A 72,089-nucleotide genomic window follows, 5' to 3' on the forward strand; every position below is an offset into this window, starting at 1 on the left:
AAGATAAGGCTTTAAGGCAGCCTGCATATTCCATGAGGTTGATGCCTTTTTTTTTTACTGTGACCAATCTCTGCGGGTATTCCAGTTGCTGCATATATCTGGTCAGATACATTCTGAAGTGAGCAATGTTTTCAATGACTGGCCTAATGAGGGCTGAGTACAGCAGGACAATGACATCATGGCTTATAAGTTGTGCAATATAGAATTATTTCCTTACAACAGAAGACAGGTGATGGACAAAGATCAAGTCACTCTCCACATATGATTCAAACCAGGGACGTCAGGAGGCATACGCACTGTACTGATTTCAGTACAACTTATTTAGAAAAGGGGGTAGCTTTTTTAATAAAAAAAAAACAGCGTGGCTCCTTTAAGTTACATTTACTACCAGCCAGTCAGAATTGAGCTCACATAACAGCCAGTCGGAATTATATCATCACGTCATGTCCGGCTGGCTGGCTGCAAGCGGGAAATGTGCATAGCTAATCGCAAATGGATTATTGCTGTGGAAGGTGAACGGATTATCAGGTAAGGGGTTTTTGTGTGTGAGCGGGAAATGTGCATAGCTAATCACAAATGGATTATCGTTAAGGGATTAACAGGTAAGGGTGTGTGTGTGTGTGTGTGTGTGTGTGTGTGTGTGTGTGTGTGTGTGTGTGTGTGTGTGTGTGTGTGTGCGCGCATGTGTTTTGAATAGTTGAGCAATATTTTTATCATCTTTGGTGATAAGTTGTTTTGTAGTGTCTCCTTGTTATCTATATGCTAGTAAAGTAGAAGCAGTTTTATTTTTTTTTTTATCTGGACCTTCCAGGTTTTGTCTTTGTTTCATGAGCTGTGCACTTGCTAAGGATAGCCACGGTGCAGGATTGGCTTTCACTCTTTATTACAAGGGAGGATAGTTTGTTTAAAAGGTTTTATTGAACTTGGACAGCACCATCTAAGGGGAGAGTCTTTACTAACTCCCAGTTAAGGAGGTATAGTCAATTAATAAGAGTCTTCGTGAAAAGTAGCATGTTGTCTTATCAGGCAGTAATGATGTGTTTTTGGGTTGTTGCTTTGGTGCCATATGGCTTAGAAAGGTAAGCGATCACTTAGGCTGACTAACAGAGTTCCACAGGATTAGATTTTATTTGAAAAGGATGTTAAGATCCAATCAAAAAAAAAGTATAGGCCAATCTCATTAATCAATGTTGAGTGAAAATGCTATGCACACATTTTTAGCACAAAGAACAAAGCCAATGTTAACACCTTCAAGTCAGCAAGACTTGTGAAGGAATGTTTTTAACACTAAAGCATTTAGAAAAGTTTACAAATAACAAAGCTACAACAGATTTGGGCTGTCTGATTTGATTTGTCTACTTACTATTTATTTAGGCTAGTCTATCTGGCCTTTTTGAAGAGACAAAGTGCTATATCATTTCACACATTTAAAAACTACTGACATGCTCTACATTGCTCCCTCCTTTTACCCTAACTAAAGGTACTTGACAGGCAGCCCCCTGTCCCCTTCCCTGTTCCTACTGTGGGTAGAGACCTTGGCCAGACATATTACAATAGGTAACACCATGTCTGGAGGGATAGTTGCAGGGACAGAGGAAAAGATCCTATTATAACAAGACAATAACTGATAACTCGAGCAATGATATCCTTGCAGTGGGCAGATTGACAGATTTTATGAGGACTGTAAACAAATAAGTTTAAAAAAGAGATATTTTTTCTAATCAATGCAGTGACTTTCTAGATGCTAATAAATAACCCTCAGGTCCACCTACTGTGCTAAAATAAAGCCCCCTAAGGGATTGGCTGTTCCCAAATGTTTGCACTTGAATCTGGTTATCTCTCTCACTGTTGGGTACACTCAACAACACTGGATACTTTCCTTCTTCAGGGGCTCACATATTCTAGCAACTTTCCAAAATTATACAAGCAATATTTAAAATGTGTCCCTGGTTTTTGGGCTTTTGGCCCCCCCCCCAATAAATGTTGGCTTTTTCCAGATTTCTTGTGCTGCAAAGTTCAGAGATACAGCTAAGTATCGAGTACATTTTACAAGGAGCTGAGAGCTGCAGGGGAACTAAAGTTTAGTGCTGCTTATGCTGAGTCTGCTTGTACTGTTTAATAGCACAACAGGTAGTGTACTTGCTTTTGATGCAAAAGGCTGTGGGTTCTTCTCCCACAGTAAGTAAATGCATTGCTGATACTGTACTGTGTTGTAAAGGGGGGTGGACGCTGTTGTCCTTTTTGGCGAAGATATCTAGTAGTAACTATGAACCTGTTATCAGTTTGCCATCCATTCCCTATTGCAATATTACTAGCGTATCATTTTTTTAATGCAACATAGGCAATTTATTCCTCAAGGGCAACAGGCACTTTATTTGTAGATGAAACCATGAAATATAAAATTGTTTGCTAGCAGCAGCCTCTTCATTAGTTACAGATTTCTTTAATGTGGAATTATGTAGATGACTTTTACTAGTTCAGAGATTGTGCATATTTACTGATACTGGTGGACTGTAGAAGTTTGAGTAGACTTTTATGATGAAAATGTTCTGAACTGGGCTGTTTTGTCATTATTGGTGCATGCATTTTGTTTCATTGTTTACTGGAAAAAAGTTCAAAACACTAAATTTAAAACGCTCTCTAACAACTATACTGTATTGTACAAGGAATATAATTTAATACAATCAGGAAGGGGTATCAAAGAGCACATGTATGTTTCATGTGCAAGGAGCCTATGATCTGAAAACAGCCCAAAGTTAATCTTTATCTGCCACTGGCAAAATGTATTTTCTTTGAATGTGGGTTTCAATGCTGTTTCAATGAATGTGAGTTTCAAGGGCAGAGAAGTTTTAATGCTAAGTCTAGTTTCATTGTGAGACTGCATTGCTTTGTTTAGCAGATATTTATTGGTGTTCGTGCTGTAAAATGCAAAATAAAACTTTTCTGGCAAATCATTTAGGAATGAAGTCACTAAATAATGACCAATATTAAGTTTCAGATGTCATAATCTTCAGAAAAATGCATGCTAAAGCAAGACCTGTTATTCTATCAACTGTCTTAAGTTTATACAAGATCAATTTTTAGTACTCTTTGTATGTTCCCCCAATATATTTGGCCTTGTCCAGATTTCCTGCATTAAGAGGTTGAGAGGTATGTGCAAATAAATCGCTGTATAGAATTAGGAATATCCAAAACTCTCAACTGTCTCCAATTTTGGCACAAACTGTTGCTCTCCCCCTAATAATCCCTCCGCAAAATAGCAATTTTGGAAAATAAAAACGTGGAGGGTTTACAATTATAAATAACTGTAATGATCAGAGTTATACATTACTTTTATTTCAGAAATGCATGTAGATTCTCTAATTTTGTTAGCTGCTCAAGTTAACAGTGCTCATATTAAAATGGTGTCCCTTCTTTGACAGGTTCCCAGCTGTATTGTCTGGCAATTTTATATTTTTGCATCACATTTTTGGTCCGTTTTTCATAAAATTGCGGTTTTCTGGCAAATTAGTGGCAAATCATTAAAGACTGAAGTTAGAAAATAATGGCAAACATTTGAGATTTCGTACCTTTCAGAAAATTCGTACTAATGCAAGACCTACTACTATTCTATTATCTTTCTAAGTTTATAAGAGCAATATTTAAAAAAAAATGCCCTTACTTTAGGGCCTTTGCCTCAGGTTTATTTATGGGTTTGTTGCTCTAAGAGGTTGAGAAGTGTGTGTGTGTGTGTGTGTGTGTGTGTGTGTGTGTGTGTGTGTGTGTGTGTGTGTGTGTGAGAGAGAGAGGTAGGTAGCATACCTCTCAACTGACCAAATTTTGCAGAATGTCCACATTTTTGCCCCATATTTTTTGTCTGTTCCTCATAAATTTTGTGATTTTATAGAAAATCATTGAAGGCTGAAGTTGCTAAATAATGAGACATTTGAGTTTCAGACTTCATGTCCTTTAGAAAAATTAATACTAGCACAAATCCTGTTATTCTAGCAACTTTCTCATACTAGCACAAATCCTGTTATTCTAACAACTTTCTAAGTTCACAAGAGCATTATTTTATATCTGTCCCTGTTTATTTTAGGCTTTGTCCATATTTCTTGCACTAAGAGGTAGGTAGGGGTGTGTGTGTGAATGAAACACCCTAGTTAGGGGTAGCAGGTGGTTAGTAATTTACTCAAGCTCAAAACCTGTACCTTAGTTACAGAAGACAAAAGCATGAATCCTCTACCCCAACTACCATGCTGCATTTTTCAAAGAACTGACTTTCATTTTCAAGTCAAGGAACCGAGTTTGAATGAATCTATATTATATTACTGAAGAGACATTACAGCAAATGCCTCTTCATCGACACTAAAAGAGCGAACCGTGAATTACCAGAATGGCTGGGGAGGGGGTAGTAGTTTGAGAGCTGTGAGTACAAATTTAAAAATCCTAGCTACACCCCTGATTCAAAGTCCCTAACCACTGGGTCTGTTCTAAGAGGAGTATTGTTTATGTAGTAATTCTCTGGGAGGGCAACTTTCCAAAAGATACTATTATACATTTTTGGCATTCAAAGACCATGCCTCTGGCACTGGGTTATTAGTATGAGACAAGTCCTCTTGGAGGATATTATTGTACTCAGGGCAATCTATAAATGTACTTGCAGTCATCCACAAACTTGCAAAACTAGAGGCTGTTGATTTTATCTTTGACTTCTGAGACATAGATGACAAAAAAGTGCATCCACAAATATGAGCCCTCAGGGACTCTGCAAGCGACTGACCTTTTTTTAAGGTAGACCCCCCCCCCGTTCTAACTTCCTGTGACATATCTTTGCGACAGTTGATTACCAAAGCATGACATAGGGTTTACTCCTAGTTTTGGGAGTTTTCCTGCACTGGCCAATTGGGGAATAGTGTTCAATGCTTTGGCCAGGTCAAAATAGGCACTGTGCACCATTTTTCCCCCATTCATAGCTTTAGTGACTTTTTTGAAAAAGTCTACCAGGTAAAATAGGCACATTCAGCCTTAGATGAAACCAGACTGTCTTGGATTCAGTTTATGAAGGATTCTTGTCTTTATTTATAATGTCCATGATAATTCTTTCCATAGCTTCAGATATGAGAGTAGTCAGATTTTTGAGTCTGTAGTTACCCGATCAGTAAATGTCTTGCTCTTGTGCAGAATCATAACTGCTAAAGTCCCCCATTCACTTGGCATGAAACCAGCTATCAGACTAAAGATGAACAGTGGTTTTAGAGGGTTGAATATGTCATGTTTAATGCTATTCAGTAGGCATTCAAGGCAAGATGCAGCCTTTTTTTTTGCCTTGGGGGGTGTGTTGTTGACTTGTTTGCTAGTGACAGCAAGGGGTTATGGCTGAAGGTATCAATTGAGAGGTGTTGGGGGTGAAGCTGGTTGAAATCAGATCTAAATTTGTAAGTAAGTAGGCTTTCCATTTCCTTCAGCTCCATATAGTTGGTTCTATTTACAAATAGTTCAGCACACTATTATGTATTACCTGTGAGACTGCATATAGCTGAAGAATGCCTTGTGGTTGCTCTTTGCCTGAAAGACTATCTTTACCTGTAATTTTGATCTGGAGTACTTGATAAGACTCCTGCATTACTTATTTACTTTAATGAGAGGTTTTCTGCCTTGCTGGGATTTACATTTCCTAATTTTGGCCATGGATTTCTTTCTTTAGTTGCACAAGTTGTTGATGTTGCGATTCCACCAGGGTGGATTGGTTTTTGAGATAGTATTGTGCTTATTTTGGATGGGTACTATCTCAGTGAAGTTGTTTACATGATGGTACTGGGTCTCTGTGAACAATTCTGCATACAAAATGGACTTCAAGTGGTTTGAGGGGCTTGACATTTTGCCATCTGCCACATATTAGAAGGAGGTTTGCTTTGGTGTAATTCCTAAATGTTCTATGGTTAGATGGGGTCATAGGTTTTAGTTTACTTTCAAAGGATATAGCTTTATGGTCCAATTTGACAACCATGCACATTATACATGGGTGGGCATAAAGTTACCCCATGCTTATGATGAGAATTAGGTCAAGAATGTTGATTTCTTACTGGGTGTATGGCATAGCTGGTCCAGACAATTTGTTTGACAAAGTCCATGAATTTCTGATCCTGTATATTGGAGGTTACGTATGTTTCCCAGTATATACTGGGGTAGTTGAAGTCACCCGAGAGTATACTGTTGGGTTCAATGCAGAGCGACTCCAGTTCACTTAAGTATGTGGTATGAGTGCATCATACTGCTTGAACAGTCTTGAGGTGTGACTGTTTTTGAAAATAATGAGGTGCCTCCACCTTTTGTCCCTTCCTGTACAGTAGCTGGTCTGCATACATGGAAGACACAATACCCTTGCACTGCTGGGGTACTCTCCATGACTTTAAACTATATCTCTTTAACAATAGAGCTTCATGAAGAGTGGATTTTTTTGTTTAGACTCCTGGCACTGAGCAGTAAAAACTTTACATTATCCTGAATGGGTTTTGCTACAGTGCAAGGTTTATCACATTGGCATTGCCTAAAAAAATGCACTATGGGGTGGACAAAGATTTAAGCAATGTTTGAAAGCCAAAAGAGGACAGGTGCAGATCATCCCTGGGGAAGCAATGCCATCTGTCAACCATATCCTCCCAAGCTGACAAATATTGTGTCTCCTTCAAATGATACCAGAAACTAAGCCAACATTTAAAGTCAATTATCTTTTGCTCACATTGCAGAATTATCCATGAGAAGGTAGAATACTGCTCAATGATAGGCTAATAATAGCCTGGGGCACACCATCCGAGAGTTCCATCATGTCTCTCATCATATAATCCACAGAAGTACATCTCAGATCACTTACACCCACATGTACAATGGTAGAATCATACATGCACTTGTGGTTCAATGACCTGAGTGTCTCTACCAATGATAATGTAAAATCACACCTCTTACACTGTATCTGATTGTTTAAGAATTTGTTAATAAACATGAGTTAATTGCTACATTGTCTCAGGATGCCCATTTCCACCAATCTGTCTGCAGAGACATGAGGGAAGTGCTTATCCATGGTTTCAGATGTTTGCTCCATAGAAAATAATGGAAGTTGTACTAGCAGGGTCTAGAATAGCTTGGTTTGGGTCCTATTTAATTGAAACTACAATGTTTAAGACATGACTATTGGAGCAATGTTTCTTTGTGTGCAAACCACTGCAATGGGGTAATACAGGGGAATACAGCAGGTTTACTTGAGTGCTATTTGGCTAAAAACTAGAATCTTAGTTTAAGCTCACAGAACACTGCTCCTGTATATGCAAACCAGGTGCTTATCTCACAACTACATAGTCAGGAAATATCTGAATTTGTTCTTTACAGAGGCAGTTAGATTCAAAGTGCCAGCATCAATGCAGAGCACTACTAACATCCACTGCACAATGAATGGCATCACACAAACACAACTTTATAAGGGCACAGAAAATCAGCAAACAAGTATGATTACCTAATTGCCAATAACAACACATTGTAAGGTTTCCTCAGAGATTCCCAAGCTCAGAAGAGACCAGGCTACTCTCTACTCCAATTAGAGAGCAGCCCTAGGTTTGCTAACTATAAAATCACTAAAAAGATGCAGAATTTCAACAATTACAACAGCAAAATACCAGCAACCACTTTGAAATAAATGCAAAAGTGCAAAAGGCCAGCTGCCAATGCATTGAAATTACATCACTTTAAAGTATGAGAAAGTGCAGAAACTCAGTAAATAATACAAAAATATAACATTAGCTGCTTGAAATATCAATGCAAAGTACAGTTCAGCTATGTAGAGTACTTATCTGGCTTGGATGAAGTTGGACTGAAGCAGCAACAATCACATTTCAACGGTATGGTTGCTAAGTAGATGGCAAGCTGTTTGTGAGTGACCTCAGCTTTATACAGACATAGAATCTACACACAGGCACAGAAAATTGACAAACAAGCTAAATAGCCCACCAGCCAATTAGAACAACACATTCTAAGATGTCTGCAGTGAATCCCAAGCTCAGAAGAGACCAGGCTACTCTCTCCTCCCACTATTGCCCAGACCTAACTTTTCTAACTGGAAAATCATTAAAAAAGAGCCCACAATGCAGGGACTCAGCAATTACAACAGTAAACTGCCAGCAGATACTTTGAAATAAATGCAAAAGGGCAGAAACCCAACACATAATAAAGTGAAATTACAACAACACATTAAGATATGAAAAAATGCAGAAACTTAATTAATAATACAAAAATATTACTAGCAGCACTTTGAAATAACAAGATAAAGTACAATAAGACAATGCAGAGTACTTATATAGCTTGGATGGACCTGCACTAAAGCAGGTATATTCAAATCTCAATGTAATGTTTGCCAAGCATTGGTAAACTCTGTGTATAGCATTGTTGCATAAACCAGATTTTTAAAAGCGGCTCACTCACTCAGAAGACAGACAGACCTTGAACAGTTGTGGAAACCTGCATGATGGAGTTTTGGTAGGGATGTTAAAGGTTAAAATTTTAAAGTAGCTCCATCAGAACTGCACAAAGGCCAGTACACGTGTTGAAACTATGGGCTCTCATACTACTCACTGCATCTAACTTCTATTTATTTTACTGAAGTTTATTCTTGTAAATCTCTATTAAACTGCTTACATTTTCTTTGTGCTGAAGCACTTCCTAACTTGTCCAGTTTAATAAAAGTTGCATCATATGCTAGTGCCAAAATTGTATGATGAACAGTATAAGGACCCTTAACAATCTTGTCCTTCAGCATCTCTCATTCAAGTTTCCTTTCTTGCACTTTAGTCTCATTATGCCTCATTAATATTTCCATAAGATGCCAACCCATTTAAATGAAGAATGTTGCTTCTTGACAAGCTCACAGCCTTAAATTAGGCAATTGGGGAATGTATTCAGTCTAAGTTATTTCAGTATTCTAAATATACTGACACTGCAAGTAATAAAATATCCGCAAACATATTTGTATTTGGTCAACTTCTTTTCAAACAGTGTCAATGAATGACACAAGTCAATCCCTGGGTATTGCTATGCAAGCTGTTAGTGCAAGTAATTGCTAAAAAAAGGATCTAGGTTATGAAATACATTCTGGATATACCTGGCCCAATCTGTATTATAATTCCTTCTAGGTTGTCAGCATCAGTGCACTGGGATGGGAACCTGTGAATAATAGTGAAACCACTTTTAGCCAAAGTGGAATTCTCCCTTTTTTCCTCTGTTGCTCATCTTGGACAAGGTATATATAATATATAAATTCATGGACATATGAGGTTTTCACCTGCAAAGGGCATTGCAGAGATGCTTGGCCCTTTGCAAAAAAAAAATTTCCTCTGGGTTTCACTGAAAATGGTTTCAGCATAATTGTTTTACTCAAATCCAGTTTCAGTTGAGGAGGATTTAATCAATCTACCTAAATCCATTGCATTTAATTGTAAGCATTCTAGCACATAGCAATGGTGTATAAGTCATCTCAAAAAGCATACAGTGAATTCTGAGAAGAAACACCCAAATTCATATATAGTTTTGATATTCTATATCATGGATGTTTTTGTGACAAAATGCAAAAATATTTAGCATCACAACAGCTGTGGCCATGAAAAATAGTATAAAAATAAACAAACTAAATAAAAAAAAGGTATCCATTAAACTGTCGAAAATTAAAAATGGGATTTATTTAGTATTGTACTTCATACTTCGTAAAATAGACTTTTTCAGTACAAATTATTCAATCGCAACAGTCAGTGTGATTCAAATCTAAAATAAGTCACATAACTCATAGTACCAAATCAAAATCAAAACAGTCAGTTCCAAATCTAAGCTCAGGTATTGTGATTTTAGAGCCTTATTATGGCTGTTAATACTCATGTACAAAAACTGACAGACACAGTACAATGGTAAATGAAAAAATGGACTGCAGTTTTGTTCAGTGATATCTGCAGTTCTTTCAAAATCAGGCTTCAATTACCATATAATGCATTACTTGGAAGAAAATAAAATAACTTCTTTATTGTAATTTTCCTGGGTTTAAAGTCAGCACACACCACATACACACACACACACACACACACACACACACACACACACACACACACACACACAAACACACACACACACACACTCATGCAAAGAGGTACTGACTAGTAAAAACTGTGGCATTATGTTTTTACAAACATACATGGAGCAGTACTGCTTTAGACATTAGCATATGATGCCCAATGCATTGATGAGACATAGTCAAATATTATGTCTTTCATTACAAATATGAATAGGCTTATCTTCTATTAGACCTGAAAATATGTGATGCAAAATCTAGTTATAATCCAAAGTTTTTAGGTAATCATCTGTAAAATGTCAAAGTTTCAGGGGAAAAATAATACTGTTCTACACAGATAAGCAAGAAAAAGTAATTTAGGATTAATGGAAGAAGTAAAAATGAGTTGTGAGTTAAATGGTTAGAGAACTTCATTGAGTGACTCGAAGGTTATTTAAATTATAGAAAAATGAAAGCTAACACTTAATTGCTATCACTATAGGTAAAAGGTTACTCCTTTAAAAAGATAAAAATTTCAAAATGATTCAATGGCTACTGGCAGAGTTGCTTATAGTTTTATATGGTGATGAAATTAAATGATAAATTTGTAAAGGCACAATTTTTAATTATAAGATTTGGTAATTGAATTTAAGATTGTTTTAGAAACTAATATTCTCACTATGTAAATAGTTACTGTTTGTCATTTTAATTGTTTTGAAAACTGATGAAATATTGTCTGTTAAAGAAAAAAGATCAAATGGCTACTTTTGTACTAAATACATATAAGTAAAATAAGGGAAAAAAACCTTGGCTGCTGAATGAGAGCTTTGTGGCTAAGAATGAACGTACCAGGAAGGACTAAATGGCAATATTATATTTTATCAATCTGAGGTGAGTAGCCCCCCCCCACACACACACACACACACACACACATGCACACATTTTTTCAGGTCATATAAATCATTGCTTAAGTGGATTTGAGCCTTTTCCTCCCTTCAGATTAACACATCACAATATATCTGTCTGGCCAATCAGATAATAATAATAATAATAATAATAATAATAATAATAATAATAATAATAATCCATGTGGCTAATCAGATTATTATTATTAGTAGTAGTAGTAGTAGCAGTGTTAGTATTATACGATTATTCCAAGTCTTTATTCCATTTTATTAGTACTGCTGTAGGTATTCTGGGTTCAGCTATGCGTGGTTGCATAGTGGGAACTATAAAACCCTTTCTCTTAGTCCTGGAAGCGGTACATTTACTATTGCCACTTATATCCTTCCTCTGCCTATTATTTAGCACTTGGACTCCTAGTTAAGCTTGAGTTTTAAGTGGCCTAATCCTTCACACTGTCTCTGCAATCTTGGATTCAGTTTCATAAATATATGCTTAAAAACTATATGACTGAGCAAGGAACTTATTCAAACCATGCTGCAAGATCACACCAGGAAATATTGCTGTGTCTAGCTGGCTTACCTACATAATAAGTTCATAAAACACCAAATAATTAAGTAAACAAACAAACAAGCAATTTAATAAATAAATAAAGATAGAAATGAAGGAATGGGTCTTTACTGAGGAAAAATAGGTCATGGGAAAGCTTGGCAGGAAAAAGAGGTAAGCCTTAAGGACAAGCTAGTTTATCTTCAAGTGTATTATGGGAATATTTGACACACTGTTTGAATATGTGTGAGAATATGTTCCACAGCACTTCTTAAAAGGAATATAGGAGTTCAGCTATGAAACTGGGGAAAACATTTCAGTTGTTCTTGTTTGTATACAGCTGAGAAAAGAATTAAGATGTTAAATGCAACTTAGGTCTGTAATTGTTGGAAACATAATGGAAAGAACGCTTGGGTTAAGCAAGTTTTACAAACAGAACAACTTTAGAAGAAATGTATCAGCATATCTTTACAGACAGTGCGTCAGTTTAGTATAATTCTCTGACATTGTGAGTGTAGAGATTCGTAAGGAGCAATGCATGGATGTGGATTTCAGTAAGGTGTTTGATAATTGTTTCTCAACGAAGTCTGACAAAGTATACCGACATGACAGTTGTGGACAGAATGATGACTCAGGCACAGAACTGATTAGAAAGGATCGATGATATAATGGGTGATAGCTTAATGCAGGTTGTAGTACATGAAAGGGTGTTATCTTAAAGTAAGGTGCTGTAAATGAAGTGCCATGACCGCCTTTCAAGGATGAGACCTTTATTTGTCAGATACCTGAAAGAGGTCATTGGGGGAAACATTTCAGACTGAGGACTGTATAACATAAAATCAGTAATTATCAAAACAGGAAGCAGTGTGGTATGGTGATCTGCAATAGTCAGGTAGCTTATTACTAATGTACAAACAGAAATTTAATATCAAAATATCAAAAGTGAGGTATTCAAGAAGCAGCAGTCCTGAAAGAATATGTCTTAGGGGATTATGCCACAAAAACAAGACAGGAATACAAATAAGTGCTTAAAGTTACTCAGGCCTATAACAATAGAAAGAATTTTAAAAGGAGATGCAGAGAAAGCATGCTTGAAAGTAAAGTTAGAAGAAAATGTTCATAGAAATTAGAGGTATTTACACTACTGATTAGTTCTCATATAATAATATGTACAGTTCAGGGGACATAAGCCTTAACATATGTCAGCTAAGATAAATGAAAGTAAAAATATTTACCAAGATGTACACAAGAGCTATTTGAAAAGACTGCGAAGGATGAGCTTTACTTCATGCATTGTAAGGAAGGGGCAAGGGATATATGATTCCGACAAACAGGAGGGACAGGGGGACATGGTATAATCTGAGCTGTTCTAAAAAAATCAAGGATTTGATAGAGTTAGAGAGCTCATAGTTAAAGGATTTACAATTTCAAAAAAAAAAAACAACATAGTAAGGCATTTCTTTATACAGTTGTGTCAAAAATAGGCTTCTATGTTACTTAGGGGATTTTATAATAAAAAGAGCTTTGCTTTCCTACGAGACAGAAATAAATAAAACAGGGAAAAATGTATGGAAACATGTCCAAGACAATTGTGAGTGTCCTAGCTGTATCACATTAACTAATAAGTGTATGGTCCTTTGCCAATAGTTTGTTTTTTTTCATGTATTATTTACCTGTGTCTGTCTCTTTATAAATAAATATGTCTATTTATCTGGAAGCCTCAATGTATCCTTCAAAATATTGCTGCAGCTTGTTAATTAAATAAGTCATAATGAGGACCAAGTGTATGAATCTGAGAGAAAAAAATCTGACACCCATGTATAAAATGAAAAATTATCATTTTCTTTTTTTGTATTTCATAGTATAAGCCATCGCAAATTATACGCAAAATAAGTAAATAATGAATTTTAGAATGCAGCAATCCCACTCCAATAAATGCAAGTGAGTCCACCAATTACCAGAAAATAGTAACTGTATAACAAGCACCTGAGTTGTACAATACAAAGTAACATATGTGACCTGCCATTTAAAAATCATGTTAACTAGGAGTGACATTAACACTGTATCACAAGGGGTGGAACACTTCAGCTGAAATTATGAATGTTATGCAATATATGTAATGCATAGAGGCTCTATAATGAGCTTGCTGATTATACTCTGAAACATGTAAAATGTGTTAATCATGCACTTTTCTGGCATCAGAAAGGTGCATAACAAACTCTGTTATTCACTTTTGAATGCTGTTATGAACAGGCCTTGTATTGTAGCACATACTGCAGTAACTGCAAAACAACATCAGAACTGTTTTCACAGCTTTGAAATTATAATACATTTGCTGCTTTCATATAAAAAAAAAATAAGTGGCAAGTAGATGTGTCTAGCAATAGGTGACTGGTCAAAGGTACATTTCACTTTGGTCTGCTGCTGCTACTATATGGCATCACTAAGTGGGCTACAGCTTTCAGAGATGTTAAACACTTCATAATACTAATACAGTTTTACTTTCATTAGGGCATTTAAAGCTCCACATACTACAAATTATTATAAGTAGGTTTTTCTGATCATAAACAGTTTATTGTTTGCTTTCAAAAAGGATGCTGACATTCACACTGCAAGAGTTCTTGAGGAGACCGTCTTCAAGTCCCCTTCTTGTACATATACCAAGATAGCAACGATCAGAGACCAGATCAGAATTGTCTGTATCCAGAAGAACCATTAAAATGCAGCAGAGTTCACCTGTGAGACAAGAATGTGGAACTTTCTTTATATCTCACTGCAAATAAAGGGACCTTGACTTGTTAAATCAACCTAAAAAACAAATTTCTGAGATGAGCAACAAATGATCAATAACAAATAGGGAGTGAAATACTTAGCCCTCCCCAACTCAGTTGCTTTTATGCAGCATCAAAAAGATGGAAATGTCAATTTTAAACAGCAACTTATATTCCTATTAGATGCAAAAAATGAGTTGTAGTGCACTACAAAGCCCAAGAGGCATGGATTAGTCATTTCTGTGCTTATCATCAGAAAGGAACACAAACAAATAATCTCACTGAACTCCAGTCTGAAATCTAATAAAACAGGCATACACATAAATGTAAAACAGGTGAAAATGGTAATGAATCTTGTGATATACATGTTGGTGAAACAACAAAATAGCTAATGAAATGCAATATTGCTTGTTTACAGCATCTTAAATGGAACAGTACTTTTCACATATGGCTAGATGAATGCTGTGTAAATGAAATCTCTGAACACCAATATCCAGTCCCAGGGCAAGCTACATATTAACTGGCCCTGTGTAATCGCTTTGGCAGTGCTTATATCAATGTCATGCCAATCAAGAGTCGGGGAACTGAAGTGAGACAAGGAATAAAGAAGGCATAAGTGACTATAATAATGCTGTTGCAATGAAGGCTGAAAATACCTCTAATTTATTTCTTCCCGACTCAGCACATCTGTGATGACTTCTGTTTGATCAGCCAGCAGTCAGTAGTGTTACAGTACACCCTCCTTTCCTCATCACTAGCCCGCTGTGCTTCAGTTGTGTTAATTTCCCTTGGCACCTGCAGCTGCTACTGCCATTCAGGTGTGAATGAAGAGGATTTAAGGCTCTGGTTCTCCTATTTTAGTGTGCATGATATACATTTTTGCTTCATTCAGATTACATCCTGAAAACATCGACTTTTCTTCTCACCATTATCAAACGTGCTTTGAAGTGAATTCTTAATACCAAATTCATAAAGCCATTAACTCAGTCAGGCTGGTAGCATATTTTAGAATAACTTCTTTGCACATAATTGGTTACCTGTTTCAAAATAAGACATACTCCAGCATGTTAAAGACATCTTAAAATGGAATGTCTAGTGTCTTGTTACTGTCATACTGTGCAACCATTGTTGTGAACTAAAACTGTTATCATGTATTCACGCTGCGCATTTAGTTCTGTTTCATTAAGTTGTTCACTTTAAACCTGTTAATTCTGTACAGTAATTCTAAGAAAACCTAAGCTACAGATATGAAATAGGAAAAGCCAGCTGCAAGAATGTGTCATATAAAATGAAGCATTTCGGTTAGTTAGACCATGGAATGAAAGTACCACTACTTGGGGAAAATGATTTTCAATGGTTATTTTATTTATCCATTGATGAGCTCATAAATAAAATGCATGCATATATTATACCGCAAGAAACACTTTTATAACTTTCTTTTTTTCAACATGTTGCAGTGTGAAGAATTTCAACTTTCATTAAATAGTTCCAGCAAACACTGGTTTCCATTAAATACCAGTGATTAATAGTTGAAGCTGAACGTCATACGTTTTTTTTTAACATTCATGGTCAATATAGTGATCATATTTTATGCTGCCAACTAAAAGGTAGCAATAGGTTCATCTAATCATGAAATCTTAAATATCAAAAGATTTATCTGATTACAATAGGTATGATTCATAATTATCAATAATGCAGTAATGCAAAGAATAAGGGGAACATTAATAGTCACACTTACTTATATAGGAATACCAGGATTCAAACTGCTATGTATCTGTCACAATTCATACCATGATACAAGATGGTACAGAAATGTGACCTTTGTCTTTAAAAAAATGTTACCTATTCAGGTAATATTCCATAAGCAAACATAGTCTGGGCAGAGCTGGTTTATTTGCAGTGTATATCATTGAGTTTTCTCTGAGTACTCCTATTCTCATATGCTTTGTATTCTGGAGTTTATCTCCCAGAATCTCCACTTTGAAGCAACTTTTAGCCAACTGTGACTAAGCTACCTAACAAAAAGTGTAATGATGTGTGTTTGCTGGGGCAGACATTGTTCATAAATGCCTAACCTTGAGTTTTTCAGTCATGGATTTGGGAGATTAGGCCATAGAAGAAGTGAGGAAGGGATAAATACATTCAGATTAGGAACTGGCATGTAATAAGAATGGAAAGTCTGAGTTTGCGCTATCTGTTGCATGCTTTTTGTCAGAGTGACTGCTTGACAGCACTCAAGTAGCCGGTGCCAGGTCAACTAGAGAACTGGACTGGTGGACATTGTAAGAAAGTGGGGTCTAGGAATTAGGAGCCAAGTTCTATTGGGAAATTAATTTTCTGAATGCAGCACTGGTACAGTGATTGGGAGCCAGTGGGACTGGCTAGAAATGATAATGTGGCTGTTTTGGTGAAGAGAGTACTAGTTAGGCAGGGAGTTAAGGGATGGCTCACTACCAGCATTTTCCATAGCCTAGTGGGTGCTGAGCTTCAGGAGAGAATTAAAGTATCACCTGGTGGCCAGCTATTTTAGGCAGCAGAGAGGTATAGTGTAATATCAGCCTTCTGGTCAGGGTTTGCTGTCAGAGCTTCCTCCCTTCCCAATTGTTTGTGGAGGTTGAGGCACAGACACATTCTGCTTCATGTAAAAACAAAACAAAACAAAAAAGGAGAAGAAAAAGAACATTGCATCAACACTTGCTTGTAGGTCATTGGGCTCCCCTCCTCTACCTTACCTACACCCTAGTTCCTGTTGTTATTTATGTGAGGAAGTGAGTTATCGGCATATAAGTAAATTTGTATATAGATATATATATATATATGTGTACACACACACACACACACACACACATATATATATATATATATATATATATATATATATATATAAAACATAAAACTGGTGAACAGTCAGCAAGCAGGAGGAGGGATTGAAGCCAAATGACTTAACATTTCAATGGTGAGTAGAGCTAGGGTGAACAGTTCTTAGGTGTACTGGTTGCAGCTAGCGGGATGCCTCAGTAGTTCAGTCATTGGGCTTGGAACTGCTGAGTAGCTATCATATCATGTCAGTGTGCTTGTGAGCTGTACCCCTTCAGCCTGCTTTTTGTGGGGATCGTAGAAATTGGATTTTGAAAGCGATCACGCAAAATGTTGGGCACTGGTAGGTGTGATAAATATATTTAAAAAAATGGAAGAAGAAAAGAGAAAAGTCAAGAAAACTAAAGAAAAAGGTGAGGTGGGTGGATAGGTCATTACTTTGTACATGGTACAGCAGAGGTTGAGAAAATGGTAGGCATCTCTTGGCTGCAAGTGATTACAGCAGCATTTTTATTGAAAGAGTTAAGTGGGCATCATAGCAGTGAACAGCATGCTCGCTACCATATTTTAATGGAAGTCTTGGGCTAACAGAAAGAAGCTATTAAACTGGGGGATAAGTGTATTTCTCTAATTCCCTCAGCAGCTCATTGAATTAATTTGCATCAACAGGACTTTTATTTAGAATACTGAGTGCACATTGATGTCTGTTCTACTATCAGGTAATAATTTGCTGAGTTTGGAAAGGCAAAAATAAAAATAAAAATAAAAAAGAGGCAGCTTATGAGTGCAATTGATATTTGAATGATTCAGGGCATGCATTCAATAGCAGGACATTCAAGATTTAGGAAAGCAACACAGTTTTATAAGCATACCTCTTAACTTCTTAGTACAGGAATGCTACTTTGAAACTAAATAATAATGAAGGAAAAGGATCAGAACCAAGGCATATTTAAACATTACTATTATATAAAAACAATAATTCTCACTAGTATGACAGGTTGTGATGGGTATGTATTTATTAAATGATATGAAACTTGAAACTCATATGTTATTTGTTTGTGATGGCAATACAGATTGATTTGCTATGAGGTACAAATTTAGAAAGTAAAGATCACAAGATGAGGCAAGCAGAACTCTGTGAGAATCTGTACGATGAAGAGTTATTCCTGTAAGTCATGAGCTTAAAAAATGATATACATATTTATCTATATATTTATCTATATATCTATCTAGCTATATATATATATGGATACAGTTTATATCCTCAAAATACTGAAATGTCGAAATTCAGTATTTCAAAGCTATAAAGTCAAAAATTAAAAACCACGAAAACTCAGAACCGCGAAATTCAAAATCCCGCACACCGGAGATTTTGAATTTCACACTTCTACTCCACAAACACACCTCCCTCTCCACACACAAACACAAGCAGGAGGGCAAACACACCTCCACCCCCCATGTTGGGGGCTGCACCCCCCCACACTCCCCTACTTAAATATTCTCACTCCAAGGTCGCACTACATACAAACACACACAAAACACCACCACACAAGCTACATTCTCCTCGCGCATACACATCACAGCAATAAAACACACTGACACACACTACAGCCGCTACCCAAAACCCTTAACGCACACACTTACCTGAATCCATAACCACAGTGAAACCTCATAAGCGTGAAATTCAAAACCTCTGGTATTCAAGGTTTTGAATTTTGCTCTTCTGAGCTTTTGCTCTTCTCAGGATTCCACTTTCTGGGCTCAAAATACTGAATTTCGATATTTCAGTATTTCGAGCTTCTAAAGTGAATCCATATAGATATATAGTGTGGGCAAAGGAAATGGCCAGTGCTGGGCATGAGTGCAGAGAATGAAGGACTGTAGCATCACAGGTAGAGGACACAGAAGGAGACAGAACAAGGAAATGCAGCTCTGTTGTATAAGCTACAAATGGCAGTAGGTAATGATCTCAATGCTAATTGATTAAGTGAGCAAGAAGGTGGACCTGATTCTTGTGGGGTTTTGACAGATTTGTTGACAGGTCCAGATGAGACAGGAAGAGTTAGGCTACAGGAGTTGTTGAAGGCAACTGTGTCTGACCAGAACTTGTTAATTGTAGGGGATTTGTAGTTTAGGGATGAAGATAAAGGGGTCAGGAGATTATGTAGGCCAGATGTAGAGTCATATTTTCCCCGAATGGACTTTACTCACTCTGGTATGACCAAGGACCTGGTGCTGACTTAACAGAGTGTAACATCTTTTCCAGATGACCGCCAAGGAGTGTTTATCATAATACATGTCCCTACAGTAGGGAAGGAGGAAATTTGGTATTGAGAATTTACTGAAAAGTTTGAGTTGATAGGGGTGCAGCAGATGACCAGGGCTGAACCCCTTGTATTCAAAGACCTCACATTAGCACTCACTGCTTTCAGAAGAAAGAAACTGTTTAATTTCAGGTACAGGTTTGTGGGATAACTGGGTGCTAAGATTTGGTTACTTCATGTTGGTGGGTTTGGAAATGGACCATAAGCAGAGCCTTCCTTTCTTGGCACATTTTTAATGGTAATAAAGACTAATTTCTTAAGGGGTGCAAATGTTAGGTTAATGTATGGCCAGCATTTTAGGAAGTTAAAGGCAGTGGACAAATCTCTTTGTTCTGAATGCAACCACTCAGATGGGCATGCTTGATAAGATAAGTTTATTGGCAAAAGTGAATCAGGAAAAACAGGGACTAAAGCCCAGGTTTGTTGGTCAGCATGTAGATGTTCACATTTTTTTTTTAACTGTGAAACAGTTCTTAGTGGTGCCGGTTGTTGCCATGAATAATCTGGAGAAGGAGATGGGGGGGGGGCATCTATTCAGAAGATTCTAACAGACTTAGTTAGAGAAGATTAGTGAATTTGAGTAGGAGAGAAAAGTCAAGAGGTTTAATGGATCGGGCATCCTTTCAGGACATGGCCAGGAGACCACCCTTTGTATTTCATCTGTCACAATTCATATATTGTTCTATTGGTTGACACATTATTCCAGGAAAGATATAACCCAGGAGTTAATAGGGGTTTATTTGGCGGGGGGGGGGGGCAATTATGTCAATGATGCAAGGAAGTCTTTGGATTTGTATCAATTTGCAATCCCTCAAGAGGAAGACGACAACGTGCAGGCTTTTCTAGGTAAGGAAGGTAGGACAGGTAGGATTTTAGATCCCTTTCAGGAGTTGACAGTTTTGTCTTTAGGTTTAGTTCCAAAGAAGGAGCTGGTTAAAAACTGACTCATTCATCACCTCTTATACCCATAAGGTTCTTTAGTAAATGAACGCATTGATAGAGGTGAGGAGTGAGTGCAGTATACATCGTTGAATGATGCTGTAAATTAAATGCTTTTATTTGTTCGTGTTTTCATTTACTGACTATTAGGAAGAAAGATTTGCCAATATTGTAGATGAGACGATGTGGTAAGTTTTTCTTACATACAGCTATGCCCATGGGCTGCATAGTGGTGTGTGCAACCTTTTTAAAGTTTAGTTCAGTTGTACAATAGATATGGGAGTGGTCTTTGACTAGCCAAAGAGTAGTGCATTAAATGGATAATTTCCTTCTTACCGGTAAAGGATGCATAGGGGTCCAAGAAGGGTTGCAGAAATTTTGGGGGCTATATAGTGATTGGGATTGCCATAAGTGAATGATAAATAGTAGTGTCAGATTAAGGTGCTGACATTTCTAGCTCTGGAGGTAGACATTTTGTTTGGACTGTTTTGGTTACCCAAGGGCAGCCTTAATAAGTTGCATGCTAACTATAGAAACGTTAAGTGGGGCAAAGCAAGGGTAAAGGACATGGTGGAGTTACTTGAGTTGTTGAACTTTGATGTAGAGTGGTCAGTCCAGGTAGGCTTTTTTTGAGAAATCACTGGTAAATGTAAAAGCATCACAGAGTCAAGATGTCTATGACAGTCAAGGAGGATATGTTGATTCAGATTCATTTTCTGGTGCAATTTAATGGGGTGACTATGTGGCAATATGATTGGATGTCTTCATATGATTTACAGTTATGTACTGATGCAGTTGGTAGTCTGAGAATTGACACCTATTTCAAAGGTATTTGGTTTGTGTTAACTTGGCTACAGGACTGGCCCCTGAAATGGAAGAAGGATATTACCTTCTTAGAACCGATACCTATTTTAGTGGCAATGGTGAGGTAGCATAAACAAGTGAGGAACACAAGGATAGTATTAGAAGTGAGGAACACAAGGACAGTATTTCATTCAGACAATGAAGAAGTTGTACAAGTTTTGCTGAGGCTCTGTAAAAGCTAATATGGTATATATGTTATTGAGAAGGTGGATTCTGTGTACCCTTAGGATTGTTTTATCATTCTCTGTTAGGTGTGTACCAGGAAAATTTAATTATATTGCTGGTAGTTATCTCATTTTCATTTCTGCAGGCTTCAGGCAGTAGCATGAGATGCCAAAAAGATGCCAGCAAACAAGCAAAAGGAAAGTTAGGAAATTAGAAAACTATAGCAGTGTGGTTGATTCATCAGTTGTGAAATACATCAACTAAGAAAGCATACAACTCAACTTTGTGGTCTTTTGGTACCATTGTGGATGAGTTATCAGTTAAAGACTTTGGTCAGAGGGGTTAGTGACATATTATATAGTAATCAGGTGGGAAACCAGTGATTCTATACTTTCAAATGTGGTTTATTTAGCAGTACTGAGTTCTATTGTGAGGCTGTTTGGATGGGTGAATGTTATGAAACATTGGTTAAATATTAAAATATGGAAAGGCTGGTTGAGTGTGAGACTTGGCAATTGATGGTAGGTTCCCATTTTGTAGGCAGTTGTTAATGGTAGTGTTAAAGGGTTTGTATGTACAGTTGGCTTTCATTGACTTGTATGTTTTGTGTGCTTCCTTGTCAAATTTTTCTATGAAGGGGTGTTTGGAATTAATGAACTGTTAGACTCTTATATTGTCAAATTCATGCATTATTCATGAGGAAGTCTTGATCTGACTGGGTAAGTCTAAGATTGATCAAGTGGGAAAGGGTCAAGAGGTAGTGTTGCAGAGACATAGAGATGTTTTGCTATGCCCAGTAAAGTGGATTGCAGCATGCTTAAGGTTGACTAAGGAAACTAAATAAGGTTTAATTTTTCATTTTCCAGATGGAAGACAGGTTAAGTATAGACAGTTTGATAATGTTTTAAAATAGACACTGATGTGTAAAAGGATTTGGAAGGTAAGTATTCTTCTCACTCATTTTGGATTGTCAGGACATCAGATTTGGCAGGTGAGGGCAACTCTGCTGAAGTTGTTAAAAGAAAGGGTAGTCAGGGATATAAACCTTTTTGTAAGTATATTAGGTAGTTATTCTTACAGTGGTGTATTTGCTGCATCTAGTTAATGATGTTTCTCAGGGTGTGGTTATTATGTCAACTTAGGTGAGTTGAGGATATCATTATTTGTTTGTTTTTCTGGCCTTGAAAGAATCCTCATAATTGGTTGTTCCTATTTAAACCAGGCTGCTATGAGATTGGCTATAAGAATAGGTGACAGCTGGTTGGGCCATAATGCAAATGGATGACAGGTTGGTTTGAAAGGAAATATGATGATAGGACGTGACATCAGATTTGTCCATGTTGGAAGAACTTCATATCTTAGCTGATTCTGTCAAGGTGAGTTTTACTCATTTGGGGGTAATAATTCAGTAAATGTATGGAAGCATAAGCTTCTGTCTTAACTGTTAGGCATTTGTTAAGTCTGTAGCAGAAGTTCCTAGTGAGTGTCATTGTTTGATTAGCTATTATACTTAGGTTTGTTTGGAGAGGTGCATTTAAGCTTTTAGCCATTGAAGTTGTGTGGAGATTTATAAATCATAGGGTGGCCACAGCAGCATCTTCATTAGGTTTGTTGATGATTGAGCAATAGGATTTTACAGATAAAAATTAGATTTGGTATATCCTTTTTGCAGGATTTACTTAAAAAGTTTTTTTTACATGCTGGATTAGGAAGTCTTGTGATGATATGCTAGTATAGAAAAGGAGCAGAACAGCTTCTTAATGAAGGAGCCTGATGGAAAATTTTGATCATATCATTTCCCCACATTTTCATTAGTATTACATGTTTCCAGTGGTAGGAGTGATTGGTGTTAAATGCTTTTCCATTGCTTCTGTGGTTATAGTTCAAGTGAGCCGTCATTGACTGCTGGGAGGCTAAACAGTCTGGGAATGCTGCCATTCACTATTTATGAATTCATGTCATGGAAATATTTATTACAATGTAGTTATCCTGAAAATGTGCATATTTTTTGAATGACTTCAGATATCTTGTTTATTGGTCTGGCAAATAATAAACTGGACATGTTGCAATTCTGGTGTGGTCTTTGTGTCTGGGTGGTGTTCATGAACAATAAGAGTTTGCCTAGACAAACATCACTGTCCAGAACACCTGCTACAAGTTTTAAGTCAGGGATTTGGGAGGTTAGGACAGAAAAGAAGTGAGGTATTGTTGCAATGCAGTTAGGTTGGGAGAAGGAATCAAGTTGTCACATTGCAATTCTGGTATGGTCTTTGTATCCAGGAGAGGTACATGGACACATATTTATAAAAATGCAATTGTGGATATGATGTAGCAGTGTGCAAGCAAATAAATAGGAAAACAAAAGCTAAGGCAGGCATCAACATTGCTCGTATTCCACATGTGGAAACCATTTATTGTACAATAGATGTTCATTACTATTCAAATGTGTGAACACTGAACACCTGATCAGCATGCCCATTGTAAACTGAACATATCTCAGTACAAAGATGTTCAGCTGCCCAAATCTTTTTGAGCAGCTAGCTTTCTATTAGAATATGCTACTTTGCAACTTTTACATGAAACGGGGCAAACATATGAGGAATATAACAAACATTCTGTAAAAGTCTGAGCAATTTAGAGGTATGACTACAGGCAATACGATCAATCATGCTGCCAGTAGACGTACCTCTAAACTACCCAGACTTTTACAGAATATCCCTGTTTTCCTCATATATTGCTACCATGTTTGTCCTAAAAGTTTTGATTTTCTGGTAGATGCCTGACTTTTTGTCAGTCAATAATGTCAGGCTTCTTACTTCCAAAACCATGTAAGGGGTTAAAGTTTCTTAATATGGAAAAAAAAACATGATATGAAGAGAGATGATCATCTTATCCTCTCCAGCAAATATACAGACGTAGGTATGCATACGTAATATATCAGTATGCAGAAAAGGGAGCTGAAGATCACTAACGTGCCATTATGCAATGAGATTATTAAAAAAGGTAAGCAATTTATTTCTTAAATACTATTGTGCAATCTTACCTTGACAACTGTGGGTAAATCCTGTGATACCAACACCCAATGTACAAGATTTTGGCATGGGTGTGAAAGCACATAGCTATCACTGGGCAGGTATACATCAGAACATAAGCAAAGAAGCCAGTCACCAAGAAGAAAACCAGCAATTTCTTGTAGAATGGCAACCAAAAATACTGTCTCACTTCCTTCTGAACGTGGGCTCAGGGGCAAGGAAGGAGTAAGAAAAACAAGACAAGATAATGATGGGAACAATGGTGTAAGCACACTAGTATCACTAGTAAAAACAAGACAAGATAATGATGGGAACAATGGTGTAAGCACACTAGTATCACTAGTAAAAACAAGACAAGATAATGATGGGAACAATGGTGTAAGCACACTAGTATCACTAGTAAAAACAAGACAAGATAATGATGGGAACAATGGTGTAAGCACACTAGTATCACTAGTAAAAACAAGACAAGATAATGATGGGAACAATGGTGTAAGCACACTAGTATCACTAGTAAAAACAAGACAAGATAATGATGGGAACAATGGTGTAAGCACACTAGTATCACTAGTAAAAACAAGACAAGATAATGATGGGAACAATGGTGTAAGCACACTAGTATCACTAGTAAAAACAAGACAAGATAATGATGGGAACAATGGTGTAAGCACACTAGTATCACTGGTAAAAACAAGACAAGATGATGATGAGAACAGTGGTGTAAGCAGACTAGTATCACTAGTGAAAACAAGACAAGATGATGATGAAAACAGTGGTCTAAGCAAACTAGTATCATTAGCATTGCCACATGACCAGCTTATTATTTGCTAGACCAAGAAGTAAACTATCTCAGTTAATTCATAGAAACAGAACTGTAAAACTGAAAACTAACAATACGTATTTCAGAATACCAACATTACAATAAAAACTTCAATAAATATTTATCTGATGTCAATTCATAATATTACATTTGCCAAAATGACAGCACTGGAATGTTTGAAACACATGGAGGGAGGCAAACACTTTGAAGCATAAGCCTGCAGGACATCAGCAGTTAAAGTGTTTAAACTGGTGCCTGTCACAAACAGTGTGAGCCACAGTGTAAGGCATACAGTATTATATTCTATAGCATACAGACTGTATGGCATGTCTTTTAGGTATATTATTTTATCCTACAGAGGTTTGACTGTACAGCAAGTCCTGATGGTATATTATTGTATCCTACAGCATGCAGACTGGTCAGCAAGCCTTGTAGTTAGATTATTATGTGCTACAACATGTAAACTGGTCAGCACGTCTTGCAGGTATATTATTATATGCCTTGGCATGTGATCCATGGCCATAGCTAGCTCAACTAGCAGCATTTCTTGGTCCACGATCTGATGCCCCCTCTCCCAGCTCTTGAGCTGAAGAACAAAAGGAAAACAAAAATGATCTTTTTTCTTAGTCTGGCACAACTTGACGTACAGAAGTACAAGAACTGCACTTCCCAATCATGCCCTGCAACACCTGACACCCAGGGCTACTGCCCCTTTCAGCCCACCCTCATTATACTTCATGTGGTCTGTATAGTGCAAGAGAACAGCACTTTATGCTACAAGGGAGGTTGCACAGCACTGTGGCTGCTGCATATATTATGCCATTAAGGCATACTGGTAGAGGCCAGGGTGAGTAATACATAACTGAATTGCACAGGAATGAGAGCCCACACAGTGTATATCATATTACTACTGCCTGTCAGTAGGACAGCAGCAAATATATAGCTTTAGGGCTCTGTGTTCAGCACTACATTGTTCAGAGCTGTCTCATGATTGCTCTGCTGTACAAAGTGCATAAAGTTCCACATGTCACTTTGCTAATATATGGAGACAGATATGACTGATTACTAGCAAATGAGACATGCAGTGTCTGTGTCTAGAAACAAACAGGCATCTTATGTGCAGGTTGTGCAGGGGAACAGAATGCCACTGTTAAGAACTATCATTTGTCTTGCAGTGAGCAAGCCATAGAAAGAACTGAGGAATAGACAGGACTGCAAAAAACGTTCTCTCTGCAGAGCAAGCAGGGCAACATAGATGCAAAATGCAATCAATGGCAATAAGGAAAGAGATAAATAAGAGGCAGGCAGTAGATTTTTGACAGTGCAGGTCTTTTTCTGACATATTTTTATAGGAACTTAAGTTATAAATGTTTTGGAACTCATAATGGGATTGATTCATTATTGTAGAATGCAGGAGAGCAGGTATGAAAGGGTGAACAAACAAAAGCAACAACACATTACAGTTTACATAATTATTATTGTTTTTTTTTTTTTTTTTTTTTTTTTTTAGTTAATTTCTATTAGTTAATTGGGTATTTGGGCTAGTCTAATGGCAATTTTTTCTCATGACCCAGGCACACAGATCAGTTAATAATACATAATTCGGGAAGGTATGTAATACAAAGTGACATTGAATAATTGGGCAGATAGTCACATGATCCATATTATAACATAATACTAGCAATGCTGATAGGGTATACAGGCAATACCAGTTGTCTCTTGCTTTTGCTCTACTGTTTGTTAGACACCTCAGTGATCCAGCTCCAATGAGGTGCTCCATATCCTGACAGGTGCATTACTTAATATGCTGCAGGTCATTGCTGTTCTTTAACCATGTTCAGGGACCTCTGCAAGTACTACAGGCACCTATTGGAGACAGTCCAATGTCTTATAGAATCATATATAATGCAACATTGTCATCATACTGCTATTGAGAGCCACTCCAGCTGGGTTGATCAGTTAGCCATTTTTTTTCACATCCTTTCCAACAGTAGTCATGGCATCTTGCTGTGCCTTGGCTGGAAACTGTTCATTAACCACTGCATCATCTGGTTCAGATGATGGGGCTAGACATTAGGCAGCAGAAAATGTCAAGGCAAAGTTACATAGAACAGGCATAGTAGCTAGAACAGGCATAGTAGCACTGCAGTCAGTATATACAAAATGCAAACAGCTCTGATCACACCATAGGTATAGTCAGACATGCCATTATTTGAACATTAATTGGTTTTGTCCATCACTCTACTTCCCCTACATAATTCAAGGAACATATCATAGGCACTGTAGGCATTTTTATTAATAAATAGATTTTTGGCATGGATAAAAACAGCATTTATCAGACCAGTAAACAACATTAATTTGAACAGCATAACAGCCCAACTATTTAAAAGGCCCTGCTGACGAGGGATATGACTACTGGTGTGGTCTGCTCCCTTCCACCCAAGCGGCATACTCAGCACACGCCTTCAGAAATCGGTCTCATGCAGCATTATAAACAGCTCACCCAAATATTCAGAATCTTCATGTGGCCTATGAAAGGAATGGGGGGCTGAGCAGTGACCACTCACCAGGTTGTCCAGAAAGCAACCTGGTCCTCCCACTTACCTTGCTGTGAAAACGTCGGCAGTTAAACAATAATGAATAACCAAGCAAGCACATCCCTGAATGAAGTACAAAACCATTTCTTATATAACAAAATTAAACTCTGTTATGATGAGTGATAAATAGCCGATTTAAAAAATTAGCTTCACAAGTAAAAGGACAATTTAAGGTTAAACAAACCAAAACATATGTGATAGAGGTATGTACCATCTGCATTAAACCATATAAGGTCTTTGTCTGCAAAATCTCAGTAACTGATGACTGCAGAAACCTAACCAGTGAGCAGAGCAGAGCTTGGGCAGAACAGCAGACCAGGCTGTGAAATAGAATGCTGTACAGTCATAAAATCTCGCAGAATGATGAATAGTAAGTTGTATGAAGGGATAGGGCAAGTATCATTTACAGATGAATGCACTGTAAGAACATGTATCTGATCTACTGCAACAGTAACCTGGAATGTGGATAACGATTCCAGATTACTTTCCAATTTTTTTCGCAGTAACAAAGGTCAAAGCTCAAATTCAATCCTCCAGAGTGTACTTTAGCTCATATGGTTGCTCAGCAAATAAGAGAATGTCCTAAGATCAAAATTCATTGGTAACTGGAAGAAAAGAAAAATAACAAAGTGAATAACAAACAATATCCCTCCAAACAAAATAAAGTATCAAATATAAGTCAAATAAAAACAGGAGGAACATCTATATATCCTCTTAATCAGTTCTACTGACTGATGTTCACAAGCCAGATCTGAAGCTTGTCCTATCCCAAATGAATGGGATGAATAACCTAAGGATGACAAACCTTGACAAGATAGGACCTTCAGATACTGAGATCCTTAGGCATTAACTGACACTGGTTTAGGAGTATGAAATAATAATTATACAATGACCCCCCATTAATATTACAAAATGTGCATGCTGATTGGTCAGTGTGACCATTGTAAATCAGACTTATACTAATGGAAAAAGGTCCGGTCACCCAGACTTTTTCCATTAGTATGTCTTTTTTTTTTTTTTTTTTTTTGTTACAGCAACAGAGAACGCAAGATCTCCATTGCTTTTTAGAAAGTGTCTCGCTATGTTAAAGGAGTGTAACATAGTGAGATAGCTTAAAAAAAAGCAACGGAGATCTTCCTTTCTCCGTTACTTTTTTTAAAGCTGTCTCGTTATGTTAAAGGGGTTTAACATAGCGAGACAGCTTTAAAAAAAGCAACGGAGAAAGGAAGATCTCCGTTGCTTTTTTTAAAGCTGTCTCACTATGTTAGACTCCTTTAACACAGTGAGACACTTTCTAAAAAGCAACGGAAATCTTTCTGTCTCTGTTGCTTCCACACACAGCTCTGATGTACTGCGTAAGCATACCCATGCGCAGTACATCAGAACTGCCGCAGAATACCAGACAGCTGTGGAAGGGCAGCATGGAGGCATTATACAATGCCATTATTTAAGAAAAGTAAGCATTTTTTTTCATAAATAATGTCATTGTATAATAGCAATAACCCACTTCTGGGTGTGGGTAATTCTGGATTTACCCACAGTTGTCTTTGTTTGGCCACTTGGGTTTCACCCTCTTGACCAAACCACATCAACCATGGGTAAATCCAGCATTACCCACACTCAGGCGTGGGTTATTGCTTAAATATTTAATGTTAGGAGAGCAGGCAAGGCTATAAAGGAAAATAAACTAGTACACAGGGCAAATTAAATAAATCTGTGCCCTATCTTGCATCACCTGATGACTTTGACTTGTTTGATTGGTCTCAGACCTGAAAATACATGCTATGACAGCATCATCAACCAATGATATTTAATTCTATTTCAATGATCCTTGTTATTCATGAATAAGAAATGTCCTGACAGCCATTCAAACAAGTTAATAAAGTAGCCAAATTGCATAAGATCTGTAATTATGCTATACCATGTGATCACCTACAAAAATGGACTTCAAAAAATATTTCAATATCTGGTGTCATGGAGCAGAAAGATTGCTTTTGAAAATTTACCAGCTTTTTAATAATTTAACCACCATCCAATGCTTTCTTAAATCCTGAAGTCCAAATGTTGTAACAGTCAGGCTGAGAGGTGATAAATTCATCCAGGCAGTACTAGATGCCACACCTCTAACCAACAGAGATGTTAAATAGTGCACAAATAATTTGGGTGTCCAAAATCTCTCTTCTTCAGTAAGGGTCAAATACAAACATTTGAAAGCATTGTCAGCTGCCCCTTATATCCTCTTGGTTCTAGAGGCCTATGAATTCTACCATACAAAATGAGCCACCCCTCTCCAATCATCAGATGTTTTCAGGGATCTGTGTGCGCAAGTCTGCCACCTCTGATGCCAAAATTTGGAAACTTGCAGATGAGAAACAGCATCAGCAAGCATATTATGATCATGTCGGATGTGCACAACAGAGAAAGACAAATTAATACATAAAGTATGAAGTACCTAAATCCTTAACATTAATTGACCAAGACAAATCTGCATGAACTTTTGGTCAAAACATATACAAGAGCCTTGTTGTCTGACGGAAAAAACATTTTCATGTTGTGTACATCTGCATGTCAATTAACTACTGCAACACATATGGGTATTAATTCCAGAAATGAGATGCCTTTTTTTACTATCATTAGACTAGGAAAAAGGCCAGGGTACACAAAACCATTGTTCTTTGAAGTAGGCCTCATGTCCATAACCCTGCTATATCTGTGAATAACTCAGTTGCATCACTTGGCATCCATTCCTCTTGCCAGAATGATTTACCATTGAAGTGTAACAAAATGATGGACCATGAATAGATGTCTGACTTCACCCTTTTATTAGTCCCAACCCTTTGGCATTTCTGTGGACTATCCTGTAAAAGGCTAACCAGTGATCTGGCAAATGCTCTTTCCGGAGCTATCTCCATGTAGGCAAAAATTTGGAAGACCACACAGCTCTATAACCTGACCAATTGTAACTTTCTTGACTGACAGGAAATCACTAATGCATGAAGTCAGGCTTATTAACTTATCCTGTGGTAATCATAAATGGAGGAATCCACATACCCATCAAACTTCCAAAATGTAAGACTCTTGGTATTTCCTTTTATTTTGTCCTAAAACACTGGCATCTCAATCCGGTGATAAAAATCTTGAAGTGTAGAAAGTCCTTTCCTTGTACTAGTATCTACTTCTCTCACAGTCAGAAAATCATCCAGGTGGTGTACAGCATGCTGGAATGGGGACCTCTGCTCCATGCACCACTTTAATGATGTGCTGAATTTCGCAAAGAACACACACTCCATTCACATCCCCTTTGACATGGCCATGATGAAGTAATAATTATCCTCAAGTGATTGCCCAAGAACTACCAGTCTTTGAGCAACTGGGGAGGAGGAGGTGGAACATCATCCAAAGTTGCTAAATAAGGATCCTTAAACTGACACACATGTATGGCATCATCCAAAGCATATTGCACTTTTACAACCTTCTTACTATCTCTCACAGCACAATCTTTTGGAAATGAGAGGTGGTGGATTAAGCAATACTCCCCCTTCTTTTTGGCATGAAATCAAGAGAAGACATTCTAAAAACTTTAAAGCGGGAAATGGAAGGGGTCCACAATTCTTCCTGTAGCAATCTCATTATGCAGCAATCTCCATGGTAATGCTTCTTTCCCAATTACCTACTTTAAGTTCTTAAAGTTAGGAGCTTTAGTAAAGGAATTGGATTACACCTTGCAATAACTCTAAAACAATTAGCTTATCCAGATACTCTTATAAATAGTCAACTGACAAGCCTAGTTTGATGGGGGAGTGATTCTCAAAAATGCTACTGTAATCTTCAAAAGCAAATAGGTCTAGTGAAGCCATGAAAGGAAGCCTTGCCTATTTCTGGTAAATAAACAGATAAGACCTGAAGTTTTACCTGTGTGGTATTACCAAAGCTAGTACCTTTGTTACCCTCTTTAAACCAAAATTTAATAGCCGGATGCATACCCCACAGTGGGGATAAGTATGTGAAAATCTGTAAACAGGACTAACACAGTTACCAAGGTTAAAAGCCCAACAAGCTTTAGGCTTGGAACCTACTTGATCTTCAACAGTAACTGGACAATAATTACAGCCTGTCAGTCATATCACATAATGAAGTGTTGGAATAACATTTATCCCACATAAGATGTTTGTGAATTGATTTTAATTTTTCTAATCATTTGATCATACCGTAACCAAAAGAGACCTCTACCACAACAGTAAGTTTACAGGATGATTAAAATTAACTCAGTAATGCCAGAGCTTGTGGAGGTTCCTTCTCAATAATAACAGCCATGAAATGTACAAAAACTACTGTCTGATTATTTTATGGCTTTCAGATAAAATTCTTTGGCTGATGCCTACCTAGGGTTAAGAAAGCAGATATGAAGTATTTTATATTTTGTGTGTCAGCATCCAGAATACACTGAATTTCTTCCTGTTGACTCAAATCAAAACTTTCATCAATCTCCCCCCTGCCAAGTCTTCTCTTTAACTGGGTATGGAGTGTGTGAAGTAATTACTGAACCTTCCTGAACAGCAAGGAGACTGTGCCAGAGTACAACTCCCTCATGCCCTAGTCCACCTACTTGGGCTGCATTACCACCATGTGCATTATGGTAAATTGAGGAAACTTAAGTCAACAAGGATCAGAAGAACCTACAACTACACTGCCTGATTCCTGGCATAGCTGTAACAAAGAAGGTAAAACTCATTTAAATAACCTGGATCTACATTCCTGAGTTAGAGGATCATTAAGACTCTCTAGATATTCATGTACTTACTGAGACTGTCATTGACTGCAGTGGTGGTTGCTGCGGTAGCGTTGTCACCTCACAGTAAGATGTTGTCCTGTTCGATTATCAGCTAAAGCGTCTTCTGTGTGGAGACATGCGTGAATGGGCGTACCTTCTTTGAAGGTTGAGCGTCAGAGCTGGCAACTCGGCATGTAAAAATCTACTGCCAATCATTAGTGGACCGGAGTTCCGCTGTGGCGTACCCTAACTGGGAAAAGGCGAAAGACACAACAACAACAACAACTGAGACTGTCATTCTCCAGAACATGGAGGATTCTCTTGTGCCTCATTACTTCACTGAGCAGAGATAGTAATGTACCCTTAAACTGCAACAGTATGATCCTTAATTCCCTTTCACCTCATTTGTTTGATACAGGCCCTTTTCTGGTGTTGCTATTGCATCAGATAACTGGTGAGTGACCCTTTTGCATTAAGCTTGGAGAGCTTACTGAATGCTTGATGCTGACTACAGATACATTTTCTAAGAAACTGCCATACACCTCTGAGTTGTGACATGACCATTTCCGTAATACTTAGTTTGAGGCCGCACTCCTAAAAAGGAAAACAAGAGTTTTCAAGAGTGAAGAAAAATGCAACTGAACCAGAAATTAAAACCCAAAATGTAAACAATAAGATTATCAATACAATAATCTTGACAGCCAGGAATTGTATGGCAACTTCACTAAAACATGCTTTTAAATTTATACCTTTAAATAAACATGTGAATTTGCCAAATATTCTTAATCATCAGATTTTAAGACTAACTAAACATGTCATGAGTAACACGTAAGCAGATGACTTAGAATAAACAGATTTACTAAATAAGAGTGAATCAGAAATGAGCACTGGGCAACAAGGATGATTTAACAAAAACTGGTACACTTAAATTGAAAGAATGATGAAAAAATGTATGTAAAGCTCATTAACTGGTGAGAGCCATACTCAGAACTATGTACCACCCAAGCATAACATTCTAACACGCAGCCAAACCATCACCCAGGATAAAACTTGCCTTATTGCAACTAACAAGATATATAACTCCTGTCTTTTTTTATTATAAGACTGGACATGGGATTCAACAAACTCTGTTTAGGCTTCACATGAAGCCTACACTGAGTTTACATGTTTGCGTGGTGAGTGGCAGTCGTGATTCCATATTCATGCTGAGCACTACATTTAAACATAAACACATACAGTTTAATGGCTGGCAACAGTGCTGCCTGCCAGCAAACCATGAAAAACAACACATATAGCAAACTCGTTTACCTTACAACAATTTAGGTTAGTAGGCCTGCATGGAATGCCACAGTGATTACCAAGGTTTATCATATAGTAATGCATACGGTCCAAACACAGTACAGGACAGTGTATACAGTGTAGAGTATTGTGGAATCCCATTCCAGGCATTCTGTACATAGTTGTGTAAATGATCTGTAATGGTACCTGGACTGCCATTTCAAATAAACAGTCAGGGGAAGTATGTGTATTGAATAGGGACACACAGATGAATTGCAGCAATGAACACAGGGAAAGAGGACAGGTGTAACAGCGTAATGTACAGCAGATTAGAGGATGTAAATGGAAAACAGTTGTAGCAGGAGCACAAATTATATATTGATGTGGTACAGTACGTACTGCGCAGTTAAAAAGTCTGTTATGTGACTGTCAGAGAAGGTGACATAACAATGGAGAAGATGTCTGTGATGTAAGCATCCTGACATGAACAATGGAGAGGACATCTGTCAGGGATGATATATACAATTGGAGTTGGGTGCATATTGTGCAAACTGATTTGGCTAAATATGACTGCAATGTCAGCAGAGGTCTCCAACAAGTGGGACACAGTTACAGGCTCATGGACAACAGTAAAAGAAGCATGCACAATTGTGGACAATATCAGAATAATACCATCAGTAATCCTATTTCTCTGACACAACATATGAGATTCTGAGTGATCACAGATGGTTCTCCACCAACACACTTGTACAACTATTATAACATGTCAGCAATCTATGAGGTTAACTAGTCATACTGTCCTGACACTAACATCTGCTGTAGGTGTTAAGAGGGACACTGCTATACCTGTATGTAACATTATGATCACTACAGGTGAGTTAACTTGTGTGCATGGCATACACACACATATATATATATATATATATATATATATATATATATATATATATATATATATATATATATACATATATAGGTTTACTATCAAATGACTAAAAATCAAAAGACTGAATCGCAAAAAGATTGAAAATTCAAAATACTGAATACATTATTAATGCGAAAGGCAAGCCCCACCTGCTCAGCCCCCCACACCCCCTGCTAAATATATATACCAACTCCAAGATCGCACAACAGTAGAGAAGGGGCAAATTACATCATTTAACATTTTGAATTTTCAGTCTTTTTGGGATTCAGTCTTTTGATTTTCAGTCATTTGATAGTAAACTATATATATATGGGTCTCCTTTAGATTACCGAACCGACACTTCACAGACACGCAGAAGACCGAGATAAAACGACCGACAGGTAAGTTGACCGAAACGGTGATTTGCCAACAGCTGAAAGATCGACAAGGGTAACATGTGAGCGCGACTCGGTAAGTGTGCGATAGTGACGGATTTAGGAGCGGTCAGGTAAGTGTGCGATATTGTGGGATTTTGGGTTAGGGTGTGGGAAAGGTGAGTGTGCGGCAGTGTCGGAGTTAGGGTTCGGGTAAGGTAAGTGTGTGATAGTGACGGACTGTAGTTTAGGGACGGGTTAAGTGAGTTAGGTTTAGAGTGTGGGTAGGGTGAGTGTGCGATAGTGACGGGCTTTATGTTTTAGGGTGGGTTAAGTGAGTTAGGGTTAGGGTGCAGGTAGGTTAAGTGTGCGATAGTGACAGTCTTTAGGTGAAGGGGTGGGTTAAGTGAGTTAGGGTTAGGGTGCAGGTAGGGTAACTGTGCAGTAGTGTCGGACCTTAGGGTTAGGGTTTGGGTTAAGGTTAGTGGATATGTCATTGTGTGTCGTGTAGTTTACGTTGTTTGTGTCGGTGTAATGGTGTTCGGTTTTGTGAGTTGTCGGTATTGTGTGTTTTCGGTTATTTGGGGTCGGTGTTTTGTGTGTCGGTGAATTGTTGGTTCGGTAATGCAAAGTAGACCCATATATATATATATATATATATATATATATATATAGTATATGGCAAAATCCACAATGAAGGCTGTGAACTATGGAGGTATTATGGCCTTTGATGTGGATGCCCTTCACAAATTCAGTAATTGTATTATATACAAGGGAGGAGAAACCACTTTGGCTATATGCTGTTGGACATTCCACATACTGCATACCCTGGGACACAGGTCACATACTAATTGGTCTGCATATAGGGTGTGATGTCTACATTATCTGTGGGTTGTGCATTTGTTTTCTTAATGTAACAAATCCTCCCATGTTTTTGTTTAATCTCATGTGTTGTCATGGCTGTGGTAGCAATCTTTGGTGTGTGTCAATACTGTCTGTATTATACTAATATCACAGTTGAAGTCAATGATTGCCCACAGTCTGCAGTCCTCCAGACAGCTATTTGGACAGGATGCATATGTCATTCTTGACATCTGTGACTTAAATAATAGACATGAACGGCCTAGCAGACAGACCTGATGTATGGACCTGAGATATAGGTCACTTCACACATTTCAACATATTTAGATGCCATATATCCGATGCAGTGGTCTACCTACTTGGTGATATAGGTGTTTATCACCACATCTGACTGTGTTGATTGAATACCTCATTATAGATTTATATCAAATGCCTTGACCTGGTAAAGTTCCATAGGATGATAGTGCTTTCATCATGCATACCCTCGATGACCTCTTTGTGGACATGGATGTAGCATTAACAACTCATACATGTCTGTTGCACACAGCCAGGATAATACCAGTGTCCATTTAGAAAAGGTCCATGATGACATGTTGGTCTACCTCACAGATGAGGAGATTCAGGATATGTATATCCACACATGCATCAGGTGATCCCCTCCCCCCAACTCGGATGGATGCATACTGATGTATACCCTTCTATGGGAACATAGACCATGTAGAAGTTGTGTTAAAGGGTCTATCCGAGCATGTCAGGTAGGTGTATATTCTGAGTCATACTATAGGTGATCTGTAATGTTGCCGAAGCCCATTGATTCTGTGTGACAGGCCTGGATGAAGGTAAGACAGTGCATACTGCCTATCTTGATCTGTCATCGGGTTTGGACACAATCCCCCACTAAGGTATCATTGGAAAACTTTCCCAACTGGGGAGTAACCCTTATGTCACTAGATGGTTAAGCAATTAAGGAGTGCATTTGCTCGAAGCACTCCTTAAAATGGAGAACATTGACATCTTTGCAGTGACCGAGACCTGGTTCAAGTCCCTGGAGAGCACCCCAGTACTACCAGGCTATAATTCATACCATACCTTTCGGCCCCAAACCTGGGCTGAAGCACTAAAGGCAGAGGTGTCTCCATATTCATAAAGGATATGCACACCTCCAGACTAGTAGCCCAACATAACACATCAGAGATACTTCAGGTACAACTAACACTGGGAAAAACTGCAATCCAGGTTGTAGCCTGCTATAGATCCCCCGCCATGTCCCAAGATTCCCACTCCACATTCCTAAACACACTGGAAAATATTAGGGTGCAACCCAATACCCTTATACTGGAAGACTTTAACTACCCCTCCATTAACTGAGAAAATTACTCATGTACCAACACACTTGCTCAGTGTTTTCTGGAATTCATTAATTCCAATACCCTGGATCAACTCATTCTTACCCCCACCAGGAGTAGAAACATCCTTGACCTGGTCATTAGTAACATGGGCGACCTTTGCTCTACACCAGTAATCAACTCCTCCCTGGTCAGATCTGACCACAAGCTAATAACCATGGTTATCCACATCCCATTCTCACCCCCATAAAGGAAACCACTGTAAAAAACTTCTCCAAAGCCAATTTTGGACTTCTAAAAGCAGAAGGGGCTAACTTCATGACACCCATGCAAATGAAAAATAGGTGCATGACTGAATCATACACCAATGCACTGTATGAGGACATACACAAGTGCAGGGAATGGGCCATACCAAACAGAACCAAGATGCTCTCCTCCAAAAAAAGGAATCCAATCTGGTGGTCCCCCACCATAAACCAGCTCTGCAACAGAAGGAAAAAACTGCTGCAGAAAAGGATGAAGTCCCAAGACTAGAGAAAATCCCTTGTCAGTCTCAGCAAAAAACTGAGATCCATCATCAAATCATCTAAAGCTAGCTAGGAAAACAAACTTGCTGCAAATTCTAAAGACAACCACAAGGCATTCTATAATTATTTCAAGAATCTACATTGCAGTACTCAGATCTGCTCTGAGTTACAGCACAATGGCAATACATATACAGAACCAACTGATATTGCAAACATATTGGCAGACAGGTTCAGTGCAAACTTTACCCCCTTTCACCCCCTAAAGGGCCTATAACAATACCTGAGGAATGCCAAGTCCCTATTATCATGGCTACACAGGTAAAAACTGCATTGTCCAAAACCAAGAATACAGCTTTCATGGGAACTGGTAATATCCCTGGCTGTGTTCTACATGAATTACAAAGTGAACTGACACCACACATGAGTAACTGGTTCAATCACAGTCTCATTTCAGGCTTTGTTCCTATTGAATGGCACACTGCTATGGTCTTCCCACTCCACAAAGGGGGAACAACTACAAACCCTGGGAACTACCACCCCATTAGCCTGACGAGTCTGATATGTAAGGCTATGGAGTGCATCACCATGGACCTTATATATAAGGATATAGGGAATGTCCAAACTCCGGACCCCACACAGTTTGGGTTTGTGAAAGGTAGATCATGCCTGTTCAACCTGATAGACTTCATTGAGTCTGTCACCAGAGCTGTGGATGAGGTCAAGGTAGTTCACCTAGCCTACCTAGATCTTGCCAAGGCCTTCAACACCATCCCTCACTCAGGATTCATAGATAGACTCACTAAACTAAGCATAAACCCCTATGTCATAGGATGGGTTGCCAATTGGCTCAGTGATAGAACCCACACTGTGAAAGTAGCAGACTCCAAATCTGACTACCGACCAGTTACAAGTGATGTCCCAAAGGGATCAGTCCTAGATCCTCTCCTGTTTGGCATCTACTTTTCTGAAGTTCAAGCCATCACAAAGGGACTCTGGCTGACCAAGTTCACAGATGATTGCAAACTGGGAGCATTATTGATTCTCCAACTGATGCAGACATTCTACAAAAAGGCCTCACTGACACCAATGACAGGTGCTAGAACCATGGCCTTAAGCTTAATGCCAAAAAGTGTATTGTCATTCCCTTTGGGAAACATTTGGTGACCATGAACTACCACATAGGTGGTAGCCCACTAAACACTGAAGGTGAGATAAGGGACCTGAGGGCACAGATTGACAGCAACCTCTCCTTTGATAACCACATTGCCACTGTAGTAAGAAAGTCCTTCTATGTGGCACATCTCATTACAAAGGGTTTCTTATCTAGGAAGAAATAGGTCATAATCTGTCTCTACTCATCCATCATTAGACCTATTATAGAATAAAATACCTCATTTGGTATGTACCTCACTAGACACATACAACAACTGGAAAGGCCACAAAAATACCTCACTAAGAGGATCTTAGGCCTTAGACACATGCCCTATATGGACAGACTCAAAAAACTCCAGCTGTACTCTGTCTCTTATTGCCTACTTAGAGGCGATCTCAGCTTGACTTACAAAGCCATGTCTGACCCAGAGCTGCTAGATATGCTACACCTACAGAAATCCCAATCCCTCCATGCCACACACTCCAGGGACCTAAACCTCATTACCACAATAAACAGAACATGCTGGAGGGACAGGTTCTTAACCCAGAGACATCCCATACTCTGGAACAAATGTCCAAGTCATGTCAAGCAGAGCACTTCACTGGCCCTCTTTAAGAGAAATCTTGACTAGTGGATGGGCAATAGAAAGTTCATCCCTGGGATCACTTCAGTGGCCTTCCTTGACAGAGGCACTGGAAACTAACTTTGGGTGGCATGATGCCAAGGAATCTTCTTGGGCTAGGCTTATAAAGGCTCCAGGGCTGTTAGCCTAGTACATACCTATAAACCTATGAAACTATGAATTGGCTCACTGATAGAATACATACTGTGAAAGTTGGTGAATCGACTTCTTCCAATAGAGCTATCACCATTGGCATACCGTAAGGCTCTATGCTTGGCCCTTTGCTGTTTGGAATCTATTTCTCGACAGTCCAGGCTAAAATATACACTCATTGGCTTACCCAGTTTGCTGATTCTTGCATATTGGGTGCAATCACTGAGTCCACCAATGATGATAACATACTACAGGAGGGGCTAACACAGACAAATGATTGGTGCCAAAGTCACAAGATCTGAAAATAAATGCAAAACTGCATAATTATTTTGGTCTTCTGAAAAGTGGAATTTCCTGCTAATTACAGTATCGACAACTATTCTTCTCTCCTGAAACCCAGGGGTGCAAGACCTGTGAACACACATAGATAGCAATCTGAACTTCGACTAGCAAGTATCCACAGTGGTATGGAAAGGCTATGTGGTGCACCTCGTAGGTCAGGCCATCGTATCCAGATCTGAGGATGAAATAACAACACTGTACTTGAATTTCATCAGAACACTAATAGAGAATAACACTCCCTTTTGCATGTACTTCACCAGACACCTGCAGCAGCTGGAGAGAACACAGAGGTTTCTTACCAAGAAAATACAGGGCCTACAAACCATGACATGATATCTGTGGATAGACTGAAAGTCCTGACACAGTAATCTGTATCATATAGGGTGAGGTGACTTGTGCCTGGCCGCCAAGCCAGTTTCTGACCCTGCCCTGATGGGAATACTGCACATCCACAAATCAGCTATAGCTGATGACATCAACAGAGTTTGGAGAGAAGAAAAATTGTAATTAGCAGTATCCCACATGTTGTTGTAAAATGCTCTCTCTAATGTAATGCAAGTGCACAAACACACACACACTTCTGAGCTGATGGCAGTGAGAACAGAACCCCTACCTATCTAAGCACACTGACTAGAAAGCTGCATATTTAAGGAAAACACCACAGCTCAAGTCTGATTTGGAAAGTGTCATACAATAATATATAAGTGATGACATCAGCAGTGTCTAGTGAGTAGAAAATCATGATAACAGCATCCCACATGCTGGTGTAAAATGCTATGTCTAATGTCAAGCAAGTGCATAAACACACATACTTCACAGTTGACTGTAATGAGAACGTAATGCACCGACTAGAGAACTCTGTATTTAAGGAAGGCACCACAGCTGAAGTCTGACTTGAAGTGTGTCAGACAACAGTTTATAGGTAATGACATCAGCAGAGTCTGGAGAGGAGAAAATGATAATAGCAGTGTCCTGCATTCTGATGTAAAATGTTCTCTCTCTAATGTCAAGCAAGTGCACAAACACACAGACGTCCCAATTGGCTGCAGTGAGAACAGAACCCCTACCTATCTAAGTACATAGACTAGAGAACTCAGTACTTTATGCAAGTGTCACAGCACATGTCTGACTTTTACACGGCTGCAGGATGACATCAGCACTGGATGTTGGAGAGAAGATGTTGGAAGGCCTATTTGAAATGGATGTGTAAGCATATTTAACAGTCAAGATATTTCAGGTTATAAATGCTAACAGATTGATAAATATGCAACATGATGTGTAGTATTTGGTGGATGTGTTCCAATGTGCAGGTATACTTTAAGAGACAGCTTTACAAACTATATGCAAACAGGTATCCACATTACTACAAGTGTTGAGAAATCTGAATGTATATTGTCACTCTAAAGATGTGCATGTTATATAACACAATAGCTGTTATTAATTTATGTAGTGTAGTTGATATATTTGTAAACAAGTACCGAGAGACTAAGGTTGTATTGCATGGGAGGGGTAACAGTTGGCTACATTGTAAATATGTGACATTGTCTTAGATAGGGCCTTCATTTTTTTCTGTTAACACATGTAGTTTCATGTTATGAACACCTAATGAACAATAAACAAAAGTAATACATGCTATTGCCCACGTTGTGTAGTGCACCACCGAGCAGCAGGTTTGCACAATGGTTGACAAAGTCTTTGTGCATGAGTGATACACATTTTAGAGCTTTCTCTGTTTGCACATAGTTAAGAAGTGTGCAAATGCAAGCCTCAATGCTATAATTCTAAGAGTTCTCAGTACTGATGGTGTGAAAAAGCTACTGCTTAGCTGCCTCTGTGGCAGCAGGTGTAAATACATTGACACATTTATTTTTGAGCCCAGATTATATATGGTTCGAATCCAGGTGTGTGTAATACCTTTAAATAAGTAGTGATAATGCAAGGAAATACATTTTTATACTACATTCACTGTGAGGTACTGTGTGCTGATGTAGCACAGGATGTTTAAGCAGCATTTGATGAAAGTAACTGCACCAATGAAGAGCTGTTCACTGTTGCTTGGCATTGGTATATGATGCCAAATGCTACACAAACATAGAGGCCAAACTGTAAAGGTCTCCACTGTTTTTGGTACTTATATGTGTTGTGTGTGATTTTTATTTTTTGACCAGATTATAAGTGTTAAAATGGGGTACATTAGAAAGTGGTGAAATGAGGGGGGCAAGCAGGGGAAGAACAAAGGGAAAGCAATATAAGAATGTGTAGGAGGGAGGTAGGAAAAAATCAATTTCTTCAGCTGTATAAACTGAAAATATGTAGAGAATATTAGCTGCATTTGGGCTGTCACCTCCACAAAGTGGGGAGGCAACAATGCAATAATATTGTATAGCCAATTGGACCAAATCAAGTGTGCCAAGAAGACATGTGTATGAAACGGAGAGCTATGTATGGGAAGATATTTTTGTGGGACAGGTGTCCATTTTTATTTTTTACTTCAGTAAGGGATGAATGCTGAGTAAGGGATGCTATTTTTTCTGTGTCAGGTAAGTTGGGTAGGTGAGGAAGCAAATGAAAACAAACAGGACAAGCAAGACATGACACAGGGATGGTGAGGGACACAAAATATTGATGTACACCATCACTAGGGTGAGGGAGGGGACAACGCAAATTCCTGCCCATTCAAACATGGGGACCGTGAGAATCTAGTCCTCACTGTCCCCTTACTCCACTGGCTGCTGGAGTGCTTGATGTCTTCTCTTCCTATGGACCACGAGGGAGAACAGCCTCTTTATCCAACATAGACATACACTAATGGTGCTGTGCATGACCATGTGCACCATCCCTGGCATCTCCTGTCAAGTGATGAAATCCCCACCTTTCCAGTACTCCTGAGGGTACCACAGCACCAGCTGGTAGAGCAGGGGCAGGCTGATCCACTGGGGTTGGCCTACCTTGCTGTGCTGTGAGGCATTTAGCAATTTATTACAGATGGATGACATGAAGACATTTTGATGACATATAATAGAAAATAAAAAAAAAACATATGAGGTGAGAGAAAAAAAATACATTAAATTAGTACCCTAATATGTGATATGCAATGCATATCACAACTATACAACTATTTTATCTAAAGTGTTATGCTTAAGTGTATGTCCTAACAATTACAAACTATAATTATGGATTGCTCAAAGTAATCCTTGTAATTTGCATATATTTCACATATGCTTGATGCAGTTATACAGACTACAGTTAATAGCAGGACATTTATACCACTTGCATAGGTTTTATTTTATGTAATATTATTAAAGAATTGTAGTGTTGTATCGTTGTTACTCGTTGTATTTGAACCAACAACCTGTGACTATAGTCTTAGATTTGACTCCTAAAGATGATTTCTTCTACAGACTTATGCATGCATACTTGCTTTTACAGTTAGGATTTGCATGCTCACTTTACTACTACTGCATAGAAAACAAAAACATGTTTCTTTAACTTTTAAAGCAACAATAATACTTCTGTTGTGCTGCTAGATACCACTTGCTTCCTTCAGTCTCTTCAGATAATCAGCATGAGCCTGCCTATTCACCACAATTTCAGGATTAGCTGTGACAAAAAAAGAAAAGAAAAGAAAAGAAGAGCATTATGCATACCAGGCTTGCCTATATTTAGCTTTCTGTGTATTATAAATTCTCTTTATTAGCATACTTACACAACTGCAGGATGCTGCTAGTTTGAAAACAATCCAACCACTGGTTGAGTATATTGCTTTTGTGCCTTTTTAGGTTGTTGAAATGGTGTCTACACTGTTCTACAGTGCATGGGATACCAGTTGCACTGGATAAATCCTTAACCAGACTATTCCAAGCCTCAGACTTGTACTGGGAGCCAAAATAGTCCCTCTACAGAAGCCTTTGGTTGTGGCACTTTACCAGGAGTTCAGTAATTATTCTGGACTCCTGAACACCCCAGCTCTGTGCCCTAAATTAGGCACCTTCCCCTCTAAGACCAGGCATGTCTAATCCCAAAAGTAGAGTAATAACAACTAATGATTTTCTGCCAATTCCTGTAATCACATTTACTGGTAGTACATAAACCTGAGAAACAATGCCAACCACATTTGCAAAATGTTAAGGGGAGAACAACGGTGCCAAGCAGACAGAAAGGCAATTTTTGAAACTGGAAAGTTAATATGACACTTCACATTATTTTTTGAGGGGTGGCTGCTGCTGTAACTGTTAGGTGTTTTAACTTTGCTGATATGGACATGCACTGGGGGCATGAATGTCCTGACCTGACACATGTTTGGCTTTATATACCGCTAAAATTGATTTTTACAGTGTGAGATCAAAATCTATGTGTAAGGAACAAAACATTTTCTTCCACAGTGGTGTTTTATCATCTTTGTCAGAAAAGAAGTGCTTCTCAGACATTGTCATGAATCATCGATATATATACAGATGAAAGATTGAGGTGTTAACCATGTATGTGTTCAACCTGTCAAGCTTCTTGTATATAGATTCATTTGTGTTTGTGTCTTTTTTCATTGTGGAGGCCATCCAAGTGTAGAGAGCAGAATCATACTTAAAGAAAAAATAGTAGACAGTATACCCTCAGACATACATCTGAACCTTTAAAACACAATAAGGTTTTCTTATCCCTCATGCATATGATTCATATAAAGTCTACTATTTCTAATTGTATAAAGTGTTATAAGTAATATTTAATACAATGTGAAATGAAACAAGAGTAAAAATATCTGGAATCTTCAGCATTAGAAGCCAGGAGCATGTCTATGACAGACCTACACTTACACCTGTTGTCACAGGAATATTGAAAATAACATTTGTAAATTTTCATGTTCGTTACTATAAATTGGATTGTCACAACAGTAAAAATGTGTTGCACTTCCAGTATTAGAAACCAGGACCAACTCTATTACAGCCTTACACTTACACCTACTGCCACAGAAATGGCTATCCAACAGTTGCATAATTTCTTATTCATTCTTAACTTCTGTGTGTTGACCACCATGCATCTCCACTTAGTGTGTTTATGTGATGCATCCATTTTAAATTGTTGACTGTCTGTGTCCTATTTGTAGATGTTGAGGAAACTTGCAAACCACTGCACAGCATCGCTTAGCGGTGTTGCATGATGGAAAGCAAAAGATGCAACAAGATATCCTTTACACTGTCTGTAGATGTTCTGTCTGGTTCCTCTGTGGGCACTAGTCCAGGTTTGCACACTGCTAAGCATCACATAAACAAGATTAGCACAGCAAATCCTCGCATTCATTGTGTTCCTCCATTTTCCTTGTTTGTGCTAAGCGATGCACCATGCAAACACTGGCATAAACAGAAAAAAATACAAAAAAGGGAAATTTATCTCAAATGAAGATAATAAATCTATTCATAGGTTCATAGGTGTTTACTAGGCTAATAGCTCTAGAGCCTTTGCAAGCCTAGCCCATAGAAGTGCACTGGCATTGTGCTCCCTGATGTTAGTTTCCAGTGCCTCTATCCAGTAGAGCCACTGGAGTGATCCCTGGTGTGAACTTTCTATTACACATCCACTCATCAAGATTTCTCTTGAAGAGGGCCAGCAAGGTGCTCTGCTTGACATTTATGGGAAGTTTATTCCAGAGCATGGGCAGTTTCTGGATGATGAACCTCTCACACCAGCATGTTCTGCTGAATGTGCTAATGAGGTTGAGGTGTCTGGTGCATGTAGTGTGGAAAGATTGGGATTTGTTTTGATGTAGCATTTCTAGCAGAGCTGGGTCAGACATGGATTTGTAGGTCAAGCAGAGATTGCCTCTAAGTAGACAGTATGAGACAGAATACTCGGAGTTTCTTTAGTATGTCCATGTAGGACATGGGTTTAAGGCCTAGGATCCTCTTCGTGAGGTACTTCTGTGGCTTCTCCAGTTGTTGCGAGTGTCTAGTGAGGCACATGCCAAATGAGACATTATACTCGATGATTGGACTGATGACCTATTTCTTCCTGGATGCAAAACCCTTGGTAATAAGATGTGCCACATACAAGGACTTTCTGACCACACTGGCAATGTGCTGGTTGAAGGAGAGTTTGCTGTCAACCTGTGTCCCCAGATCTCTTATAATGCCTTCAGTGTTCAGTGGGCTCCCATCGATGTGGTAATTAGTAGGAACTGAGTTTTTATCAAAGGAGATGAAAATGCATTTTTCAGCATTAAGCTTAAGACCATGGTTTCGACACAAGTCATTGGTCTCAGTGAGGCCTTTCTATAGGAAGTCAGCATCACTTGGGGAGTTAATAATGTCTCCCAGCTTGCAGTCATTTGTAAACTTGGTCAGCCAGAGTCCATCTGTGTTGGCCTGGGCTTCTGAGAAGTAGATGCAAAAAGGAGAGGACCCAGGACCAATCCCTGTGGGACTCCACTCGTCACTGGTCAGCTGTCTGACTTGGAATCCACTACTTTCACACTGTGGCTTCTATCTGTGAGCCAATTTGTACCCCACTTAATAATATAGGGGTTGATGTCTAGTTTGGTGAGTTTATCAATAATTCCTGAGTGAGGAATGGTATCAAAAGCCTTGGCCATATCGAGGTAGGCTGTATGCACTGCCTTACCCTCATCCACAGCCCTGGTGACTGACTCAAAGAAGTCAACCAGGTCAAGCAGGCATGATCTCCCTTTCACAAAGCCAAAAATGCGTGGGATCTAGAGTTTGGAAATTACCTATATCTTTGTTAATCAGGTCCATGATGATGTTCTCCATAGCTTTACATATCAGACTTGTCAGGCTAATGGGTGGATAATTCTCAGGGTCTGTAATTGCTCCCCCTTTATGGAGAGGGATGACTGTAGCAGTGCACCATTCAGTAGGGACAAAGCCTGAGGTGAGGCTGTGAGTGAACAGGGCAGACAGATGTGGTGCCAGTTTGCTTTGTAGTTCATATAGAACACAGCCAGGGATATTACTGGGTCCCATGGATGCTGTATTCTTGGCTTTGGACAATGCAGTTTTAACCTGTGCTGCAGTAATGTTGGGTGCCTGGCATTCTTCTGATATTGTGATTGGTCCTTTTGGGGGAGAGAGAGGGGTAAAGTTGACATTGAATCTATCGGCCAGTATGTTGGCAATATCTGTTGGCTCAGTATAAGAGGTTCCATTGTGCAGTAACTCAGAGCAAATCTGGGTATTGCCGTGGAGGTTCTTGATATAACTATAGAAGTCTTTGTGGTTGTTTTTAGTGTATTGCTGCAATTCTGTCTTCATAGATGGCTTTAGAGGATTTGATTAGGGATCTCAACTTTTTGTTGAGGCAAATAAGGGAGTTGTTCCAGTCTTGGGAGTTCACCTTTTTGTGCAACACTTTCTTCCTTCTGTTGTAGAGTTTATTAATTGAAGGGACAACCAGATTGGCTTCCTTTTCTTGGAGGACAGTGTCCTGGTTCTGTCGGGTATGGCTAGTTCCATACATTGATGTACGTGTTCGTACAGTGCACTGGTGTATGATTCAGCAGTCATGTAACTATTTTCCATTGGCATGGGTGCCATGAAGTTAGCCACCTCTGTTTTTAGGAGCCCAAAGTCAGCTTTGGAGTTTTTCCTGGTGGTGAGATTTGCGAGGATTGTGGGTGAGAAGTGGATTTCCATGGTGATTAATCTGTGGTCAGATCTAACCAGGGAGGAATTGACTATTGGTGTAACACAATAGTCACCCATGTTAGTAATAACCAGGTCAAGGATGTTGCTTCCTCTAGTGGGGGTTGGAATGAGCTGGTCCAAGGCATTGGAACTGATGAATTCCAGGAAGCGTTGGACCAGTGTATTGGTGCATGAGTAGTTTTGCCAGTTAATGGAGTGGTAGTTGAAGTCTCATTATGAGAGTGTTGGGTTGGTCCTTGATAGATTTCAGAGTGCTTAGGAACATGAAGTGAGAGTCTAGGGACATGGTTGGGGACCTATAGCAGGCTATGACCTTCATCACAGTCTTACCCAAAGTTAGGTGTACCTGAAGTATCTCAGATGCGTTCTGCTGGGCTACTAGTCTGGAGGTGTGCATATCCTTTATGAGTATGGAGACACCACCACCTTTGGGTCTTCAATCCATGTTCCGGGGCTTAAAGGAGTTATAGCCTTGAAGTGCATGGTTGCTTTCTGCTGCTTTAAACCAGGTCTCTGTTACAGCACAAATGTCAACGTTCTCCATTTTGAGGAGTGCTTTGAGCAAGTGCATCTTGAGATTTAGAGTTCTAGCATTGAGCAGCATGACCCTCAGATTGCATTCATTTCTAGCTATTACAGTGGAAATTTGGTCTTTGGAACACTATAGGGGTGGCAAGAGCCTTAGCTAGTACCCGGAATACCAGGGGTGACAGATGCAGGCCATTTCTGGCAAAGCATCGTGGTCTGTCAATCATGTCATCCATAGAAGACAGATACTGGATCCCCTTAGAATGACACCAGAAACTTAGCCAATTGTTGAAGTCAATATTTTTTGCTTGCACTGCAGTATCATTCTGGGTGATAGTAGGATACTGCTCAGCACTAGGGTCATACCTGCCTGTGCCTCATAATCTGAGAGCTCCACCATGTCTCTTTTCATGTAGTCCAGGGAGGTGCATCTCAGGTCATTTGCACCCACATGGACAATGACAGAGTCATACTTGTACTTGTGGAGTGACCTGAGTGCATGTGTTATGCATCAGATTCTGGCACCTGATAGCTGACTGTTACCTTCTCCTTATTCAACCCAGTGAGGGGGGCATCTGTATGCCTCACTATTAAGTTACCTATGATTAGTGTATTGGGCAAGATGTTTTGCTTTAGGGGCTTAGGTTGAGGGGCACACTGGGTCCTGTGGTTTGTGCTGTGTTGTGGTGGTTGAGTGCATTTCTGCCTTGGAGGTCTCTGCTGTTTGGGTAAGTTTCTATTGAGAGCCTCCATATAGGTGGATGTGTGGTTTGGGTTTCTTTGTGAGAGCTGTGATGGTGTGTGTTCTGGACGGCTATGTGTTCCATGTGCTGTGCTGCAGGTGTTGATCTTCTCCTCTTGACCAGCTAGTCTGGTCTTGGCTGGAGAGTGCATAGCTTCCAATTTGGTGATTTAAGTGCATCTCTCACAAGTCTGAGTGTTGGGAGGTAAGAGGAGAGGGTTGTCTGTGTAGATGAGGCAGTTGCTACATTGCCTCAGAATGCCCAAATACACTAGGTTAATGGGAGAAAGCACAGGAACTGCCCTTTAATCAGGCCAGAAGGGATGGTTATAACAACTAAGTACTGGAACTGTTTCCATGTAGAACAACTAGTGCTGATAGCACTTAGGTGTGCTACAATAATTGCTACAAAAGCATGTTGAAGTGCAAAGCAATTAAGCTATTTGAAGTGCAAGAGAGAAGAGAACTAGCAATATCTAAGGGAAAAATTGAAGAGCAGACTTTCTGGCACTGGTAATAGTTTGCCTCAGCTCAGCACCACAGCAAGGGGCTTAAACAAGTACAAACCCATGCAAATTTATGTTAGCACACATTAAATATTTATACATGTCTGGATTTGAACTCACATCAATGAACCTTCAAAACACAGTAAGGATGTTGTACCCCTCTTTGCCACAAAAACACCTTTCCAACAGAGAACTAAAATCATTATGCATATAAACAACTGTAACATCATCCACAGTACTAACAAAACATATGATAGTTGTTTGTACATGTATTGATTTCAGAAGTAGTGCACCATGTGATGACACAACCATTTCTGACTATTGTTTGCATAAATGCAGCTCTGTCTTATCTCTGTGTTTGTTGCTCATGCTTGTCTTATCTGACCAGTAATCTGTGACATGCAGTCTTTAAGGCATTCTGCATCATTGTCCTTAAAATGTGTGTGGATATCAAATGACAATAACATATAGTTGTCAAGAAATCAAAGAGAGGTTGGATGTTACTGAACAGAAACCGTGAAACATGTGCTTCTTACTTACATTTAAAACCTTATCAAAAAACACCACAAAACAGTGCTGTCAAATGTTAAACACCTACTAATAACCAATAAAACATTGTAGAGGTACAAGAATGACCACCAATTCTGACAAGTGTGAAACACAGTCCAGAACCTTTATTAGATCCTCAGGAAGATCTGAAGAAGTCCCAGTTTGTTGGAATGAAAAATGTGGTGATAAAGTTAATGTGTTTAATTTTTGTATTTTTTTTGGATCTAATAAAAGTTCTGGACTGTGTTTTACACTTGGTATTGGCAGTTCATTCTTGTACCTCTACAGTGCATTTATTGGTTATACATTTAAAACCTTGATACAATTACTTGTTGTTTGTCTTTCGGCTTTTTCCTGGTAAGGAGTTGCCACAGCGGAAATCTGGTCCACTAATGATTGGCAGTAGATTTTTTTTACGAAACGCCGAGGTGCCAGATCGACACCCAACCTTCAACGGAGGCACGCCCATTTACACATGCATGTCTTTCGAATGCTACCCAACCGAGGGGAGGACATGCAGACTCCACACAGAAGACACTCCCAAGGCAAGCCGAGAATCGAACAGGAGATACACATTGTAAATCTAACGTGGATGACAAACCCACTGGAGGTAGGGGAGTCTTAATCACTGTTGTGATTTCCTTCTCTCTACTGGTAAGCATTCACAATTGCAATCCATTAGCAATAAACACTGAGGGAGTTCCTGCACTATGTTTACATCTGACACTGAGCCAAGTATTTGGGATTCAGCAATTCTAATGAGTTCACACCTCATTTGCATATTCACTATTATTACAGCTCTTAATCTACACTATAACAAGGGAACTGTGTAGCTAGGGAACCTGAATGTGGTTAGACTTGTTTATGTGGATATAACAGAAGAAGATATTACTTTGGGATTTATCTGCACAGAAGACTACTGATCTTGATAAAGTATTCTTGCATTTTTCAGCTATATATTGGATATGCTGAAATGTCAGTAAGAAAGTTCTCTTAATACACACACAAACACACACACACACACATATATATATATATATATATATATATATATATATATATATATATATATATATATGGGTTTACTACTAAATATCAAAATTCAACAATTCTGAGACTCTGCAAGGAGATGACAAGAATCTTGAGATTGCAGAATCTCGAACTTAAAGAAAAAAAAAGTAAAATATAAAGCCAATTGTACTAAAGTTTTTGTAGGGATGCAAGCCCCCCTGCACCCCCCAGTCCCTGCAACTTAAATATACCAATTCTGAGATTGCACTACAGTGGAGTGAATGGCAAAGTTCCCATTCCACACTGTACAGCAATCTCCATTCACTGTTTTTGAGATTCCACAATTTCGAGATTCTGGTAATCAGTATTCAGAGTCTCGGGATTGTGGAATTTCGATATTTAGTAATGGACCCATATATATATATATATATATATATATATATATATATATATATATATATATATATATATATAGATATAGATATATATACACACACACATATATATATATATATATATATATATATATATATATATATATATAGATAGATAGATAGATACATACATACATATAGATATATAGATATGGATATAGATAGATATACATTAGCAAGTGCTACTTTTATCTGTATGCATTACTTAGAAGTATACTGATGGCATAGGCATGTTTTTATGGGATTTTAGTTTCTTAGATGCACAGCTATGTTAATTGTCATCAGAAGTCTAATGTTACAGCTGTTTTTTTTTTCCTTTACATTCTTCTATTACTATTTTTGTGAAATGTAACTGGCCTATATTGTTAATGACACAGGGGTGTTTGCCTTCTAGTATGGCCCATAAACACCTCTAGGAAAATGTTAGACACGGGTAGGGATGACTGGCAATTGCATAAAATGGAATGTTCTGTGGTAAATGTGTTGACATGTTTCAGGTACAGTTTATTTGATAGCACTTTTAGCATTTCACTGATGGTTTGTTAGCAAAATGTGTCATTTGCCTGTTGTTTTGGAGATAGGGAGCCAGGTTGCATTTCTGTTTTGGCACAGACAAGATTTGCTATTGTGACTCTCCTTGTTTTAGATCCAACCTTGCTTTGTGTGTGATTGTAATATGTTACAACCACACAATTCCTTTTTTTTATATTTGAATATATTGACTGTTCAATGTTTCTACAGTGGGTAATACTGAAATGCTACCTTTTATGTGTTATATCAAAGCAGGAATTTTATTTATGTGATATTTATGTGCATTACCCTTCTTTTGTGTTTTATGTCACTTAGTACTATGGCACCCAGGTGTCCCATTCCCCACAAACTCCCCTTCAGTGACCCTAAGAATGAAGTTACTGTGGATGCATTTAGGTGACATGGTACCTTTCTGCTTGAGAGGGAATGTGGGGATATGTCTTGCAGAATGCAAATTTGACAGCAGATAGTGGCTGATATGAATGCAGTAGGTAGTCAGAGCAGAACATATGATCAGGTGCATTATGTGATTCCATTGGACCGGAAGAGAGTAGCTGCAGTGTTCTGTGAATGGATGGCTACAGGGAGAGAGCTGCTACAGAGTCACCACTGACACCAAATAAAGAATTTTGTCCACTGTCAAGGATCCAAACAGTTCACTGGAAAGTGCACAACAACATGCCATTGACATTGGTGCTGATGTTTCAGGGAGGACGAGTATGTCCCAAAAGGAGCTTCCTGGTAAGTTTACATATCTCAGTCATTAAATACTTCTTGTACAGTAAAATATTGACAGCAATGCTTAAGTTCTGTTTAACATTACATTTTCTCTGGGGGTGGGATGATATGAGATAGTGCCATCTGTGCCAGGAAGAGTAGGGCAGTGCATGTGTAACAAATGCCAGCATAGCTAGCTGTAGTTTTGTAAATAATTTTGTCATTTGACTATCACACTGATTTGTACAGATGTTTGTGTTAAAATGTATTTGTAAAGTCACTTGTGTTAAAAATGTATTTGTAAAACTGCTTGTGTTAAAAATGCATCAATAGTGGGTCCTGCTGGAAAGAAAAGAGATATATATGTATGTCAGACAGTATTATTATTATAACAGATTAAATGTATATGTTTTAACAGAGAATTCTGGAGGGGAAGAGGTTAATCTCAGTCCAGCTAATTTTGAAAAATAGGTTGAAAATTAAACAGGTTGGTTTAGGCCATAAATATTTTATCTTATAGATCTGATTGCAGCCAGAAACAAAAGTGTCTGGGAAAACCAGGACTAGTTGTATTGTCGTCGGGGGTGAACTAACTGCTACCCTGGAAGGGTGGAAGTTTTTAAAATTGTTTTCTAGCTTTCATATCCTGCAACAGATCTTAGCAAAGGTATGGGTGTGTATTGTACCAAAGTCAGGTGATCAGATGTGATATTCTGTAACCAGCACTGAAATGATTCTTTAGATATTAGTAAGATATATGATCAGGCTCTCACAGCAGTACATTGTTTTTCAGAATCTGACAGGAAAGATCTCTTACAGATATCTCACATAAGTACACACCTCATCTTGCTTTGCTGTAGGAAGCAACTCAACACTCACCATCTTGCCTTGGTGTAGTAAGTAACTTAACTAGGGAACTGTAATTATTTAGTCAGTAAATAAAATATAGTGAGATTAGTTAAGTATTTTATTTGCATCTGTGTGAATCTATCCAACTGTGTTTTTTTTTATATCTCCTGTGATTGAAACTCTGGTGTTTATTGTAACTGGATATTCAGTATTCTCGTGTTTTCTATTTTATTATTTATTATTAAATACTGATATACCTTTCACTGTGGTTGGTCTTTTAGAGAATACTTTTAACATTTTAAGAGTATATATGCTTATTTTAATGACACTGTGGTCAATCCTGAAAGCCTTGCTGCATTGGTCAAACTCACTATTAATTTTACACAGTATAATTGGGTACCATTTTAAGAGCCTTAGAGCAGCTGACTGGTGGAAGCATAATTACCCTATAATCTGGGCAGAGGGAGCACAGCTGGTAAATCTGTGCCCACCTTTCCCAGGTGCGTGTGTGTGTGTGTGTGTGTGTGTGTGTGTGTGTGTGTGTGTGTGTGTGTGTGTGTGTGTGTGTGTGCATCTGTGTGTGTGAAAATCAAATATCCAACTCTGTGTGTCAGTTACTTGGAACAGGGACACTGAGTTCCAAAGTGGTCAGTATGGAGTCTTGTTTGGGGTGTGGAGAGAGAGAGAGACAGTGAGAGAGAGAGAGAGAGAGAGAGAGAGAGAGAGAGATAGAGGGGGAGAGAGAGAGAGAGACAGAGAGACAGTGAGTCCAGTGCCAGGTCTGGAGTGTGCTGCCTGTGTGCTTTTAAGGGTAATTGTGCTTGGTGTTGAATGCTGCATCTGAAAATACTGTGTGTATCTATTTTTTCCTAGTGGCCATTCCTCACTGGTGTTAGTGGTGAGGATTGAGGCTCCTTGATTACTGGCCCAGAGTACTGTCACAGGGGGAATGTTGTAGATTGATACAGTTAACACATTCTGATTGATTACACATGGGGTAGGGGAAAACACATAATGTAAATTCTTGCTAAAAGTATTGTTAATGGACATATAAATTGCAAAACATTTTACCCCCCTGTTTTACTGTTCATTATGATGATGGTGCCCTTACCTTTAGCTTAACTTCTTCCAGGACCATCCAGCATAGGGAGCCTACAATCATCTGTACATGGCAAGCCAAACATTTTTATTTCAGTACTGATAAGCAGTTCAAATAAATATGTAGTTGTGATGTGGGTGTCATGCCTGTTGTGTGTATTGCTGTACTGTCTGTAATAGTGGCACCACTGTTAGTGTTTAGCATATATTGGACTATAGTAGTGTAGGTATTAATTGTTTTCTTGTGTTTGTTGCTTATTATCACAGGTGATCCTGCAAGCAGAAGTGTGAGATTCCTACTATTGGCAGACTCTGATGATGATGGTGGACAAACAGAGGCATAGTTGGGGGGATGCAGAGGTTGAATCTGACACTAATTTTGACATTCAGCCATCCCTTGTAATTCCATTGGACACAGCCAGTAGGCCTATGTCAACCCATTCCAGTGAGACCTCAGATATTGGACAGGTGGAGGGTGAGGCACTCAATCAGAGCAGTGTGGTTACTGCAGCTTCAGTGCCTGTTGACGCTGCCCATAGCCAGCATATGGGTGAGATACTACACAGGAGGGTTGTTAGGGGTGTTCAGAGAAGCCCCACTGTCCATCCTCCACCTGATCCAGGTGTGTCTTCATCTGCCACTTGAAGTATGTTTAGAACTATCATGGAGGTGTAGGCACATTCCAATAGGTCTTCCAGAGAAATGCTTAGGGCTGTATTTCTGGCACAGGCTGACATGTGTTACTGCCTCTACAGTTCTGCCAATCCAATGGATTGGATGAATGATACATTGGAATGTGTGGTGTCTGTGATGAAACATCTGCTGGCAGGGGGATGGTACCCACATGGGCATAGGTTAGTCACATCATCTGATTTTAGTTGATGTGTCTATGCCTGATCATGCTCCCATAGTGGCACTACTTCCATGGTTCCATCAGTGGTTGAGGTGCCCACACCAAGAAGTGGTAGGCCATGGGGTCATAGTCCTGGGCATCCTCATGAAAGGAACTCATCCAGCAGACATCGGTCATGTTCAGGTAGTAGTAATGCATCTGACCATGGGTCTGGATGTGCCAGTGCAACTCCTGGCAGAGCCAGTTCTCATGGTGGGGTATGAGAACAATGAACTGCCACATCTACCATGCATGACTCACACATGTCCGATATACCAAAATATTGAGCTAGCATAGAGCTTAGTTGTGTCCTTGCAGATGCTCACACACCAGTTTCACCTGGAGGGTCCATACAGACAAACACACAACAGTTACATGGTTTTGTCATGAATCATAAACCTCATTCTGTCTCTCTGGCCATTTGTTACTTTACCCAAATGTCTGCCTACTTCTCTTTCTTTCTCACATGCACTCTTACCTTTTGTGTTAGCTTAGCCCCCCCCCCCAACACCCTGAACAAGTGATGATAACTGTGCCATATCCTTCTTTTCTATCTTTTGGATTCAGGGCTACATAAGCTTTGCATCTGATGCTCAGGGTAGATAGTTGACTTAGTGCTTAGTATATCTGTGCTTGTGATGTTGTTTTGCCAATTGTAGTTTTGACATATTTTGGTCTTAAAAGGTCAGTCAGTTTATAGAATCAAAACAGTGTTTTGCATCAGTATTTTAAGAATCTTCTGAAGGTTGTGAAGTCTGAAACTGAAATGTGTCTCATTGCTTTCTAACTTCTGCCTTTAATGAATTTCCAGTACAAATGTGTGAGGCCAAATTGAGGATATTCGGCGACCATCAGTATTTTTGAGAGGTATGAATGTATGAATTTTTGAAATTTGAGGCATATTACTTGATAGAGAACACATATATTCACATAAGTCTCTGCTGTCACATGTTAAAGTCATTGTTGGAGAAATCACCCACCTTTTACTTACTTACATTACTAAGAAACAACATGCAAGGATATGCCATTCATCTGTATTATTACACAATTCTGTTTTAACACTCCAGGTTCAATGCTTACTGTTTAAATTCAGCAGTTGCCACAGTTTTATTTCAGGGCTGAACCTGTCTGATGCTAGCAGTATACAACCATTACATGGGTACATAAAGTTTGTGAGCATTGCTCGGCAACAATGTTACTATAGTGTATGCATGGGATGAAGGTTTTAGCCCATTAGGTGGTAAGTGAGTGTGCTATGCATTACCTCTTAGACAATGTAAGGTCATATTGAACATGCCTGTGTTTGCCTACACCCACAGCAGCTGCTGGTTCACCTTCTAACACCTCACATGCGTGTGGCTGTGGTGACCTTGCCATTGGTGGTGAGATGTGTGCCCCTTCCCCTTGTTGATCCTGCTGAAGCTGCTTTCTCAGGATGATGTTGTGAAACATGGCACAGATGGTGACGATTTCAGTACATGTACATGGATTGTACTGCAGGGCTCCCCCAGGTTTGTCTAGGCACCAGAACCTTGACTTTAACAGCCCCAAAACACGTTCTTTGATATTTCTGGTTTGAGCGTGTGCCTCGTTGTGGGGTTCTTCATCAGGTGTGTGTGCATTTCTGATGGGCATCATCAGCCATGATTCCAGTGCACAACCTGCATCTTGCAGTAAATGAACTTGTGGGACATCATCCCTAGTGAGCATCTGATACAGAAGGATGGTTTGCCATATATGTGAGTAGTGGTAACTGCCTTGGTTGCCAGCACACACATTCAGGATGATTCCTTTAGCATTACACATGACTTGGCAGTAAATGGAGTGAAAGCCCTTTCTATTTATGTAGACATTTCCTTGTTCACTAGGTGATGTCTTGATTTCTATATGTGTGTGCAATCTATGTCACCTAGTACTTCAGGGTAGTATGCTACAGAGTAAAAATGTTGTATATTTGTGGCCCTGTCCAGGGGAGTACAGGGAAAATATATGTGGTCACAAACATGCTGGAGCATAGCATTCAGGAATAGATGGAGGATCCTGGATGCTGATGACTGTGACATCCTCAGCATGCCCGCTGTTGGTCTCCTAAAGGTTCCTGTAGCTAAAAGTCCAAGTGCTACACGTACCTTTGTCTCCAGAGGTATTGGTTCCCCTTGGTTTGGTCTGGGTCTAAGTTGAGGATGACAGATGTTGTAGAGCTCCAGTAGTGTAGAGCTCTAAAATCTCTACATTATGCAGATTGTGATACGTTAACCGGGGTTGGTCCTGTTCTATTAGCAGCAGCAGCCTAGACTTCAGCCTGTTGCACATACACATGAATTAAAGCAACAGCAGCCCCTAACATTCTGTCTATGTAGACTCCTTTCCATAGCTGTATTCTAGTAGGTTTTGGAATTCACAGGGAAAACCAGCACTGAGTCTACACAGTTGCTTTATAACTTGTTGAATAGATCCTCTATCTTGGATTGGTTGATTAGCATAAAATTCAGCTCCTTATGCTGTAAATAACATGCAACAGTGTTTACCATGGTTGCGTGGCTCTACACACTGTGTAGAGCCACTTACTAAATACAAAACAGTGTAAAACCATGTGCATATCATGGTCTTAGTGGATCATGTAGGGTTTATTGAATTTGGCCTACTCTTTTTAAAAATAATATAATAATCAATAAAACAAATTGCCATTTATGTAATTCCTTGATGTTTCTGTCATATGTATAGTACATATATTTACTTTTATTTTTAACTCTTCAAAAGGTTTTAATGGGAATTAATAAAAACATACGTGACCTATTCATGCCTCTCAACTGTACAACATTTTAAACAATGTCATATTTTATTCATGGTGTGGTATATGGCAAATCATGACTGAATGATGGCATACAGTTTGAGTTTTAGAAGCATGTTACTCCATGGAATCATAAGGTCAAAAGAGAAATATTTAAATTTGTATCTGATTTTATCTTTTTTTCTTAATCCCCATTATTGTTTGCTTTGTCCAGAGATTTATTTTATTTATTTATTTATTTTACATTTGTTTAGCAGGAAGGTCCGACTGGGCATAGCTGTCCGTTTTCAGCAGAGTCCCAGGGAGAAACACTCTAGAACAATTTTTAAAAATACTATACATAAAATATTTACATGTGCATTGCGGGTCAGATATACAATTACAAGATATAACAGATAGTAACAAATGATTACATGATCATATATTATATAATTACATAAGCATAGTGGATCTGACATAAAATTAAAAAGTAAAACAGGTAGTAACATATGATAGTATGTACATTCAGTTTGTTTAGTAGGGATAATGTTAAACATGTGAAGATAAAAGAAGAAAGAAAAAGAAGAAATACTAACCAGTTTGTCTATTTTCAGCTTAAGCTGGGAAGAGTTAGTGTTAGTGGGTTTGGGAAGGGACAGAGGGGAGTAGGCGGCTGAGAGTTGGTCTGTAAAGTGTGATAATATATAGTGCATCTGTGGGAGTTTTCAAGAAGAGGTCGGATAATGGGAAGGGGAAGGAATTAGAGTAGGTCAGCCAGGTGCTAGGCAGTTGCATGTCCAGGAGTTGAAGATGTTTTTGTTAGACTGCAACCTGATTTCTAGTGGTAGGGAGTTCCAAATCTTGGCAATGTTACTAGAATACAGGGAGTCACCAGAGTTGTAATGGGTTTTGGAGATTGAGATTAATGCCTTGTTAGTGGATCTTAGTTCTCGGTTGTTGGAATAGACGGTAATCAGGTTTTGTAAGGCTGGAGTTTTGTTAGGTTGGTAAAGTATTTGGAGAGCTAGAATAAGTTGGCTTAGGGCTAAGGTGTTCGGGAGTTTTAGCCAGGAGAGTTGTTTTAAGGCTTGACAGTGGTGGGTGCAGTAGAAGGAGTCTGTGGCGAATTTTTGCCATTTTGCTGTAGCATGCTGATAGCTTGATTAGATCAGTCTTGTTTAGATTAATTAGGGTAGGAGAAGCATATAGTAAGGCAGGAAGAAGAAGGGTATGCGCTAGGGTGACTTTACTGTTGCTGGTTAGGAAGTTTTTACATCTGTAAAGACTGCCTAGTTTTTTTGTGGACTTTGCTTATTGTTTGAACTATATGTTTGAAAAAAAATATCATATTATTGTCAATGATGACCCCTAGTAATTTGGTTTGTGTGACAGGGGAGATAGGAGTACTATATGATACAGAAATAGATAATGGGGGAGTAGGTACTGTTGCTTTGGAGGGATGGAAGAGCATAAGGTGGGTCTTTTTAAGATTTAGTATTAGCTGGGAGTTTGATAGCCAGGTTTCAGTGGATGTAAATGCTTCTTGGGTCTTAATGTGAAGTTGTTGGAGGGTGGGGACACAGCAGATTAAGGTGGAGTCTTCAGTCTACTGAACCAAGTTTGCAAAATGGGTGGCTTTGTGAAGATTATTTGTAAATATAATGAAAAGTAGGGGTCTTAGGATTGATCCTTATGGTACTCCTAGTTTCACAGGAAGAAGGGGAGAAGAGAGTTTTTCCACTGACCAGCTTGTTGTCATTGGTAGAGGCAGTCTTGAAACCATAGTAGAGTGGGGTAGTTAGTTTTAATTGTGAGAGTGATGTTAGAAGTTTTGTATGGGAGACTATATCAAACGTCTTTGACAAGTCAAGGAAAACTGCAGACTCTATGTGGCCATTGTTACATTGCATATTTACTAAGTTACTAAAAGAGGCTGTGATAGTACTATGTTTGGGGCGGAATCCATGTTGAGTGTCAGAAAGAAGATTGCTGGAGAGGAAATATGTTAGGATCTGGTTGTGGATCCATTTTTCCAGTATTTTAGCCAGTGTGGAAAGTATAGCTATAGGATGATAGTTAGTTAGTTCAGTGGAAGTGCCCCCTTCATGTATTGGTATAATATAGGAGATTTTTCAGAGAAATGGTGCTTTCTGTTCTGAGACTGATCTGTTTATAATTATTGCTATTGGGTAGGAAATGGCTTTGGTGGCTATTTGTAGGAATTTGGTAGGTAGTTTTTTTTACTGCTAAGGTCGTGGGTTTAAGTTTGGTTAGGCGTCTATAAATGGTGTAACTTGGTACTGGTTGAATGGTGGAGGAGTTGGGGTTATTTGATGGGTTATGTAGCATAGTGGGGGTAGAGGAGCGTGGGTCTGCTGATAGTTTTGGAATAGAATTTGTAAAGAACTCATTGAATTGGGTTGCTGTGTTTATGGAGGTGGTATCTATGTTTGGATGATGAGCCTATGATTTGCCGGGTTTGAGAATACTACATATAGCAGCCCAGAACTTCTGTGGGTTGTTATTATGCTTAGTTTGAATTTAATTATAGTATTTTAGTTTGTCTAGTCTGATTTTTTTTTTTTACAGTGTTTCTCAGTTCGAAGAATGTTTGCCTGGTAGTAGTTTTGTTTTTGTGCCAGGTGTCCCATGCTTTGTCCCTTTGTTTCATAAGTTGCCTAGCATTCTTGGTAGGCCATGGGGTATAGTTGACTTTAGTACAGATCTGTCTAGGTTGGGCAAGTTGGTTGAGAAAGCCTAAGAATATAGTGTTGAAATACTCAACTGCTTCGTCTAGAGGAAGTGTTAAAAGGAGGGACCAGTTTGAGTATTTAAGAGCAGTAATATGGTCGTCAGCCCTGAAGATTTTAGTGTATCTGATGTGTTTAAGGAAGCTAGTTCTACTGAGTTTAGCTTGGTCTCTGATGAAAAAGGTTGGGAGATGGTTGCTTAGAATGTCAGGCAGTCTACCGAAATTATGAGCGGAAGATGGGTGATTAGTGAAAATCCAGTCCAGTATTGATTCTTATTTTGAAGTTTTGTCTATCCTAGTAGGGGTTTATGTAAGCCGTGAGAAACCACAGAGGTTAATATGATTTGAGGGTTGGGGTAAGTTAAGTGAGGACTAATCAATATTGAAGTCTCCTAGTATAACTGTTTCATGGGGGAAGTGTGCCCAATGGAGAAGATACTCTAGGGTTTTGTTGCTAACTCCAAGAGGGATATATGATCCTAGGATATTTAGCTGCTTCTGTGTATTTAGTATTACAAAGTAGGATCTCTGCATTATTAAATGTAGAAATTTCTGTGTTAAATAGTTCCACATTAATGTTGTTCTGATACAGGAGAGCAGCTCTGCCTCCTTTTTTGCTGTACGGTCTTTTCATAGTATGCTATAACAAGGGGAAAGTATTTCTTCATTTTTAGTGTGTGGCTTGAGCCATGTTTCTGTAAGGAAGATGATGTTGAGTAAGTATAATGCTATGGTTGCACTGAGCTCAGTCATTTTGTTAAGGATGCTTCTTATGTTATGATTTATTATTAGTATGCCAGATGTTTTCTTAAATAGACTAGTATTGGCTTGAGATATATATCTAATGTAAGTAAGGCAATCTGAATATTTAAATACATCTTGTCACTGATGATATTCAAAACTAAAGGAATTAATGTGCTGACTCTCAATATTTATTCATCATAAAGTAAGATTTTCTCACAATACAGTGGAACACTTAGTAAAATATTACTGTGTGGACACAGATATTTAAAATCCAAATGCGGAACATTCCTTGTTATGAAAAAAAATTGAAACACCAGACTAGGACTTGAAAGACTGCCCTTATTGGATAGACAACATGCTGAGAGGAAGTATCTGCAACTAAATGAACACGAGTGTTTCACAAGCACAAGCCAAGTCATGTCAGGGAGAAAATCTGAAGGAAAAAATAATCCTGACCATGAGGAACAACCAATAAGAGAGAACCTGATGCTGTGCCAATAGCAGATGATAGCTTCACTGACAAGGTTGCAGACTGATGCAGCCAAAGGCTAGGAACATAACCATTAAGATCATGAAAGATTCAACTAACGCAAAGTGTTCAAGACCAGATGGTGACAACCCAAATCTCTGCCAATGCTTACCACCAAAACCACTAACGAACAAACAAAAGGAAGACTTGAATAGCAAAAACCGGTAAACCATCATTAAATAAACCACAAACTAAACTGACCACATAAAGCAAACTATAAATTCAGCAAATAACCACACTAGAATCATGAAGTGGTAGACATCTGACAGAAGTGCAAACATTCTATATCAACAAATGGCAAAATGGATCACCAACAAGCAGACCAAGAAACATATAAGAAAAGGTAAGAATGTCAAACTTTCAATTCAGACAAGTTACTCTACCTCACCAGTCATCAGTGGCAGCTAATGACTTCAAAATGGGGGGGGGGATCAGAAGCTGCTGAATGGGTGGGGTTAAGTGAAAAGGGGAGGAGCTCTATTACAGCAAGTCAATGATCTTTACCTGTAAAAAAAACAGGTGTGGTTATTAATTTTCATTCACAGACTGCCTTAGTATGTACCCACTCATCATAGTCACTACAAGTGACTGTATACATCTCACATGTCTTACTGGAATCAAGCAGGCCAACCTTAGAAGAAATGGAGCTCTGGACAAGGAACTCCATGAACTATCCTGTTGCACACTGCCCCCCTACACTTCCCCTATGCCATCCTCCATTTCTCTCCTCATTCTGGCCCCACATCATTGAGATAGATTTCTTGCTTCTTCACATGTTGTCTTACCCTATGCAGCCAAGATTCCACTGTAATAAGTCTGCAAATGCAGCTGAATTAAGCTAGGGGTCTAGAGGCACCCAGAAGTTACAGGTTTCTAGAGTCTCTGAGATAGATCTTAGAGCCTTTTGTTTACAAATCTTGACTTAATGATTGCCTGAACAAAAAAATGTGAGTAAGGAAACAAAGCTCAGTCTTATTGTTTTCTTTCAAGGAAAAATAAGTTGTGGCTCAAGCTTAATGTTCAAAGCTAACAGAACAGTAGTTCCCCAGTAAGCCATAAAGACAAATGCAAATATATATATATAAATCCTGTCTGGGAATAGACTCTACCTTCCTGCCTCTCTAAAGAGAGATAGTTAGATTCTATGTACTCTTCAGGGGTTAGACTGGGATGAATACAGAAGTACAAATGGCTAGAGACATATATTAAACAGCTGGTCTGGCAGAAGAACCCAAAATGCATGGTTAAAACCCATACAGAGAAAGGGAGCACATGCAGCCTCCCCATAGAAGGAATCACAGCTAAATACTCAACCAGAGAACCAAACATTGTTAAACAGTGACACCACTCAATGCAGCACTCTATAATGAACAGATGCTATCAGATGCAAATAACCAGACTACCACAGATGTCCACTTATTGTGTATGATGTTGACATCTGGCTATAACTGAAAGTCAAAAAACTTATTACCAAGCTGCTACCAATAAATACACTGCAACCCGTCTTTGACACACACACACACAGTCATTTTCATCATAGACAATTCTAATACTTACCAATCACAGACACTTGAATATGCACACTTCAAATAGGTGATTGTCATCGACTAGCCCATTAGCTGGCTTCACACAAATGCATATTACCTCTGCAAAGCTAAAATGATAACTGCTTATCTTTAACAAGTAATAACAGTGTCAGTCTCTTTCATCTACAGAGAAATCTGTACCCAGCAATTAAATTCAACTTCATTGACTGTGTATAACTCAGATACTAGACTATAATAAAATAAAAATCTTAAAAAAAAAAATAAATATAGTCTTAACTACAGGTGACAGTGATTTAGTTTAACCATGATTTTAACCATGTACACACACACACACACACACACACACACACACACACACACACACACACACACACACACACACGTGACTATCAATTAAAGTCACGATTAGGAATATAAATGTATAGCTCAGGTATTTGGATGTGCCAAATGAATGAATAAATATATAAGAACTACCACACAGGAATTTATCTTCTCAGCTCACTGCTGTCAGAATAGTGAGCAACCACCCCATATGGCTAAACCTTTTATCTCCAGAATCAAGGAGAAAGCTAAAAATAATGGTGGGCAAAAGGCTATTTACTATTATTTTTTAATTTAAAAACATTTGGCTTTCTGTGTTAACACATTTCTTTTTTTTCCCTTTTTATCCTGGAGCAGTCCAGCAGCCACTACTGCAAACCACCTCTGTCAGTGGTCATGGGCCTGCAGTTGCTAGAGGGAATGACTTAGGTTCCACCAAAATGATGATAAGAGCCTGATGACAAGACATTATACAGGGCTGGTCTCCAGCAATGAAGAAGCAGAAACCTGCATGAAGCAGGACAAAGCAGCCTGGCCTACAGACCTAATTTTTTCTAAATTCAGCAGCATATAGCCATAACAATAATTTCTTTCCTAAGCACATTATAATATTTAATTTTATTAATACATTTTTATTGACATTTCTTACTAATGCTGTCACCTATATAAATTGAATATGCATTTTATATCTGTTATGTTACATATAACAGGCTTAGAATCACCACTCACGATAACATGTGAAATGTGCAATTTCTAGGACTTGAGTTTAAAGACTGTGATTGTGGTATCTGAGGTGTAGTAATCTTCTAGTTAATATATAAAGGTAGCAATCATGTCTGCCCCCTTACAAAAAAGCTTTTGTCTGCTTTTTTGCCATGTCAATGGCTTCACACTTTTTTGTGATCATACTTTTGAGTGTTGATTACAAAACACTCAAAAGTTTAGTAATGGAGCCATTGAATATTGCTTGTGTAATGTTAATGGCTGGGCAGTGGCCAAAATGCATTCATTTTCAGCAGACTATTTTCCTGGTTAAAATAAATAATCTAACAATAAATAAATAAACTATGTGCAACAACATGGAACATAAGTTCAGCAGTGTTTCCTGTGTACTCCCTCCCTGGGATTCAATAAACTCCATGTAGGGTCCGCATGAAGCCTACATGGAGGTTTTATGTTTGCGTGGGGGTGCATGGTAGGCAGTTGCCCGCAATGCTTATTAATTAAGCATGGCCTGTATAAACCATGTTTCACAGCTGGTAACAGTGATGCTGGACAGGAAATCATGTAAGCAAATATGGTTATCAATTCTGTATAATGCAGAGCACCTATAGTCTATGGATTTGCAAAGGGACATATTTGACATCGATGGTGAATAGAAATGTATTAGAATGAAACACTCTCAACCTCTTAGAGCAAGAAATTTGGACAAAGCCACAAATAATGGAGGGACAAAGGCCCAAAAATAAGGATAGATTTTTAATCTTGTGCTTCAAACTTAGAAAGTGGGTAGTAAAATAGGTTGAACTGTAGCATGAACTATCTAAAGAGCATGAAGTTTGAAACTTAAATGTCTGTCATCAGTTTCTGACTTCACTTCACAATGAGATACCAATAATTTGCCAGAAAACTGAAATGTTATGAGGAAAGATCACAAATACAAGACAAAAACTGGGCAATCTGTACAAATCAGGACAGTTTATGCACTGAAATGTATGTAATATTGACTCATATCAGTCCAGACATCATCTCAGTGATATGGAAGAAAGCCACAAATTTGATACAGAAAACATCTGGACATCATGGGAGTATATGGACAGTTGAAAGGGATGCATGTGAAGTATATGATCCAAATACTGTACAAGATAGTGTACCTGCAGTGCAAAGTATTGTGATATCCCATTCCTGGCATTCTGTACTGAAGCTGTGTTAGTGATCTATAACAGGGCATGGACTGCCATGTAAAATGATCATTCGGGGGAAGTGTATGTATTGAATATGGACATCCAGGTGAATTGTAGGAATGAACACAGGGAAGGAGGACAAGTGAAACTCCCTTGTACAACAGAGGAGTTTATTTCAAAGGAAGATGGTTGTAGCAGCAAAACCAATCACATATCTATATGGTACAGTAGAGACTGTAACGTAAAAATATGTATTATGTGACTGTCACACAAGGTGACATAACAATCAGGAAGATGTATGTGTGAGATAAGCATCCTTACATTAATAGTGCAGAGAACATCTTTCAGGGATCTGGCATACAATTGCATTAGGATGCATATTGTGAAGCTGTGCAAACTAATATGCCTGAATATGAGTGTACTCTCAGTGGAGGTCCCCAGCAAGGTGGCCACAGGTAAACGCTCATGGAAAACATTACAAAAACCAACCACAATCATGGACAATATCAAAATGATACCACCAGTATCCCATGTCTCTGACATAACACGTGATGTAGAGTGATAAGAGATAAGTCTGCAGACACACACTTGAATGACTATTATAATACATCTACACACTATGAAGGAACCCATGCACACTATCCAACCACTGTAACATGTTGTGGAGGTGTTAGGAGGGACATTACTATACCTGTATGCGACAGTATGTGTGCATGGGATATATATATATATATATATATATATATATATATATATATATATATATATATAGATATAGATAGATAGATATATATATATATATATATATATATATATATATATATATATATATATATATATATGTGTGTGTGTGTGTGTGTGTGTGGATCTACTTCACATGGCTGACATTTCAGAATGTCAAAGACCATATGCCCAAGACCATATGATCGACATTTGAACTGTTGACCATAGAATTAAAATTAAAAAAAACACAACGAAAACTTACCTTCACCCTGCTATCAGGGAGATCCACCCCCCCTGAACCCCCCATGGGGGGCTCCACCCCCGCCAGAACTTAAATATACCAACTCTGAGATTGCACTACAGTGCAGAAGATGGAAATCTTTCCATTCTGCACTGTACGGAGATACCGGTTCCGCATGATCAACATTTTGAATGTCGATCATATGGTCTCAGCCATATGGTCTTCAACATTCTGAAAGACCATGTGAAGGGGACCCATATATATATATATATATATATATATATATATATATATATATATATATATATATATATATATATATATATCAAAATCCACACTGTCATGAATGATACACATGTCATTAATGTTGTTAAACAGCTATGTATGTACTGTGTGCATAAGCAGAAAAGGTAGCACACATACATCTCATGTAAAAACATGTATACCCACAACAAGAATACCTAGGCGTGGCCAATAAGCTCTGAGACAGTGCACAGTGACAAAGGTGGTACACATCAGTTACATATCACTGGAAGATGTGTAGGGAGGTACATGAAGAAGGGTGCATTGAAGTCAGTTATTGGTGCGATGAAGGCTCTGAACCATGAACGTATTAACAGCCTCTGATGTGCATGTCCTTCAGAAAACCCATTGCTTATGTTACTTTGATAAACAAAAGAGTAGTTCCTGGAGTCATGAACACTTTTGGTAAAACACAGTCTTTAATAATGTAAAATCCACATAGAAAGCAATAAAACAAAGGTGCTCAACACACTTTTGTCTCTAGGCTTCATCAGGTGAATATTGAATGCAACATAGTATGTCTTTTAAATAACTAAAACATAATCACATGAATAAAATCGCATGAAGATTAAGTCGCATGATGTATAAAAGTATCGAAAAATCACATAAACAAGATCACATGACACAACTCACACAATATAAAAATTAAGAAAATCACATAATACAGTAAAAATAAAAATACAATAAAGTACAATAAATGTAACTATTTGGAGCTGATAAAAAGCAAAAATTCTTAATATACTTTCATTTGAAGTTCTCTTAAGTAGGGTTTTTATTATAACAAACCCATTCAAGTCAGGATGACTGTGTGCTTTGAAATGCAGTATCCATTTCAATTCCTCTATTTCAGTTTGATGCTTAATGTTACCTTCTCTTACTTACTTAAAAACTATATCTAAGATCATAAATTTAAATTGTGTGTGAGGTCAGTTTTAAGAATATGTTTATTAAGTGCATTAGTGGAATATGTCTCCTGATATCAGAAAGGTGGTTACACATTATTTCCATTAATTTTTGATTGGATTTAGCTATATAATATGATGAACATTGAGTACATCTGGCTAAATATACAATATTAGAGTTATTACAATTCCCATAGGATCTGAGAAAAAAATCCTTGCCACTAACATACTCTGGAACATAAATTAGTGTTCCTTCTGTAACTAAATAATGGTCTGTCCTTCAATACTGTGTCTAATTCTGAAACATCTTTAAGTATAGACCAGTATTTCTTAATAATATGTTGTACTGCAGAGGTGTTCCTATTGTATGTCAGATTACAACTAAAAGTATTAGTACTCTGAGGTCCATCGTTCACTAAAGTTGAATGTGCCTGGAAAGTTGGCTGAAACTCTGATTTTTTAATAATTTCTAGGGTTCTTGTATTATAACCCCTGTCCTTGAAGGTATGTTTGATATTCTATAGTCATTCAATCATGTTATGATTATCAGTATTTAAGGGTGCTATCCTTGACATTTGTTTTTTAATAATGTTATTAAAAACGAATGGGGGAGCATACTTGTTCTATATAGGTATGTGTTGCCTTTAATATTTTTTTGTGTAGTGTTGAGTCTATTTTACCATTATCATCCTTGATTAGTTTAATGTCCAAAAAGTGTATCACTTTACTGGATTTCTCAGTTGTCAATTTTAAGAAGTTGGTGTTTTTTGAGATGTGTTCTAAGAACAAAATAAAGTTAGATTCAGACCATTTCCATATCAAAAAGACATTGTCTACAAAACACTTGTAGAAAATGACATTATCTTTATAAGGATTGTCAGTCAATACATATTTCTTCTTCCAATAATGCATCACAATGTTCACATAGGTATTTTCAACCAGTGTGACCATGACATCATTGGTGTTTTGCTTAAAGAGTTTGCTCTGAAACAAACATATGTTGTTCTTCAAGACTAAACTAAGCAATTTGCATAGACAATCAATCTCTATCTGAGTGTATGGGTAATGTTCAGTTAAATACTCACTTATATGTTGAATACCTATGCTGTTGAAGTGTGTATTTAGTTTTGTTGCTGCTGGATTTATCACTGGCACCTAGTTTTTCTGTTTCTTTGTGACATTTATCTACTTATGTTACATTCAGAGGAGTAACTGGCACTGTGATCACATGCTGGTGAATATACCATTTACCATATACCCCAGGACAAAGGTCACACACCTATTGGTCTGATTATAGGGTATCATGTCCACATTATACTTGGGTGGTGTGTTTGTTTCCTGAATAATGCAGAGAACCCCCATGTATTTTGTCAAAGCAGGTGTTGTCATGGCTGTGGTAGCAGTTTTAGGTATGTGATGATACTGTCTGTATTATACTAATATCACAGCTGGAGTTAATTATTACCCACAATATGTAGTGCTTCAGGAGCTGTTTGGACACAGCATGTCTATGTCATCTATGATGTACATCATTTAACTAATGGACAGGAAAGAGCCTAGCATACAGCCCTGATGAATTGGCCTGATCAGTGGACCTGAGATATAGGACATGTCACACATTTCAACATAGTGAGATGCTACATGTTATACAGTGGTCTACCCATTTGGTGATATAACTGATTATTGCCATATATGACAGTGTTGCTTGAATACCTCAGTGTGGACTTGTTAAATTCCTTGACCTTGTCAAGTTCCACAGTATGATTCTGTTGTCATCATGCATACCCTCGATGACCTCTTTGAGGACATCTATCAGATGTAAAAGACATGACAAAGCATTAACAACACACACAGCTCTGTTTCACACAGCCAGAATATTGCTACTGTACATGTAGAAGAGGTCAATGATGGCATGTTGATCTACCCTGCAGTCAAGGAGAGTCAGGATGTCTCTATACATGCATGCATCAAGCACTGTCCCTCCAACTTAGGTGGATGCATGTTGATGTTGATGTATGGGAGCATAGACCATGTGGAGGTTGACTTGAAGTGTGTATTCAACCGTATCAGGAAGGTATATGTGCTAGGTCATGCCATAAGCAATCTGTGATGTTGTCACATTCCATTGATTCCAAGTGATAGGCCTAGATGAATTTAAGACAGTGCATGCTGCCTATTGTGATCTGGCCTAAGGTTTTGACACAATCCCCCATGCAGGTATCATTGAGAAACCCTCCCAAATGGGTAGTAATCCTTACATCAGTTGATGGGTAACCAAATGGCTCACTGACAGAACACATACTGTGAAAGTTGGTGAAACAACCTGTACCAGTAGAGCTGTCACTCGTGGCAAACCCCAGGGATCTGTGCTTGGCCCTTTACTGTTCAGACGCTATTTCTCAACAGTTCAGGCTAAAGTATATGGCACTTGACTTACCATGTTTGCTGATTCTTACATATTGGTTGCAATCACTGAGTCCATAAATGATGATAACACAGCACAGGAGGAGCTAACACAGAAAACTGAATGGTGACAAAGGCACATGATCTAAAAATAAATGCAGAAACGTGTTTGCTATGTGTTCATCTGAAAAGTAGAATTCCATGTTAAGCACAGCATTGACAACAATCCTGCTATGCAGAAACCCAGTGATGTAAGCACTAGGAACACATATAGATAGGAATCTTAACTATGACCACCACATGTCCACACTTGTATTGAAAACCCATGTTGTGCACATCATGTCATGCCATCATATTGAAATCTTAGGATTGTATGACAGCACTGTAGCCAAACCTCATCAGAACACTAATAGAGTATAATGCTGCATTTTTCATGTACCTCACCAGAGACATGCAGCAGCTGGAAAGACCATATTCTTTTCTCAGCAAAACAGCCCAGGATCTACAAACCATGCCATAATGTAAGTGGATAGATTAAAAACCCTTTCTCTGTATATGATAAGGTGTTTGTCTGGTCTCCAGGCCATTATCTGAGTCTGCCTTGGTTTGAATACTGCATATCCAAGAATCTGATATAGTTGATGACATCAACAGTGTCTGCTGAGGAGTATATGGTAATAGCAGTGTCCCACAAACTGTTGTAAATGCTCTCTGTAATATCAGACAAGAGTTCATACAAACACACCCAGCTGACTGCAGTAAGAACAGAACCCCTACCTAAGTATACAAACTACAGAACCCAGCACTTTATGCAAGTGCTACAGCTCAAGTTTGACTTGGAGTGTATCAGACAACACTTTATAGCCAATGACATCAACAGTGTTTATTGAGGAGAATATAACAGTGTCCCACATAGTGTCTATTGAAGACTCACACTTGACTGCAGTGAGAATAGAACCCTTATCTATCTAAGTATACAAACTACAGACAACAGTATTTTACACAAGAGCTACAGCTCAAGTCTGACTTGGAGTGAGTCAGACAACACTTTATAGTTGCTAACACCAGCAGTGTCTGTTAAGGAGAATATAACAGTGTTCCACAAGGAGGTGTAAAATCCTTTCTGTACTGTCAAGCATCAGCTCACACACACACTTGACAGCAGTGAAACTATAACCCTTTACCTAAGTACACAGACTACAGAACCCAGTACGTCATGCAGGCACCAGTGTGTCAGACAACACTTTAACCTATTTTAGTGTACAGACT

This window comes from Protopterus annectens, chromosome 1.part2 (assembly GCF_019279795.1).
Source record: "Protopterus annectens isolate FY-2018-M chromosome 1.part2, PAN1.0, whole genome shotgun sequence".
In the NCBI taxonomy this organism is placed as follows: Eukaryota; Metazoa; Chordata; order Ceratodontiformes; family Protopteridae; genus Protopterus; species Protopterus annectens.